This window comes from Lygodium microphyllum, chromosome 17 (assembly GCF_053477565.2).
Source record: "Lygodium microphyllum isolate KBCC chromosome 17, Lygodium_microphyllum_v1.1.10, whole genome shotgun sequence".
NCBI lineage: Eukaryota > Viridiplantae > Streptophyta > Polypodiopsida > Schizaeales > Lygodiaceae > Lygodium > Lygodium microphyllum.
The window spans coordinates 76,742,101-76,814,189 of record NC_141151.1 but is presented as its reverse complement, the minus strand read 5'-3'; positions in this window follow the sequence as shown (position 1 = coordinate 76,814,189).

Below are 72,089 nucleotides of genomic sequence, written 5' to 3'. Positions count from 1 at the left end.
ACTATAAAATTTGTAAATATATTTTATATTGATAGTAAAGATATCTTTTCTTGAATGTCCTTGCAGTGTATATTATTTTCTCTCCTTTTCGATATCTGCAAAAAATAAATTACAAATGTTTGTTAGTTAGGAAGTGAGATCTTGATATACATCTAAGTGGATATAATATGATGTGAAAACTTACTCTTTTCTTGTCAAGTTGGAATACAAAGGAGCATGGTAGTTCAATGTCTTCATTTTATAAATCCATCCTCACTTGATGTAGCGTACATGATTTTCTGATCTTTAAGATTGCAATAATATCCTCGTTGAACCAAATATCAAGATCCACTATAGGATCTTTGCTGAAATCATTAAGATTCTGGTCTAAAGCAACTAGACTACTACCAACAAAATGCCATCGAGTATAGTAAAAGCTAAGGATAAAATTTTGAGTAGCAATCATATGTTTACAAGCTATAGATTCTTGATCTATCTTACATATAATTTTTCCTTCTGTTCTTGTATCCCATCCTTCATCAACAAATTGTATGATATGATCATATGTTAGTCTCTTCACTGAAAGCATGGTTTTTGTTATTCTTATCTCCATATTAGAGAAGAAATCAATAAATATGTTAATAGGCATAAACAAAGTAACTTTGCTTAGCCTACTTGAGATATTAGATTTTAGTGCTTTTTGGATCTCAGAAAATATCTTACATCTATAGCCCTCACTAGTAGCTAGACTTGGCAAAGGCCACTCAAAGCTTGAAAAATCTGGCAAAGGAAGGACGTTTATTGATCCCCATTGGCAACGCTGCATAGGAATAACATAAGAATGGTCATAAAAGAATATTCTATTCTTTGCAAGCTCTGTCTTCTTTCTGCCTCTATACATTTCTTCTCCAATTGAACCATGTATAACATCAATAATAGACTCCACTAGTTGCCATTCCTCAAGATTAGAGGGATAGACATCTACAAGACAAAACAAATATTATAATGGAAAAACCTAAACCATGTTTACGAAAGGAAAAACTTTAAGAATCAAATTCTTACAATTTGGTCTATGCATTGGAAGCTTTGAAGATCCAGGCTTCAAACACAGCTCTCTATGCATGAACACATGTTGCACTAGTACCTCTTTGATGCTATTCTTATTTGCTCCAAGCTTAAAATCTTGGATTCTGCCCTTCCAAGCAGAGATAAACGAGCTCTCATGTCTTTGCCTTTTTCCACGTTTTGCTTGTTGCATGATGATCCTACTACATTTGCTAATGATAGTAGGATTCCATCTTCCATCAGTTTGGAATGAGTTAAACATTGATATGGATGTGATTTGGGAGCTTGGACGCCTTGTTGAAGGTCGAATTTCTGTATCCATGGTAGAAGAGAGAGAGACATGCAAAGAGAGAGAGAGAGAGAGAGAGAGAGAGAGAGAGAGAGAGAGAGAGAGAGAGAGAGAGAGAGAGAGAGAGAGAGGACTAGGCTACCATAATGGAGGGAAAAACAATAGAGGAATAAAAGAAAGGAGGGAAAAAACTAAGCGCCATGCTTTTCACTAATTTGAATTTCAATTACATCAGTCATTATCATTAATTTAGAAACATCATTAAATAAAAGTAGCCGAGACTCTATGCCATTAATGCAAAAGATATCATAATCACGAATATAAGAGACTAAAAATAGATAATAAAAATACAAATTCGTAATATTATTATATTTATATGTTTTTATAAAATGATTTTTAAAAATTTTTTAAATAGAAGTTTCGTTACGGAGGCTTTGCTCTTATTGGTCTAGAGTACTCTCTCTCCACATCCTAAAAGGCATTTTCGAGACCTCAAAACTCCCTTAATGAGGGCAGACCCAAGAACCGATTTCTTGTTGTACTTGTGGTCACCCAGGACACGTCTCCTCGTGCTACCCCGAGAGGGAGCAACAAAATCAAGAAAATACTGATCTCAAATGCATTGAGTGGGGAATCAGTCACCTTTTTGCCGATTGCCCTTGGTGAAAGCCATCCTCTAGCTTGGCAATTGTGCCATCAGTACAACTTTGCATGAGAGCCAGGAACTCTAGTAATCAACCAACACCAGTGCAACTATCGCAAGTGCCTCCAATGCTAGAATCCCCTGCAAATGTAAGAGTAGCCACCATCACTGAGATTGAGAAAGAGGGTGAGGAACTTGAGGCACCTGCCTACCTATGCATATCAGTGACTGCCCAAAAGACACACGTCTTTGATGCACTCATTTGACGAGGGGGACTGACTATAACATCCTTATGCATGCTTATAGACTCTCATTGGTTAACCCCAATTGTATATAGCCTACCAACACTAAGCTCTATCCATTCAGAGGACAATCCTACTTTCTATTGGGAAAGTGCAAAATAGCGGTCTCTATTGAGACTAAAAGCCTACCTATGATCTTCTATGTGATGCCTAACACCAAGGCCTCTAGTAAGGAATTGCTGCTAGGACGTACATTTAAGAAACAAGTACATTGCAATGTCGACTATGACTTGTAGCGCATTTACCTTGCCATTGGCAATGTTCGGATAGTGATGGATTTTAGCAAAGGCAGCCCAACTTCATCAAAGCCTACAATCTCACTAGTAGAGGAACATAATGCAAGGTCTAAGGAGGGGGTTGTAACTTGACCCATCCTGCAAAGACAAGTTGGTTGCAACCTAAGGGAGACACACCAAAGATCACTTAGCAAGAGCTCAAATGGGTGCCCAAACAACAATTGCAGCCACCTAGAACCCCTGCCTAGAAGCCAACCTACATGAATCTATGACCACAAAATATCATGTCCTAGGCCTAGCATGCAAAGTTGGCACCACTGAAGTAGAAAAATGGTCAAGCCGTGATGGGTCCCCAAAGCCCTATTGCATGCTCAAGGCTACTACGAAGGAAAAACCTAGATGTGGATACCCAAGTCTAAAAACAGTATGGGTGCTTCTCAATCCAAGCCCTCTAGCCCATCTCCACAAAACAGTGAGCCAACTAGGGAGGAGAAATCCATTACCTAAAAAAGCACCAAATCCATAGAACCTCAAGAACACTATCAACCAAATCTGCAATCATCCACCCAACTCACCCTAACACTTCCAATGTCCCAACTGCTCCACATGCCAGGAACAACACGAGAATTGACCCGGAGGACCAAGCTATCACACAAGCGGTCGATAGACGCCCCATTGAACCACCCATGAGAAAGGCATCAGTAGTCAACCAAACCCCAACCTCCAATAGGCGTTAGACCCTCCTATGAGCATCAATCCATCCTTATGTTGGCCATGGACATAGCCACGAATATAGGGGACGACTTGGTCACCTGCATCAGGTGTTTGGATGCCACATTCACCACACTAGCCAGGAACTATGAATGGCTAGACTTAGACCTCCTTGATGAGACATTAGCAAGGAAAGTGCACTCCTTGCCATGCACTTGGGAGAACTATGAGTTTGTGCTCATTAAGATTCTCGATGTAGCAAAGGAATTGATTGACAATGAGATCCCTCGAGAGCAAGCTTGCACACAACGGCTGATCACATCATATCGCAAGGGCAAAATTCTTGCAATAGGCCAAGAACTAGGAGAGTTGACAAAGCTAGCAGTGGGCTGCCAAATCATGACCAACACCAAGCAGTGATGCGCAATCAAAACCATTGAGTATGACCCTACCTATGTGGCTCCTACCTCTCTCCGAGTCTTGACCATCACGTGCAAATGACCTCTAGAGGAATATGTCATGGCCTACCCCTATTTTGATCAAATCCCTAAACTTCGGCGACTTCCTCACTGATGTCCTAATCTACTTTATGCACGTAGGCATTAGACCTCATGACATGGACTATCATGTCCACTTGGAGTATAACCCAAACTTCTACGATTGGCTCATGCCGAAGTAAAGCATGGAAAGCACACTCTTAAATGCCCTGAACCCTTCATCCTCCAATCCTAAAAGGATTCTTATCATTCCTTGGGGGGGGGGGGGGGGGGGTAAGATGGAAAAGAAAAAGGGAACATAACTTGAACTTCAAAACTTCAAAATGAATGTTTAAAGTAGGTGTGAATGGTATGAAACATCATGGAACATAAAAGGTGAGGAACATAAAAACAAACCCTAAAACCTTACTCAATGTTTAAAAGAAGAAAAGAATGCATAAAAATAAACTCAAGATTGAGTAAAAGCATCAAAATTTTTTGCGGAATGCATGGAATATTTTAAGGAAAAGTCTCTTTTTATTTAAGTAATTTAGTCTCCATAAGCACTTTTTCCATTTCCTACGCATCCTTTCACAAAAAATTATCCTAAGAAAACTAATAGTTAGCTGTGGTATTATGACAAGTACCTACAATGGCAGGTCAAGAGAAAAGTAGCAAACTTCCACTCTCGGAGGAGGGGCAGGCAAAGTATGGCCTCTCGTTGGAAACAAGGGCCTATAGCCAATTCAAATTTAGGCACATCTTGAATTTGGAAGACATTAGTAATGGAAGAGCTAGCCATTAGGTATCTCATGAATTAGTGTAAGCTGCTGAAGTACATGGAGAAGGTGGGCCAAGACATCGAGACTACGAGAAGTGCATGAAATTCCTTCAGACTTTCAACAAGAATCGTAGCACCGTCACGGTGCATCAAGAGAATGAGGCTTGTCAGGTGGAAATTGAGCTAACCCTAGAGTTGGTGGAAAGGGCATTGGGCCTTGCCAGCAAAGTTGAAAGATGGCCAAAAAGAGATGCATATAGCATGTTGGGAATTTAAAAAGCAATAGTCCACACCAACGACAACATCGGACTAGTAGCTGACATGCCTGGCGAACCTAGAAGTCCAAATATAGGCAAAAATGGTGCACGCCTTGTTCTCTAGCCAAACGTACAATGCATTGATGAGAAGAATCAATGTGCCAATGCTAGAGAGCATCACTGCCAAGTCTTTAGATGAGGTGAGTCTAAATGGCTTCGTCAGGAAGATGATATCGGCGAAAGCATTGGCCACCGATAGTGGACAATCCGTGGGTGGAGAATCCTTGGCCTCCAAAGCTAGAAATTTGTCATCGTCAAAGGCCTCCACCATTGGGTTTGGAGGGGTCTTGATAGCCCTCATTAGAGAAGCCTTGGGGAAAGCACGTGAAGATGAGGAAGTTGGTGAGACACCAAACATGTCACCCCTGTGCCAAGAACATGAGCACTCTAGCAAAAGAACAGTGAGTGATGAGAAAGGAGAGTAGCAAGCACCATCTAGCTAAGAAGCAACCAACCAGGAGGTCAAAGAAGAGGGCCCCACAAAAGAAAGCCAAGGAAGAGAGCAGGAAGAAAGAGAAAGTGGATTTGCTAAGAGCACAAAGCAAGTTCAAGAGTGTTGAAGAAAGGAGAAAGAAAAGGGAAAAGGAGGAGACGAAAATAATAGAAGAGGAATCTAAGAAGACTTAACAGGAAAGGAGGAGGAGAGCAGAATCATTAGGGCAAAAAACACTTCAAAAAATGCAATTTTGCTAATCATGGGATTAAGAAAAGGGCCAAAGAGATTTTGCCATGTGTGCAAGAATATGATATTCTTGTCTCCTCTTTTTTGGAGATAATAGAGTCCACTTCGTGATTCTCTCCTTCTTTTTAGCCAAAATCTCCAAATTCTGACATGTTTTGGTAGTCCCGAAGTCCTGATTTACTTATAAAATCTAACAAATGATATAATAAAGTTGCTGTGAAGTTAATGATGATTTTTTTGAAAGTCGATAACTCTTTGGAGCCCAATATATTTTCATTAGTCTTCTTAATATTTCTTTTTAGTTCATTCACCTTTCTCAGTTAGCTTCTTTCTCTACTTTTTAGTTCATTCATATTTCTCGATGAGCTTCTTTCTCTGTGAATTTAATTTAAGTATGGCATCTAGAAGGCACTCTTCTCGTTTAGTAAACTCTTGCACTGTCTATAGCCACAGAGTTGATGAAAATTGGGAGCCAAAGATCTTTAGTATAAACGATTAGGTTGCCATGTTTCCCTCTTGCAAGGACTCTCACAAGGTGAAAAGAAAAAAACGAGAGGATATTAAACATCACTGGAAGGGACGCATCATTTCTTTCAAAAGTATGCATGAAGGGTGGTTTATCAAATTGCAACATGTTTACACGGCGAAGGATATGCACTTGCCTCCAAACGAGCGTGTTTTGTAGCAAACACATTGTAAGACTTAAGTTGATAGCGTATGTAATTTTTTTTCATTTAAGCAAGTACTAATAATGAATTCTTGGTTGTAGATATATTTCTGTCAACAAGTACTGAATGGCAACCTATGGAAAGCTTAAGTGAAACCGTCCATGCAATTCATAAGGTGTTCGCAAACATTATCTATGTTGATCAGATTGTGGGTTCTTTTATTATGCATGTTTTGTGGCTTTGTGGAGGGGAGTCGGAATCAACTAGTGTGATTACCCTATCCAAAATCAACTCAATACATTGCTCCCTTATCCACCGCATATATGAGTTAGGGTAATCTTAGCACTACGAGAAAAAATGTAACAAGTTGGTAAACTAAAAAAGGGTCCCTTAAAAAAACCAACAATATGAAAGAGACTTACATTCAATCCATCTATCTTGAGTATCTTTGAATCTATTATCCTGCAGACATTTGAAAAGCACTCTCTTACCACAAGTATATGTATGACTTTGTGATGGTACTTCTTGTTAGAGAGAGTTATATGGTTTTTTAGGATCAACAATATCCTCATATGTGGTATCCAAGAAGGTAGTCACGAGCCTGCCAGCACTGCAAATGGAAACATGTAACTAAAATAGACAATAAAATAAAATAAATAATTAACTAAAAAGCAAGCAGTATTTCATTCAACCCCACATTCTTCCTTGGCCATGGATACCACTTAGAGAGTTCACAAGGATAATTTCTTTAGTGAGTGTATCCGATGTAATGAAAAAAAATATGGTAGTTTGTGATGGAATCAAAAGCTTTGAAAAACATTGCTATATTTGAACCAGATCTCGAAAACAATTCCATTGATAACAGTGGATCAACAATACACATAATTTTAGAGATTTATTGGCTAAGAGATGCAATCAATGCCCTAAAGCTAATAGCAAAAATAAAGGCGTGTTATTTGCAATTAATAGCACAATCATTCTATATACTAAAAATTTTTAGAGTCAAAATGCCTTACCTTATGCAACAATAAACTACAGAATCTAACAATTAAATATCATTTTTACAACTAGCATGGACTTGTCCTCATGAGATATGCTAAGATAGTCCTCTTCCTCAGAAGTGCAAGAAACATTGATAACCATTTTCCCATACACCTCACCCATTCTCTTATAATTAACAGGGACAAGTACATCGATTTTTCTCTTGCAAACATCATCTTTGGTACCTTATTCTACTAATCATATTAAAATCTTTGTTCATTAGGGTGATCTTATGAGCATGAGCAGCAACAATGTAAGCATAATTCATAAAATCAATAACAAAGTCTTCAACTGCGTCCTAAAGAGAAAGAATCGGTGCAAGCTACCATTTCTTTTGCAGGCCAGTTTTAGTCAACATTCTTGAAAATCTATCAGAAATATCCTTGATTTGTTGGATGATCAAGTACTCTAGGGGAGATTAGAACCTTGGCAGTTGTCTACTTTGTCCTTGTCATTACTATTGCTTGAGAAAATGACAGGAAGAGTAATAAAAAACTATTCGCTGGTATGGTCAATATGACATGGAGAGGATAAGTTGATAATATGCGAGAGCAGCAAAGCCAAATCTTCACAAGGTCCTATTCGCGCCGTATCATGAAGCAGCTGATACGGCGCGAGCGTGGCAAAGCATAATGTTTGGTACTATACTTCTCGCTCCATATCGTGGATGACCTGATATGGTGCGAGAGTGGCACAACGAAATCTCCGTAGGAGTCCTTGCTTCGTATCGTGGAGGAGTAAACATGCGCATGTAAAGTGCAATCTCCTTGTAATGAATTATTTTTTGTGAGACCTTAAACCCATTAAAAAAATTCAAAAAAATTTCCATAAGGTTATTAGGCTTTGAAAAAAAATTAGAAAATTTTTAATTTTTTTTTAGCTCTTTTGCTATTTTAAAACTATTTTTAAGCATAAAAGGACATAAAATGACCAAAAAATCACAAAAAAAATCACCCAAAAATAGCATATCATGATACGGTGCCAAAAAGGGGTATTCAAGTCGCACCGTATCATGATACCCCTTTTTGGCACCGTATCATGATATGCTATTTTTGGGTGATTTTTTGGTCATTTTAAGCCCCTTTTTTTGCTTAAAATAGTTTTAAAATAGCAAACGAGCTCAAAAAAATATTTAAAAATTTCTACATTTTTTTCAAATCCTTATAACCTAATGGAAAATTTTTGGAATTTTTTAAATGGGTTTAAAGTCTCACAAAAAATAAGACATTACAGGGGGGAGGGGTGTGCTTTGCAGATGCATGTTTACTCCACGATACGGAGCGAGGAGGACCCCTACGGAGATTTCCTTGTGCCACTCTCACGCTATATCATGTCATCTACGATACGGAGCAAGAAGTATAGTACTAGACATTATGCTTTGCCACGCTCGCGCCGTATGAGCTGCTCCACAATACAACGTGAATAAGACCCTACGAAAATTTGGCTTTGCTGCTCTCACATCGTATCAACTTATCCTCTCCATGTCGTATCGACCATACTAACGAATAGTTATTTTTTCTCTTCCTGTCATTTTCTCAGGAGCAACAGTGATGACAAGGACAAAGTAGACAACTACCAAGGTTCCAGTCTTCCCTAGAGTACTTGATCAGCCAACAAATCAATCTAGATTCTAAGCCTTCCAAGCCAAGGAGAAAGAATATATATTGCATTTTATTATAGCTTGATTTATAAAGGTATATTTTTGTGGATTAAGGGGGAGCATCTTGTTATGCTTTGTAATCCAATGTGGCATTGGGGAGGGGGGGGGGAGGGGACGAGGTATTGAGAGTGTATGCATGTGAATATTTCTAATGCTATAGAGGATAAGAGGAGCTGAGTGTGAATGGTCTTGAGGGAAAGGGGAAACCCTAACCCAAAAAAAACACAAAGAAATCACAAAAAAAGGCCATCATGATATGGCGTGAATGGGGGGTTGCGTGATGATCCAACCCCCCTATTCACGCCATATCACGATGGCCTATTTTTTGTGATTTTTAAATACTTTTTTGGGGTTAGGGTTTTCCCTTTCCCTCAAGGCCACAAAAAATAGGCCATCATGATATGGCATGAATAGGGGGGTTCCCCCTATTCACGGCATATCATGACAGCCTTTTTTTGGTGCTTTTTTGGGGTTAGGATTTTCCCTTTCCCTCAAGACCATTCATACTTAGCTCCCCTTATCCCTTACAACATATAAGGAGGATCCTCTTCTCCTTTTTTTCTTAAAATAGCTTTAAAATAACAAATGAGCTCAAAAAATTCTTAAAAACTTTTTAAAAATTTTTGAGTGTCTAATGCTTTTATGATTTTTTTTTGTATTTTTTAAATAGGTGTAAGGTCTTATTAAAAATAAAGATTGTAACATTATCAGGGAGTCACATGTGACTATTATCCTAAAGCTTAAAAATTTTTAGGCTATTCCTTTACTTTTTTTTCTACCTATCATTACATAATTTGGATCCAAAATAGAATATATTTTTGAATAGTTATTGCATTAGTATATATTTGCTATAGATATTCTATCTTCTTTAAAAGCTTTAAAAATATATAAGAGATATGAATAGTTATATATTTTTCAGATAATATATATTTTTAATAACTTATTTGCTAATCATTCTATCAATTCACTAAAATATTTTTATTTTAGAGAGGGTATCTTCTTGAAGAGTTATGAAATATAGTTTATCTTTACTAAATAGTATATTCTATCCTTTTGAGCTATAGAAAAAAATTGAAGAGATATTGAATAATTATATCTATTATCATGGATTTCATATAAGAATTTGACTATTAATAACTTATTTATTCAACTCTATTGATTTATCAATAGTTTATATTATTATATAAATGACTCCATTAATAATTTATTTATCTAACTCCATTGACTTGTCAAAAGTTCATGTTATTTCATATAGAGAACTTTGTATAACATCATACAATACTCTTTAAACTATTTTTTAAAAATAAATAATATCATAAATGCTATAGAGTAAAGGAGATCTATAATCATAAAGATTATTTTGATGGTCATTTTTTTTGTGAAATTGAGATATATTACATTTGAAAAAAGATATACAAGGATAAAGCATCAATAATGTAGTGATGCTTTCAATTATAAAATCAGTCTACATTAGAATCAGAGTTCTGAGAGAAAGAAATAGAGTCAAGTCCTTTCTATTTCTTCTTACAAATCAAGGGAAGAGATCTTAAGAGATTTGCTAGGATATGATAGCATGAGTAGTATCATCCCATGACATCAAGCCACCATTTAGGTATTGAAATCTGATAGTGCTAATAAGAATATTCGCAATTGAGGATATTGAAACTTGAAATCTCATAGTGCTAATCATAGTTGAGGGTATGATGAGAAAAAGACTCCCAAGAGCTAATATCAATTAAGAAGTTGTATCCTGCACACATAAAATTGTCTTAGTCCTAAAGTTGATATGATACACAATATCACTAATACTTCTATATATTACTTGTTTAATGTTTTTTATATTTTAAGAGACTAAAAATTGAATAATAAATGTTTTTAATCTATTACTAAGTAAATATTTTTGTTTTCCAAAAATCAAAGTACTTCCTTTCTTCTAATTATAATATATTATACTTGTCTTATCCATTAGTGCTTGCTAAAAAGTTGATATTACAACACTGTATAATGAAGATATTCTATTTTCAAGTGCCAAGATCAAGGTGAAATTTTTCACTTTCTATTCTATTAGCTTGAGGATTATCCTTAGTATATCTATCCCTACCAATTTGTATCAACACCATGGGACTCTTTTACCCATTTTCTTATGAATCAAATTGAAGAGATTGAAGAAAAAGCTTGGATTTAGTTGAAACAAAATCTTACAGAATGGATGTCTTAGGGGTCGAAGTAAAGATGCGGCTTGGATGTCCCAACCTAGTTGGGTTTACTGAAAACTAACGAGATGATCTCATCTCGGGTCCATGGAGGACCATATGTCTATAGCTCAATCGGCAAGTAAGTGGTATTGGTCCTCTGTGTAGAGACTCTTTTGATTGTTGATCACCTTCTCAAGATTTTGTGAAAGGAGACGAAGGGAGACCAATGCAAACTACTGGTAAGAACCAGACGTGATTTTGGTGAGAAATTTTACGACAAAGTACAATCTGCTTTAAGAACTAAGAAACAAAGTGAAGAGGAGAGAACGATGATTCAAATGAATGCATACGAAAAAAGAAGCGTGATTTTGGTGGGAAACGTGATAGTAAAATATTCAAAAAGAAAGCATAATGGCCGAAAAGTGACCTCTGATATGAGTTAACGCCCTTAGGCATTTAATGGATGACCTCTTAAATGAATAATAAATTCTCTCATTAATCACGTCTGAATGGCCAAATTTGGAGGATTCATTATTTTAAAGCCTCAACTAATTGGTAACTTAATCATTTTCTTACAAGTGCCGTTTTTGAAACGTTTTTGGCCCTAATGGATAGACCAAGGAGCTGAGGAGAAAGGAAGAAGAAGACATAGCCCTCGCCATGCACATTCTCTCAGTGGAGCGGCCTTCAAGGGAAGAAGAGTTGATAGCCATGAGCCCCCATGCGAAGGAATGCCCCGACCGGCACAAGCTCCCAAGCACCCAAGAGTATGCCACCCCCAGTGATCAAGAGCAAAGGCAAGGGGTCTAATTGACCCCATCCCACTACCCTAGTACCCGCCACCCTAGTCTCTATGCCCACCCAAGGCTCTTCTACTACGGTGGATGCCAACAATCTTGTGGTGCCTTGGGTGCAGTTTTTCTGGTTAACAAAGAAATCGTTCAAGGTGCAAGTGGAGGAACCCCTATGACTAGAGCTAAACAATCAGCTACTGTGGATGCGAAGTCCAAACAAGATTCCAAAAGGCCAAAAATAGAAGTATCTATGACCACGACCCCCACCGCACTGCCCTTATTTGTAAACTACAATGAATATATACAGGAGCTCGTGTCACAGCTGGAAAGGGCCAAAGAAGAAAAGAAAGTCACCGTTTGTGGAGGTGGAGGCAGAATAGGAGGACATGGAAACCTTCCAGCTACACACTAAGTGACAAGCTACCAGAAAGAAATAAGCGAGCTAAAAGCAATGCTAAAGGCTAAAGAAGGAGAAGAGGACAATTGGCAAAGAAAGCTGGAGGATGAAAATCAAGAGAGCCCAAGGGTATTAGGAAACCATGGCCCAACTCTAGAAAATGGTGGAAGTTGAGCTAGAAGAGCCGAAAAGGCTAGAAAGAGAAATCAAAGAGAAGGACTAGAGAATAAGGGCCTTAGTCCAAGGACATAATGAAATCTTGGAAGGGATGAAAAGAAGAGTATACGAATGGGTAGGCAGGAGGCAGAGGCCACTCAAACAATACTAGAAGCCCAACAACGTGCCTTCCTCAACACTATAATGGATGTCACAGAGTCAAAGGAGGAGGAGGCCTTTGAATCCCTAAAAGAGAAACTGGAGATCACCTGCAGAGAGCAATAAAGTATGGGCTATGTGCTCAACCGCAAGAAGAAGGGACTAGCCTAAGCCAAGAAGAGAAAAGGGATTCCTTGCTAAGGGTAGGGTTGATGATTGAAGAGGTGGACCTACTAAGGCTTAAGGAAAAAGAATCACAAGAGCCTGGGAGTGAAGATGAAAGGAAAATGCCACTTCTAGAAGCCACATGCTAGAGTTTGAAGAGGAACTAGGACTGCAACCTCCCTCTCCACAACTTGAGATACATCAAGAAGTGGACCCCACTATCGACCGAAGAGCAGAACTCAAGAGGAAAAGGGTGAGGATGTGTTGGAGCAGGAAAGGAGAAGATTAAGATCCCAACCAACAATGGCCACTCAAGCACCCATTCCACCACAAGTAGATTGCTTCCTAGTGGATTGGAATGCAGAACTCATAGTGTGGGAGCAAAAAGAAAATGGCCGCCAACCCTTTGACTTCACCTTCGAAATCCCCTTCGAAATCCTCTCCACCTTATGTAGAGTGCTATCGACCAAAGTGGTAGAGGAGGTAATAAGTGTGGGAGGAAGGCTTAGTAGTAGGTGGCACCAAGAGAGGGAGAAGAACCCAACACAATGGAAAATGGAGGCACTCGAATACTGGGAAGACAAAGTCATGGAGGTGCCCCGGACAATCCAAGACTATGAGTCCCAACCAAAGTGGCGAAGGAGAATTTGGGACGACAACGTAGATGCCTGGATGTCATTTTGCAACACACTGCCCTTTGAGAGAGATGACCCCACACATATGCCATATCCAAGAAGGGTAGGGGTGGATTTCAACCTAGACATCCATGGCAGATACGACTTTCCAAAGATATATCACGTAAATGCCACCAGGCCATGACCTTCTCCAAAACCAATCTACAGGACTCAATTGCCCATTTTCTCAACAAGTTCACTTTTTGCCTAGATCTAGCCTTTATTACTACTTGTAATTATCTGAGATTTCTTAGGGTACTACTTAGATAGGAGCGTATGCTGCCACAAGAGCACCACCTCCCACCAATCTTTTTTGATCTCAATGCCGACATAGATAGCTATGCAATGGCTAGGCTAATGATGTGCGCCGCCCTCCTACCCCCCTTTTGCATAGCCCTCTTACAGGATATCAACGACAATAGTTTCACTAGCTGCAACCATCCCTTCCTATCCACCACTTAGATAGGAGCGTATGCTGCCACAAGAGCACCACCTCCCACCAATCTTTTTTTATCTCAATGCCGACATAGATAGCTATGCAATGGCTAGGCTAATGATGTGCGCTGCCCTCCTACCTCCCTTTTGCGTAGCCCTCTTATAGGATATCAACGACAACAATTTTACTAGCTACAACCATCCCTTCCTATCCACCACTCCTACTTGACTAGGTCTAAAAGGATACATCCAAAGTAAACAAATTCTTAGCAAATCCATTAAGCCTCCAACCCCTCTCTCTCATATCTTTGATGAAGAGGACTAAATCTTTGTCTATTTATTATTTTATTAACCGTTAGACGAACAAGGTGGAAATTTTGGAAAAGCTAAAGCAGAAGACAAAGACCAAGGCAAAGTAAAACGGAAGACGAAGGCGCGCCAAGAAAAATCTAGAAACACAAGAAGCGTAGAAAAGTCCTAAATAAGGGAAAAAGGTGCACAAGGAAAAGCGCAAGTGCATCATGATTTAATTTAAGGAGCATCGGGCTCTCACCTGTGCAATTTGTAAATGTAGACGGGCGGTGGAAAGGAAGCTAGGAAGATAGAAGGACAATGGGAAAAAGGGCCGGCCATGTAAAAAAGGGGATAAGGGGATAACCACCCAAAAGGGATTTATGGTTTTGTATATAAAGTTGAAAAGTGAATGAGAAGCTCATTCTTGTGTGTTGCCAAAAGTGGCTCTCTTCTTCTTCTTCTTCTTGCTTGCTTGCTTGCTTGAGCTTGTGCTTGAGAGAGGGAGTGTGAGAGTGTGAGGGAGTGAGTGTGTGAGGGTAAGGGACTGGGGAGGAGAAGCTCTCCATCTTCTCCTCTCTTCTTCTCTTCTCTTATCTTGCTCGCAGCGATGAAGCTTGGAGCGTGGAGCTTGCTTGAAGCTTGCACTTGGATCTTGGAGCTACCAGAGTGCGCAGGAGAGGAGGTAACTCGATCGGCATGGATGTAAACTCACTACACCTGTAGATATGAATGGCACGTCGGCTATGTGAGAGGTAGCCATTAGTGCTCGACTTGGAACACTTGAAAAAATAAGCGGTCCGTGGGTATTGGCGGTTGAGGGAAAGCTCTCACATTTTGGTTCCATTGCCAAGACCAACGGATTCAAGCCTTGAGCACTTGCGCGCTTCGAATTGAGCATTGAAGTAGGGTTTTCCCTGAACCAGTGCTTGAGGTAGATAGGTAGGAAGAGAGGGAGTTCATTAGGGCCAAAAACGCTTCAAAAATGGTACTTGTAAGAAAGTGATTAAGTTGCTAATTAGTTGAGGTTTAGAAAGAATAAAATCTCTAAATTTGGTTGTCCAGATGTGATTCATGAGAGGATATTTGGTTCATTAAAGAGGTCGGCCATTAATTGCCCTCATCTTTTAATCTAGGTCAGGGGTCACCTTTTTGGCCGTTTTTGTCTTGGAACTTGAGAGATTTTGTATTTTCGAGATTTTTGCACGAAAATCGCATTTGTTTGCTCCCGCGTTTTCTTTCTACACACTATTCTCTTTCGCCATTCTTTTTGTTGCACTTACTTCCTATCACTGTGAGATTCTTGCTCGGTTCATTTGCTAAAATGTCTAGCAATACCTCTTCAAATAACACAGGCACAAGCACACGTAAATACAAGCTAACTGTTCAGCTAGATCCAATTTACACATCTTGGAGAAGTATACATCATCGAGTATTGATAGATGAGATCGAAGCCAACAGGTTGCAAACACAAGGAATGAAGCATATAGATTTGTGGGTGGACGAAAATATTTATTCCAAGGATCCTTCTACAGGTAAACCACCTCCTTTTTTCAATGTCCATGACTATATAAGATATGTTGGAGAAGGTTACAATGAGATGCTTGGCTACTGTATGAGGTTATACTCTGCATCTTACACATATATAGCTCAAATACACGAAATGAAAAAAGCACTAGAAACTGCACAAACAAATATTTTAGAGTTGACAAGTCAGATTGATGTTTTGAAAAATGTAAACAAGTCATTGCAGGATAAGCTAACACTTTGAGAGAAACTCTAGTAGGATTTAGAGAGAGGAAGAGACCATTAAAAAATATAACCAACTTGTGTGAGAGAGCAAAGAAAAGGAGACTAAATCTTACAAAGAAATATGTCTCTAACATATTAGGCATCAATATCTGAGAGAATGAGGAAATAATCAAACTTTTGAAGGAAACCATGAATAAGAAAGATATTTTCAGGATTCTTAAGTCACCCGAAAATGCGGATTTGAGAGGTCCAACTCTCAAAGAGTTAGTGAAGGACTTAAAAGGCACGATGAAAGCAAATGAAATTGTAGAGATGTGTGATACTGTGGGTATAAGTTGGAAAGGTTATCGTGCTATCTCTGGATTATGGTTTAAAAATCTTCGACTCAATAGGGTAATTGTATTTGGATTGCCCCGAGCCCTTGCAATTTCGACTGCAAGAATTGCCATGAATCGCAAGATCCCACATGTTTTTGGAGATTACATTCACATCAAAAGGTCTATGTCCTATGAAAAACAAAAAAAAAGGCAATTTTTGATTACAATGTGTTTAACAATATATGGGTTGATCTAAAAAATGTGCAAATTGCAATGGTTCACATGTATAAAATCACAGTAGAAGAAAGTTATGGCATTCTAAAGTTTGCCTTGAAGTTGGATGAAGCACAGATTCAAAAGGGACAGAAGATGGAAAGAATTGGCATTTGCCTCATGAACATGGCATTGGACCATAGTAATGGTGAGGGCCAAGCTCCATTGCATAAGATCCAATCCGATTGGTGGATTGGTGCAGCCCAGGTACCAATTGAAAATCATCAAACGTTGAAATGGTTGTTCAACCAGATAGGTATTCCAAATATTATTAAGTCTCAAAGTGAAGGCGAAATGTTGGTAGTTGATGGGGTTGGTAATTTTAATGTGGAATGGCATATGAGTGATGATTTAAAAACTATCAAATGTATGCTTGGAATATGTAATGGTGCAAATGCAAAATATCCTTGCATTTATTGCATGGAAAGTGTTGGATCCAAAGATTGGAGTATTTTGCGACCAGTAAGAAGAGCCCCAAATAGAGACTCTATAGATTTGAGTAAATTTAAAAACATAGAAGGCATCTGGGATCCCATTCTTTCAATCTCTCTTGAGAATGTTCATATTTGTACTTTGCATGCAGAGATTAGAATAATCGATAAGCTTCTTAGGTTGCATCTTGACTACGCATATTCCATTAAGCCATTATCTTTATCAGATGAGTGTATTGATAAATGCGAGGCATTACTATCGAAAATGGGATTTCATGAAGGCCAAGTTCACTTGAGAAAGGATCCAATACTTTCAAGAAAAACAAGAGATATCTTGGCCGATGTCTCTATGGGAGGCTCAAAAGCTAGACGATTCTTAGGAAACCATTCAGGAAAGCAGGTGAATGCGGCTTGGGAGTGTTGGAGAGAGCTATGTGAGATCACAACAAATGTTGCAAGCACGCCAAGGCTTGCGTTTCTTAGAATGGAGGTTTAGATACACCTTGATGTTTTTCTGAAACTCCTCAGGCAACATAAGACAACATATACATATGCAGAAGAGTTCAAAAGATCAATCACAAATCTTGTTCAGGCAATAAAAGAGGCATGGGGAGAAAAAGATATCACTTTTTATCTGGTATAGTAACAATTATTTAATATGGGTTTATTTTAACAGGTTTTTCAATTGGTACAAAGTAAGTGTTACTTTGTATTGCAGCATATTCTTCATATTCATGGGCCTTACTTTGTGGAGGAGCATGGCCCCTTAGCAACTTATAGTAGCCAAGGCATGGAAAAATCCCATTATCAAGCACGCACAAGTTATTTTTGAAGTACAAGGCATGGGGGAGGAGTTACAAAAAGCAATGCTTTGGAGGAGCTATTCAATTGGTTTTTTCGACGACAACTTCAAAGAATGTAGATAAAATATAGCAATGACACATGAGTAGTCACACTTTTATATATAAGATAGAATATATACAAAGCTAGCTTTCCAAAACTCTCACATTCTCTTCCTCTTCAGGGATCTTTCCTCTATAACGTAGAAATTTTCTTCTCTTGTAGCTAGCTATAGATTTTACATCAGTTTGGTTTGCAGCCAAGGCGTAGGATGTGAAGGCCAAAAAGTATCATGTTCTAGAAGTAGAGTAACCTGGACCGTAGCCAAAAATCCTAATTGCCGCAGCCTTTTCCAAAAACATTACTTTGTGGGCATTATATTGTAATCCTGAGAAACTTAGAAGCCTTGTAAGAGCTTTAATACAAAGTATGGGCCATGCTGCATCCTCTGAGAAACTACTATGAAGTACTAAAAAGGAATTAGAGTCAATCCTAGCTAAGTAGTGGCCGAGTGCAATGTCTTTCAATGTACTACCACCAGCTCTCGATCCTTTGCCACGTCCCAAGAAGTTATCTGAATCAGCAATCTCCAACTACAAATAACACCCATACCAAATGAGCGTGGAACTCAAACCTACCAATGTGTAAAAGCAAATTCAAAATAATCTTACCACTTGGTTTTTATCATACTCCAATTTAACTGGATTCCATAAATTTATTGATGATGATGTCTCATTGGTGTTTATCAATTCTTTAACGTATTCAGACTCCTCTCTTCCAAAATTGGAAATCCCAAGTTGTCTTTGCATGCGATCGAACTCCTCATCAGTAATACTCAACTCTTTCTTAGCATCTTTTGCCTTTTCAAAACAAAGAGAGAGGGCCTCACCAGCATCAATAAACTTATCATCTACAGTTTCTTTATCAAGTTTGAGTATCTCTTCTTTGATGCATTCTCTGTGTCAACTTTCCCGTTTGCAGCATCAGAAGCCTCTGCAATAATGGCTAGATAATAATCTTCCCTAAGATTGAAAAGTTTTTGAATATCTGACAGTAAAATGTACTCCTTCTCCTTGAAAGGTATAGATGGTAGAGAATGAACAGTATACTGAGAACTCTCATCAGTTTTGTAGGGTTTGCATTTCCTTGGCTCTCCTCAATGATGGTCTCAGCTTTGAAGTGAGCAACATCCAACTTCTCAGCAATAGAAGCCTCAAAATCTGCATCTACAACCTCCTCTGTTTCCTTTTCATCTTCTAGGTCATCTAACACTCAAAAGCTAGCAGACTTTGCTCCTTCCGACTGTTGCTCATAAGCTTTCAGAGGATATTTGACAAGGGTGAAAACAATAAAAGCAGCAGACTTTGACATAATCTTGCAGTTCTTGGAATGAGTGGAGCACAATATGTCTCTTGCATAAAACTTGTCCAGAGATTGGGCACCACACCTCTTAGTAAACACTGACTTTTCATTGCATGTTGACCCAATGGGAACATGGACATATTCATTTGTATCAACTTCAATAGCAAGACTTGCTAGATTTTCAAACTCTAAAAAGTCCTCCAAAAAATATTTTTTACAATATTGCAAAACACTCTCAAGGTCCCAATCAGGATTAAAGACATTCTTAACAACTCCATAGAAAGAGAGATCCATGCCATTCTGAAGGATAAAGTCAAGAAGCCTCTCTGATGGAGTCACATCAGTAAGCTCCGATACTCCAAGAACTCTCATTGCAGACTTTCCCTTCCCTGGAGATGTGCTTGGCATTCTGACACTGGTGGCAGAGCATGGGGAAGAAACAGAATGCACAGGCTCATCACATGTTGAAGCCCTTGAGCCTCTAGAAAGCCCTCTCCTTTTCCTAGTCCCTAGCAGAACCTTGGAGCCCAGAAAATCTGTAGGTTTAGACATATTTCCAACGCTTGCACGATACGCCGCGATGAGACTCAAATGCTAAACACGGATGTTGGTACTCGCGTCGTATCGGGAATGCAAACCAGAATCTCCGAAAGCAAAGGGCCGCGCCCGAAACGACGCGACAAGGTAAAACCCAAATCGACCACTCGGCCTTGCACAGTATTGGGTTAGGAGTCTGGAAACGAATGCCGCACTGAAGCAAGACAAGAAAAGCTAAGCCTGAAACGACGCGAGCAGGCAAAAGTAAAAAACATGAACACTCGCCCTCGCGCCGTATCGGGAGAATAATGAGAAGTCCGCAAAGGCAACCGAAAAAGCCGTACGGATGACCGACACCTCCTTATGTAGGGTGTGCAATAATGCCACGTGGCACTAGCCATTGGGCACCGACACATGGCACTAGCCGTTGGGCGACACGTGGTCAATAAACACATGGCAAACATGTGGACCGATCATTAGTCGACACGTGGCATATAGACGTTAAACAGACACGTGGCACAATCAATGTGAGACACGTGTCCGACACGTGGAATGGTTGACGAGGGTATATAAGGGACCCTTTTGCTGACGTGTACACTTTACATTCTCTCGAGCTCTCGCACCGTGCTTGCCTGATACGGAGAGATCCCAGTGCTGCACCTATTGCGTCCATGTCTTGTTGCGTTGTATCGGTTCTCGTCGCCCGATACAGAGCGAGGGTGCTCCTGCCTCTTTCCTGGTTTCCTTATTTCATGCCGTTTCGTGGTTGTTTGTTCAATATGAAGCGAAGGTCAAAAAACGTCTACCTAGGTTTCCTCATTTCACACCGTTTCGTGGCATTTTTCCTTGCTAATGGCGTTTTGTGGATGCTTTTTTGATACGGAGCTAGGGTGTCCTTTGGTGGTCTACCTAATTGCCATCTCGCGTCATATCGGGCTTTCTTCTTGTGCTGTCCTCATCTCTGATACGGCGTGAACGCTAACATACATCTTGTTCGTTTGTTCCTCCTCGTGCCGTATCGTGCCTGCTGCCCTCTTGTCAAATTTTCTAGAAAATTTCTATCTCATTTTTGTCTTTCTGGCTCTTTTATTTCCTCCTCTACATGGCAAGGACAAGGCAAAGTGCAAGAAAAGTTTATGCAGATAGGAAGGACAGTGGGGGTAGAAGGAAGTTACAATTTGATGAATCTGAGGAGAATCTCTCTTCAAATATTGCTGAAGCTGGGCCATCAGAGGCCCTAGAGCATTTTGCCACATAGATCCCTCCTACACCAGGTGTTGGCCTGGCATCTTCCATGGAGTTAAAGCATTCCAGTGCAGAGAATGTTTCTTCTCCTGAAGTTGAAGAAGTAAAGGGTGAGACTTCCCCTGCGAAGGATTCATCCCCTCCAATTGCACCCGAGCCTACTTTTGTTGGAGCCAGTGAGCCTCCCAAGCCACAAAAGAAAAAGAGGAAATATCAGTTCTTCTACATGTAGAGGTGTTTCAGTGAGATTAGAAAAGCCCAGAGAGCTATAGAGCACGTGATTCCAAAGGCTGCTTTCATAAGAGTTGTAAAAGAAATCTCTGACAGATTGTCTAGAGTGGCAACTCTCTCTGGTCTTCATAAGAAGTGGCAACTCTCAGCAATTCTTGCTCTACAAGAGGCTGCAGAAGATTTTCTCATTGATTTCATGAACAATGCTTACATTGCTGCTGCGCATGCTCATAGAATTACCCTAATGAATAAAGATTTCAGCATGATCGGCAAAATCAGGTATAGGTTCGATAAAGTGTTGAGGCCCTTGCCTTCCAATGATCAAAAAGCCTTTGAAATCCTTAACATTCCCCCGAAATTGTCCAGGAAAGGGAAAAAGCTAAAGGTTGAGGATGTAACTCACCTTTACTCTACAAGGGGTGCCACTCAACAGGAGGTCTTGGAAACTGAAGATGAAGTTTACAAGAGGAAAGCCGCATCACTTGGTCCCATCAACTATGAGAGGATGGGTAAAGTGTATGGGCAAATACTTGTGAATGTTTTTGCGGAACCTGAGGAGGATTACCTTACTATATCTCCCGAGGACAAGCCCATGTTGGAGAAAAGGGATGTCCAACTATCTGACTCCGTTGTTTTTTGTTGCATAAGGTAAGGCTTATAGGTTCAAGTATATTTTATATGTAATTTGTATTGATTTTGATTGATTCAAATAGCTTTTCCTATTGACTACAGGGCATTCATCTCCTCTCTCACTCTTGATATCTGTAGAGCCATATATGTTGTTGATCCACTTCTCTCAGTGGAACTATTTGCAAGATCTGGGTCTAATATTGCACCATTCTTTCGTACTTTTGATAGTGTGACAAATTACCACATCTTTTTCCCTTATGTAGAAATGTATTTTTCTTTTCTGTAGAGGAAAATTTACATTCATTTGCTTTCACCCTTCTGCTCACCTCTATTTTGAATTTGCAGAGGGCATTGGAGTCTTATCTATATCAATTGTCTTACTAGAGAAATTATCTTTATGAACTCTCTCAGTGGTGTTCATGGCCAAGCACGAATGTATGTTGAAAGAAAATTACTTGCTTTGATTACATTTACAAAAAATATTTTGAACTAACAAAGCTTCCCTTTGTAGTGCTGGTAGACTTGTTTCTATGTTTTTGGATACTACATATGAGGATCTTGCTGATCCTCAAAAGCCTTATACGTTTCTTCTACAAGAAGTACCATTGCAAAGCGATGTGCATTCTTGTGGATGGAGAGTTATGTCAAATATTTGTAGAATAGTGTATTCAAAGTTGTTACAAATAGGAGTGAATGTAAGTTATTAATTTCATTTGATTTTTGTGTGACCCTTATCATGATGTCTTTTCACTAACTTATAACATTTATTCTTACAATGTAGAGACTATCCTGATTCATATGTTTGGTGGATAAGGGAGAGATGCATTGAGTTGATTTTGGACAAGGCAATCACACCATATGATCCTGACTCCCCTCTTCCTCCCAAAACTTCAATGGCCAAGGGCACAAGCAAGGGAAATGTTGAGATGACAAGCTCAACACATGCGGACATTGATGATGGACCGCCTGGTTAGATGGGTCCACACGTCTACACTTAGCATGTCAGTGGCCATTATGACTCTCACATGGCCATTGATTCATTACTTATTATATTCAGGTTGTTACACCTATTTACAACTGGCATAGTTATAGCGTCAGTCGACTAGTATAGTCTGTTATGCATTGTTTGACTTAGTAGGCCACTTTCCTTTATATTGTATCTTATCTATACTTTGTGTACATTGTAAAAAGTGTGGAAGAAGAAGAAGAAACTAGCAAGAAAATGGTTTGGCCTCCATCTCTCTTCTTATCTCTTGAGTGAGCTTCTCCTTGTGCATTCTCTGTGTGTTTGGCACAGCATCTTGAGCAATTCCCCCCACCACGCGATTCTTGACATGGTATCAGAGCCGCACCACTGAGAGCGGCTGATTTCGAAGGCTGAAGTGAAGGAGAAGAAGCAAGGTTCAAGCAAGCAAGCCACGGGTAAGAAGCTCTCCCATCCTTCCACTCTTTCTCTTGGATAGTGCCTGTGGAGGCACCGGAAGCAGGGCAGAGCAAAAATCTCAGATTGCAGCGAGATTTGGTGTGTGTGAAGAGCGCTGTGCATTTTGTAGATTCACCCTTTAGGGCTTTCCCGTAGTTATTTTGGACATCTGAGGCCGTTTTAGGCCCCATTTTAGAGCCGCAAGGTTGCGGACAACAGTTTCAAGGTACACTGTGATTTTGGCTGTTTTGACCAAAAGTGGGTGCGCAGGTTACAGATTGCGAATCTGTAATTCTTGAGGTGTTTGCAGGAAGCAAACATAAGTTTTATCTACAAACAGGTTGCAGATTGCATGTATTGTTGAGCAGACAGTGAAAAAGGCTGTTTGGTGTATTACTGTGCACTACAAGTCGAGAGTTGCAGAAGATTTGATTGTTGTTTGATATTAGTTTTGTGATAATGGCAGAGAACAGTGGAAGCCCCATCATTGAGAAGCTCGACAAGAACAATTACCCTTCATGGAAGTTCTGTGTCACGAACTTCCTTATTGGAAAAGGCCTCTACGAGTTTGTTTTAGGTGAAGAAAATGAGCCGAAGGTGAGTGATCCTCCAACTGCACAAGAGACAAAGGCACGAAAGGAATGGAATGCAAAAGATAAGAAGGTCATGTATTGGCTATTTGCAGTAATTGACAATAATATGCTGGGACATATTAGAAATGCAGAGAATTCATATGCAGCTTGGACCATACTTGAAAGTATGTTTTCCGTAAATACAAAGGCACGAAAGATTCAACTCAAGAAAGAGTTGAATACATTGAAGAAAGGGAAGATGTCTATCAATGAGTATGCACTGAAGGTAAGGAGCATTGCAGATGCCTTGGTAGCGATTGATGCAATGCCCGATGATAATGATTTGGTGTCGTCTACCTTGGGTGGACTTAACAATGAAAAGGCTTGGAAGTCTTTTGTAACTTCCGTATATGTCAGAAAGCCATTTCCAGATTTTGATGAGTTGGTCTCCCTTATGATCACTGAAGAGATCAACATGTAGAGTGAGACATCTGAAAGAAGTGGTAAACAGGTTCAAGCTTTCTACTCCACTTCAGGAAGGGGACATGGTAGGTTCGCTTCAAGAGGCCGTGGTATAGGACGTGGTAGTGACAACCAGCAAAACAGATTGAATCAGCAATTTGGTGATATGCAGGTTTCAGGAGGTCGTGGTAACTTTAGAGGCAGGGGGAGCTTTAGAGGAAGAGGTGGATGGCAGAACAGAGGTTCTAACAACTCTAGTATTGTATGTCACTACTGTGGCAAAACAGGTCATATTGCAGCCCAATGTTATGCTAAGAAAGATGATATTCGCAATGGTAAGTTACAGCAAGGAAACTATGCATCGTCTTCATGACAGAATGAAGACAAAAATGAACATCTGTTTGTTATGCAGCATATGCTGAATGGTGTTACAGGAAAGGAAACACATGATGATGTTTGGTATGTTGATTCAGGTGCATCTAATCATATGACCAGCCATGCAGAATAGTTTGGAGAGATGCAGGATTTGCAAAATGCAGGTTATGTGCAAACGGGTGATGATTCATGCCACCCAATTTCACACATTAGAAAAGTTACCTTGTCCTTGTGTGATGGTAAGACAAAGAGTCTTTCAGATGTATTACATGTGCCATCTATTATAAAGAACTTGGTGTCAGTCGGTAAGATGGTAGAGCAAGGGCTGCAATTCAGATTTAATGCAAATGGTTGCTTTGTAGAAGACTTCAATGACAAGTGCAGGTTAGTTGCAAAGGGAAGTAGAGTTGGACGTATGTTTACTCTGGATATTGGAATTCCTACTATGAATGCTGCTATGTATGCTAAAGGAAAAGGTGTTGTTGCAGATATTGAAATATGGCACAAATGCATTGGACATGCAAATGTACAAAGACTGAAATTAATGCAGTCCAAAGGGTTGGTTACAGGTTTGCCTACATTTAGAGTTGCAGAATTTCATAAGGTATGCGAAGCATGTCAGTTTGGTAAGCAGGTAAGCAGACAGAGATGTAAGCAGAAATATCCTTGATGTTGTGCGTACAGATATTTGGAGGCCTACGCAAAATGTATCTCTTGGAGGCAGTTCATACTTTGTCACATTCATTGATGATTGTTCTAGAAAGCTGTGGGTATATTTTATGAAGGAAAAGAGTGAAGTATTTGAGAACTTTAGAACTTTCAAGGCTGCAATTGAAAGAGAAACATGCTTGAAAGTAAAGTGCTTGAGGTCAGATGGAGGGAGAGAGTACCTCTCAATTGAGTTCAGTGATTTTCTGAGATCTCATGGGATAAAGAGACAGTTCACATGCAAGTATACCCCACAGCAAAATGGGGTTGCAGAAAGAAAAAACAGGCATATTGCAGAAGTTGCACGCGCCTTGATGGCTGAAAAGAATATGCCTAAGCATTTTTTGTCTAAGACTGTTCATACTGCTGTTTATATTATGAATAGAACTCCCACAGCTGCAGTTCATAGGATGACTCTTGAAGAATGCTTTACTGGCAAGAAGTTTTACTGGCAAGAAGCTTGATGTATCGCACTTGAAGGTATTTGGCTGTGTTGCATACATTCATGTGCCAGATGAGCTACAGAAGAAGCTTGATCCAAAGGTAGAAAAATGTATTTTTATTGGATACTCTTTAGAGCAGAAAGGGTATCGCTGTTATAACCCTGTCACATGTAAGTTCAGAGTGAGCAGGGATGTCATCTTTGATGAAATGAGCAGTTGGTATGCATCTAGTGGTGATGCATTGGATGATGATGATGATCATGACACTCATGTGCAGACTGAAAAGCAAGAATCACGGACTCTTAGTGGACCAGAGACATCATCTGGTAGTCCTTGGTCTGGGAGACTAAGGAGTACCTCTACATCTTCAGGTGCATCTAGTAGCACTACAAGTAAAGACAAAGGAAATAATAAAGTGTCAGATGGCATTGATGCAGTTCTTGATGGACACTCCAGTGGCTCAGAGAGCTTGGATGATGAGCTTGGTATTCCTTCTGTCAGGACACCAGGTGTACAGAGAGCTCATAGTAATGTAAAGGCTCCATTGAGTTATCCGGTGGTACACAGATCTAGAAGGGTCAGATACCCTGTTAAAAGATTTGGTTTTGAAGGTTATGCAGCTCACCATTATGCTTATATGGTGAAACTAGTTGAGGATGTTAAGCCCACATGTTTTGAGGAGGCTGTTGGTCATGCTCATTGGGATGCAGAATGGATGAGGAGATGGCTGCATTAGAGGCCAATAAGACTTGGGATCTAGTATCATTGCCGAAGGGGAAGAAAGTGATTGGATATAAGTGGGTTTATAAGATTAAGCACAATGCAGATGGTTTTATTAGTAGGTACAAAGCTAGGCTGGTGGTTGAAAAAGGCTATGCCCAGACATATGGCATAGATTATGAAGAAACCTTCAGTCCAGTTGCTAGGATGGCAACTGTCAGATGTATGATTGCTTTGGCAGCAGCCAAAGGTTGGAGGTTGCAACAAATGGATGTGAAGAATGCCTTCTTGCATGGTGATTTGCAAGAAGAAGTGTATATGGATCAACCAGTAGGTTATGAAGATTTAGAGCATCCCACGTATGTGTGCAGTTGAAGAATGTGCTCTATGGGCTCAAGCAAGCACCTAGAGCATGGTCTGACAAGATCAGAGAGTGTCTTGTCAATATTGGCTTTTATGTTTCTGATGCTGATCACTCACTTTATGTGAGAAAGGGAGATGCAGGTTTGGTCATCATAGTCATCTATGTGGATGACTTGATTATTACAGGTGATAGTGATAGTGGGATTGTTGAAGTCAAGGATTTTTTGAAGAAGAAGTATGAGATGAAGGATTTAGGTGAGCTAAAGTACTTCCTCGGCATTGAGGTGATCAGATGTGATGATGGTATATGGCTGTCCCAAAGACAGTATGGCTTGGATACGTTGTCCAAGTATGGTATGACAGCATGCAAACCACTTTCAGTCCCATTGGAGCAGAATGTAAAGTTGAGTGCTGATGTTGGGGATGAGATAGAAGACCCTACTATGTTCAGGAGGATAGTGGGGAGTTTGATCTACATGACCATTACAAGGCCAGACTTGAGCTATGTTGTTGGTCTTGTGAGTCAGTTTATGCAAGTACCTAGAAAGCCACATTTGGATGCAGTCAGACGCATATTGAGATATGTGAAGTCCACATTACATTATGGACTTTTCTATGAGGCAGGTACAGATGTACATGTATTTGGATACACAGATGCAGATTGGACTGGTAGTATGTCTGATAGAAGATCTATTAGCGGATACATGTTCTCTCTTGGTAGTGCAACAATTGCTTGGAGCAGCAAAAAGCAATCTACAGTTGCTTTGTCGAGTACAGAGGCTGAGTATAGAGGTGCTGTTGTTGCAGCATGTGAGGTAGTATGGCTATAAAAGTTAATGGCTGATTTGGATGTCTAGGTGGAAGGTCCAGTTGTCATTTATTGTGACAATATGAGCAGTATACAGTTGGCTAGGAACCCTATGTTCCATGCTAGGACAAAACATATTGAGATACACTACCACTTTGTGAGAGAGAATGTACTAGCATGTGAGATTGACTTGGTGTATGTCAGCACACAGGATCAGATATCTGACATCTTCACGAAGGCATTGGGTACAGAGAAGCTTCAAAAGTTTTGAAGCTTACTTGGAGTTGCAGAGATGCAGTTGAGCTTGAGGGGGAGTGTTGAGATGACAAGCTCAACACATGCGGACACTGATGATGGACTGCTTGGTTAGATGGGTCCACACGTCTACACTTAGCACGTCGGTGGTCATTATGACTCACATGGCCACTGACTCATTACTTATTATATTCAGGTTGCTACACCTATTTACAGCTGGCATAGTTATAGCGCCAGTCGACTGTGTAGTCAGTTATGTATTGTTTGACTTAGTAGGCCACTTTCCTTTATGTTGTATCTTATCTATACTTTGTGTACATTGTAAAAAGTGTAGAAGAAGAAGAAGAAACCAGCAAGAAAACGGTTTGGCCTCCATCTCTCTTCTTGTCTCTTGAGTGAACTTCTCCTTGTGCATTCTGTGTGTGTTCGGCGCAGCATCTTGAGCAAGTCCCCCCACCACGCGATTCTTGACAGGAAAGGGCAAGGGAAAGGGTAAAGGCAATGGTAAGGGCAATGGCAATGGCAAAGGCAAGGGCAAAGGCAAAGGCGATGGCAATGGCAATGGTAATGGTAAGTTAGCCACAAAGACCATTGCTGCTGAGTCTAAAAGAAAAGAAATGCCAACGCTTTCTCCTCTGAAATTTGATCCATACCATCTTAAACCCCAAGAAAAGAGAGTACCTGTGAAGGTGAAATTCTTTCAACAATCAAAGAAGAAAGGCCCTGTGAGAAAAAACATATTTGAAGAAATCGATAAAGAAGCCACAAAGCCAACAAAGGAGAAGGCAGCAGATTAAGAAGAATCAAAAGAGCAAACATAAGCATACACAAGCCTTATTATTTTGGATTTGTACATTTATATGATATTTTTGTATCTCATGATGTAATGAAGTTCTTTTTCACTTATAAATCGAATGTAATGTATATTTATTTCTATACATTCGAAAGGCAACTTGCTTCATGATAGCTTATGAGTTCCCACTAAGAAATATCTTAAGGACAGTCAATTAAGATAAATTCCTGCAAAGTTTTCATTCTCAAGGCTCAAAACTCACAATTGTGGGAGACAAACAACTCGTACAAGAGAAAGAGCGTTCGGCTCTTTTACCAATTGTTACGCCATTCACTTTGAACTTATATCTAGGGGATGTATTGTCTAGCAATTCCAAGGTATCCCTCACATATTTCAAACTCCAATTGGAAGTAACATTCACATCCTTTACTTCTTCATGCGGCAAAACGTGTACCGCAAGTTTATATGGTGTGCAATCTGTATCGGAATCCAAGGGAACCCAAATACCCAATCTTAGTTTGTATCTCCTGTAATCAAAGCCCAAAGCAAGAGTTTGGTGAGGGATACTGTAAGCCAAAGCCAAGGATTGAGGGCATGCACTGCACCTCAAGATATCACCCTTATGGTCGCACTCTCTAGATTTCCAAAGCGTCCCTATAGTGTTGTCCAAATCCTCTTCCGAAAAGTTTCTACTTAGCCAGGATACCTTCGTTCTTTGTAAATTTGCTGTTTTGAAGAAAGCCACGAAGATATGGAGGGGTACAAACCATGATAAACGTATTCTTCTTCAAAAAACATGCCAAATAGCCACCTAGTAGAGGTAGTAAGCAACCTGACGAAGGAATTGGAAGCAAAAAACGGACAAGAAGGGACGACGGAGGAGAAGGATGTAAAAGAGCCCCACTGTGAGGAAAGAGAATAACAAATGATGTTGGGGGGGGACTTTTTGGTCCTCTTGCAGTAGAATGAGGAGATGCAAGAATACCTCAACTAGCTGAAGAAGATCGGAGACGAGCTTGCTAAGGAGCTAGAAAGAGTTAAGACCTAGGCCTATGTAAAGTGTAGAAAGGAGAAACAACAAAAGGAACAATTGCTTAAGGAACTACACAAGGCTAAGGCACAAAGAGATGAAGTGTTGGCCAAAAAGCTAATAGAGGTGGAAAACCAACGCTAGTGACCATCCTAGAGTGAGAATGACTAGCAGAGTAGCTGAACCACCTCAGACAATAGAAAGAGAAGATGTTCAAAATCTAAAAAGAGCAAGAACATATGGTCATGATGTTGTTTCAATGCCAGAATCAGGGTGTCAAAAGGATGGAGGAAGAGGCCAAGGCTTGGGAGGAAAAGACCATTAGAAGACTCAAAGACCTTGTTGGATGCCTTTCCTTGGAAAAAAGCAAACAAATCATGGCATTGGCAAGGGTGGAAGTAGTGGAGGCAGGTCTCAAAGTCCAACAACAGGCCTTCTTGAACACAGTCCTACATGTGACCCAAGTCGAGGGCAAGGATACAATAGAATGGCTGAGGAGGAAGCTTGAACTTAGAAGACAAGCCCTAAGATATGGCCTCTATGAAAGGGTACTAAAAGAGAGCACTAGCCTAAGCACAGAGCAACAACGACAATACATGAGGCAAGTTGGACTCTCAAAAAAGTAGCTGGAAGACTTAGGATTTAGAGAGCTAGAATAGCAAGCACAACCATCCACTACAACCCCAATGAAACCCCCCATAGAAGAAGGGTCGAACTTCAAGCAAGGCCAAGATGAAGAAGAGGAGCCACACGAGAGCCAAGCTCAACACAGTAGGTGCAAGCATGAACAGAAGAGCAAGGTGAGGAAGTTGCCCCTAAAATAATCATGGAAAGAAACCACAAGCAGAGAGAGCAGGTGAAGCTGGCATGAAGAAGACTCCAAGCAAAGCCACAACAAATTCTTGAGGTCTAGATTATGCAATAAGAGAAATGCTATCCTGTAAACTGGGCCCAAGAATTTCCTGTTTGAGAGCAATGGGAAAACCAAGGTGATCTTTCGAGTTCTCCTTCCACTATCCTAATTCCTTAGACATGGTTCTATCTCTAAGGGTAGTGTAGGTGATCAAGCTTGAACAAAGGCTCAAAAACAGATGGACAGAGAAAAGAGCAAGTCACCCTACAATGTGGTAGAGAGAGCCCACAAATTATTGGCAAGATAAGGTTTGGGAGATTCCAAAGATCATCAACAATTCAAAGCCCAATCGAAATGGCGAAGACATGTTTAGGACTCCAACCTTGATGCTTGGATGGTCTTTTGCAATACCTTACTAGATGAGTGCAACGATCCCACCTACATGCCATATCTATGGAGAATAGGGGCAGATTATAATTTGAATATACATGGCAAGTACGATTTCTTGAGGATCTATAATGTGAACGATGCAAGGAATCTAGAGGAGTGCCTAATCTTCATCGAGAGTGGGGCATCCACCCATCCATCATGTACTTTCTCAATAAATTTTTATCCTGGCCCGACCTCACCTTTATTACTACATGTAATTATCTTAGAGTACTTGGGATTTTTCTCAAGCAAAAGCCCACGGCAGAAGAGGCCTGGCTACCACCACTCTTTTTTTATCTAAATGTAGGGATTGATAGCTACGTGATTGCTTGTCTTATGATGAGGGCCGCACTCGTGCCTTCCTTTTGTATGGCCATCCTTGAATATATGAACAACATCCATCTCACCAAGTGTGGCCACCCCTTCGTATCAATGACACCTCTAAATGTATGCATTAACATAAGAGCTACTTGTAGAGTAGACCCTTCCTTACTAAGTCTCTTAGGCCCCCTTGCAATATTGCTCCTGAAGAGCATCGGGATGATGTTTAGCATGCTCCCTCCCAATGTATTAAATGACCAAAAAAAAAAAGAGAAAAAGAAAGAAAGAATGCAAAGAAATGACAAAAGACAAAGCACTAGAAAAGGAAAAAATGGAAATTTCATATACCATCTGAGTACAACATCCACCACTGCACCTAGGGACAATTATATCCCTAGCCCCTCCCCCCACTTCACACTTAGGGGGACACCCTAGGGAATTTACATGGCTAGGTTTAGACCTTTGTCTCCTTAAGACACATCCATAGTACCTTCCCGTGTACACAAATTGGGTCCTCAAGTGTGGGACAACACCACAGACTTGCCCAAGGTTCGGAATCAACTCCCAATTCCATTGGCACAAACGCCATGCACTGCATGGTGAAGTAGATACACCCCCAGGTAGCGCAACTCCTTTTCCTTTTTAGATACATTCGATAATTCGCAATCAACCACCAATATCGAAGGCTCCATCACCCACTCAATCTCTCCTTAGCTTTCTGCAACCTCTCATCCATTTTGTTATGCTTCTTCTCCATAGCCAATCTCCCTAACCACATCATCGATCCACATGGGAAACCTTCAACCACCTAAGTCCTCACCAACAAGTGCCATGGGAATGGCACTCAGCTAGGAGGGGATAACGTTAACCTCAGTGCAAAGAAAGTGAAAAGAAAGCAAAAGAAAATAAAAAACATGCAGGATAAAGTGAACAAAGATGGCCCAATGAAAAGTAGGAGGAAAAGGACCAAAACCATAAGGAGCAAACGTAAAAGTCCAAATGAAGTGCAAAAGGGGAAATGCATATTTTCAGTATAAAAGTGCATCCTAAATCTTGTAAAAGAGCACTAGGCTCCCTCCTAAGCAATTTCTAATTGTAAACGGGCATGGTGAAGGAACAACGTAAATAGGAAGGGAATAAGGAAAGAGGACCTAGGCTAAAATGGCCAGTAGTATAAAAAAGAGACATTGGGTGCCCAATAGGAGTAGGGCATGTATAAAAAGCAAAAAGTGAATGAAGAAGATCATTATTTTGTGAGGCCAAAACTAGCTCTCTTCTTCTTCTCATTCTTGCTTGTGTTTGTGCTTGAGAGAGGGAGTGTGAGGGAATGAGTATGTAAGGGTGAGGGACTGTGGTGGAGAAGCTCTCCATCATCTCCTCTCTTCTTCTTCTTTTCTCTTCTCTTCTCTTGTCTCACATGCGGCAATGGATCTTGAAGCTTGGATATTGAGGAGTGAGCTTGAGCTTGCACCTTGGATCGTGGAGCTACCAGAGAGCTTATGGGAGGAGGCAACTTGATTATGCATGAAGGTAAGCTCACTACACTTGTAGGTGTGAGAGTGTGCAGAACTATATGAGAGGTAGCCATTGTACTTAGCTTGAAATGCTTGAAATAATAAGAGGTCCATGGGTCTTGGCAGTTAAGCAAGACCTCCCAATAGCATCTCTAGTAGAGAGAAGAACAAGCTCTTATTGGAATCAGCCCCCTACACCTTGCTAGGTGGTACACTTCATACAAGAAAGCCAAAGATGAAGTATTGTAGAGATATGTAGTAGGAGAAAGATTGCAATTGTCCTTAAGGCATGCCATGATGAGCCATGTGGTGGATATTTCGTAAGAGAAGCAACAACCAGGAAAGCTCTACTTGTAGGATACTAGTGGTCTACCCTCCACAAAGATGCATATAATTATTGTAAGCACTGTGAGGCCTACCAAAAAATGGAGAAGCCTACTAGAACTAGTGCCATGCCACTACAACCAATCCTTTCCTTGAATCCATTTGAGAAATGGAGCATTTATTTTGTGGGACCAATCGACCCTCCAACCAAAAGAAAGCATAACAAATACATCCTAGTATATAGATATTATATAACAAAGTGTTGCAAAGCCAAAGCTCTCAACAAAGATAATAGCAACAATGTGGCTCTATTCCTACATATAACATTTTTTCATGTACTCGATGCCAACCCCTCTAGCGACAATGAGAGATTCTAGCATATAGCATGCCAACAACTTTCAACCATGACCACATGCTACATGGACTAAGTGTTTCTAATCCTACTCTTGCAAATATGTGCATATGTCATGTCTTATATGTAGGGATACAAGGGTTGGTTAGTTTGTCTGTGTTTAGGCTCTTGTTGATAACAAGGTTGATCTGTTAATAAAGTCTTATGTGTGGGGATGCGTCCTTGTGTATCTAATCTACATACAATCATGAAAATACTACTAATAGATCTTTAATTAACAAAATTTCTTTTTTGTACCCTAGTGGAATCCCTTCCTCACTCCTGTTGATAAAAAGGCTGATCTGTTAAAGTCTTAAGTGTGGGGATGCATCCTTGTGTATCTAATCTACATATAATCATGAAAACACTACTAATAGATCTTTAATCAACAAACTCTCTTTTTTGTACCCTAGTGGAATCCCTTCCTCACCCACCCCTCATGTCACACCCTGTCCTTAGGGGTTTTTCCTTTTCCATTTTATAATTTTCGTACCTTGTAAGTTTTCCATGTGAATGCTCCCTAACTTCATCAAAACTTGAAGCTAATGCCACACACCTATTCGTCCCTTTGAACCAAACACTTTTTCTTTTTACAACCTTTGTTCTAAGTTATGTTTCATTTATTATTCATTTTTGACAAATTTTATGTGATTTGGATGTGTTTCCATGTCTTTTTTGCATTTGAATGCCGCTTTGGCCTTATAGGCCCTAGCATCCTTTTTTTTTTTTCATAATTTTGGTGTGTTTATGGGTGTTTTTAAATTGATTTTTTACTAAAATATTTTTCCATGTAAACATCCCTTTTTGACACCAAACATGTCATTTGAGTTGACCATTCCCCCCTATCACCTTGCCCATTTTTTCTTTTCTTGTGCCTTCATATCTGACAAATAAACTTTTTGGAATTCATATTTCCATGAGTTTACGTGTGGTGATTTCCCGTGTACTCATATAACATCCATTTTTTGCCTTCTGATATGCGTTATCATGTCTGTTGTGTTGTATATGCCTATCCACGCCCTTGTGCAACATTCTACTCCCCTTAGTACGCAAATTTTTTTAACACCTTGTGTGCATGCATGCAACATGGGGAGAAGGCTAAATGCCTTCTCTTTTTAATTCCATATATTTTAAACCATTAAAAAAAACCCCATGCATTCATAAATAAAATGTAATTTCACAAAGAAACAAAAAAATCTCAAAAAAAACCCTCCCCTACCCGACCGTAACCACCTCCCACCCTTGGCCTCCCCACCATGTTACTGTCACAGTTGCTACCTCTCCCTCCTCTTGATGATGAAGCCGCCGCCCGCTTGTGGTTGATGCCGTCGTCCGCCCCCATCAAGGGTCCCTATCGCCATCATTGCTAGCACTGTCACCCCAACTACCTTTCCCCTCTTCCGGCTTTGTAAGGCACTGCCACTACCATCATTTCGGCCGCTAGCCGTCTTTCTCCCCACCCCAAACCTCCTCCTGCCTCTTCCACCCTGCCCACCACCATTCTTCCCATCATCACCCACCCTCCTCTCAGGCCACAAAACCACCCTTCCCCCACAAAAATTCCCACATACCCCTGCCCACACCACATCATGTAGCCACTGAAATCAAACAAAAAGAAGATCGAAAAATAATCCACCCGAGCTTGCAAATACACTGGTATGTCCTACACTCCCGTTCCCACACATACATGCTTTTCATATGTGCATGAGCCTATTGGCACATCGAGCTATGGAGCAAGTCTTGCATGTCCCTTGCAGATGACACACCATTCGTATGCAGATTTTTGTGGTTTGCGTACATGTGGTTTTTAGTCGCGTTCACATGCAAGGACACGTGTTTGGAGCCTTTAAGTCTTCAAGAAATAAGCTCAAGAATGAGAAGATAGCTTGTTGTAAAAACAGACCTTGCTAAATAAAATCTATCATAATTTTTGAAGCACGACACATATCAAAATATAACTATTGAAGAGTACTTTGACCATATGTATGTGACATATTTCTAAAAATTTAGTAGAATAAAAGCTGTTCTAAAATATACAGCTATTAGAACCCTATGTGTTTCATAATTGGCTCCATTGTAGTTATGCTTCAGCCATGCCAATGCATCTTGTAGGTAAGGAAACTCATCTAATATAGTTTCAGGCATGCAAGAAGCTTCTTTGGGTGGCAAACCTCTTTATCTAATCAAATCTTCAATGATAGAATGAGAGCGAAGCTTCTTCTCACACTAACCTATGATCTCCTTAGGATTGTACTAGATAAGACCTTCTTCATCTATAGTGGCAACTCATCAACTGTATCCACAAGAGTACCATACCACAAGAGTAACATAGAAGGGCTTGAGCTAACTAACATGGAATATATTATGAATCTTAGTAGAAGTTGATATACCCGTTAGTCGTTTGATTTTTGGCAAAGGTGCCAAAATCGTAATAATGGATGCATATCCTAAATCTCCTCAAAGCAAGAGAGTACCTATATCTTCAATAGAATTAGATACATTAGAGGATCCTTCTGGCAGTGAGACTTCATCAAGTGATGAATCAAGAGAGGAATCCACTACAAAATATGTCTACCAAATGACTTTGAATGAGCCGATAGAAGCTCAAGAAAAAATCAGAGATGCAGTTTCATTGAGCTAGATCTTGATATGTTGAATGAGCCACGATTTTTACCTAGAGCTATGATGAGCTAAGGGGTATTCATTCTAGTTTGGTTGTGCATACTATTCCCCTGAAGGAGAATAGCCATCCTATTCGACAAAGTGAGGTGTAAGCCTTTTAAGCTAAGGAATGGACTATTTGACATTAGGAAAAAAATGAACTCACAAATGGGCACCCTTTTAGCCCCCTCCTCTCTCCTCCTTAAAACAAGGAAAAGAGGAGAGAAGAATAGTAAAATAATCATCTTCTCTCTTCACTTTTGCAATCTCGTTTTACCTTTTTTATATTATCTACAAAGATATACTCAGATTCCTTCTCTCTCCTCATTCAAGAAGTCTTTTTCAACCAAATTTTATATTCAAAAAGGAGTTAGTTACGGGAGTGTGGTGCTTCGTTTTCAATACAAAATGATTAGTAGATACGAGGTAATTGATTTTTTAATCGAGAATTTAAAAAATGAAATTTTGAAAGTTCTTTTTAAGATATTTTGGGAATTTTTTATATACTAGCTTTTGGTCGAAAAACAAACCAACTAGTCAAATTTAGTGTTTTTTGGAGATGTTTTTGGAGGTTAAATAGAAATGTCTAAAATACGAAAAGTCTTGGACATCCCTACCCTCTAATCTATTTTCCCCCATATCTATACTCTCTCATGGCTCTATTGCGACTTTTTCTCTATGTTTATGCAACCTTCATTATACAGAGTGAATTACTTACACCCTCCTTTCCCTCGGCATCTTTGTGTGCCTCTATATGTATCTCCACTCTACCTCCTGTGACAACCAAGTAGGCTCCCCGTTTCTATTAATAGTAAAATGAATAGAAGAAAGAAGGAGCTGCATATTGAGGTAGGGATTGAATATGCTCCATTATTTAAAAGAACCCCGTGTACCAGTGTCAACCCTCAGGTTTTGCAGAGTTACAGGCAAATGGGATTGAAACATGTGGATTTGTGGGTTGATGGGAGAATCCACCCAATTGACCCCTTAAACAATAGACCTCCAACTTTCTCAAGAATCACAAATTCGTTGAAGTATGTGTGCGAGGGTGAAAATGGGTTACTCGGTTATACTAGGAGACTCAATGATCAGGCATTCAAAGTATTAACAAGTTGCCAAGCAACCATAAAAAATTGCCATGATGTGATCGCTGCACATCAACTTCATATACAACAACTCATAGGAAAAGTGGCATAGTTGAATGATACTATAATTCAACAAAACAATCAAATTATTTCAATGCAGGACACTATCCATGACATTGGTATCTCATATGAGGAGGCAAATGCACAATTGGACGACTTGAGAAAGATCAACAACAAGCTAACATAGGAGCGCAAACGAAAGAAGAAGCCAATCAATGAGTTAATTGTGAATAGTGGCCAGTGGAAGAGACGTATCAAAGCATGTAAGGTAGCTTAGAAGGAGAACCTAGGTGAGGGTGAGGTTGGATTGTGTATTAGTAAATTGCCGAAGGTAAGTACATTGGAAAACGCTTTGAGCAATCCTAAGTTTAAGGCTGTGAAGGAAAAGGTGATTGAGTGCACATTAAAAGATGTGTCAAATGAGTTCTTAGCTATGGATGCACAACCTATTTGTGATAGGGCTGGTATTAGCACAACGACTTACTCAAAGATATTCAAAGGTGTGAAGGCTGGGTTTGGTCGTGTGCTGAAGAGAAATAGAATCATGCCTCTTCCTCAACCTTCAAAGTTAATAGAGGCCTGACGGTAACTTAATACAAAGGTTTTGGAGCTGATAGGAGATCCCATGCATGTTCAATGCGTGGAAACACTAAAGGTTGGGACCAAAAATACATATGAGGTGAAGTTCATCGAACTCAACAATTACTATTTAGATTTGTACAAGGTGCAGTCGGCAATGGTAATGTACTAGAATATGTCTATTGAGGAATGTAATGGTAAATTGTAGTTTGTTATAAAATCAGATGAAAGTGAGGTCATCAAAGAAGTAAAGCTTGAAAGAGTTAGTGTAACTCTAATGAATAGAGCTTTACAATTCGACAAGAACAACCCAAGGAACTTTAGTGTTCAATCTAAGTTCCATGTATGGTGGCTCGCTGCATTTAAAGTTCCCAAGGAAACATTTGAGGTGTTGCAGTTGTTCTTTATGCACACAAGTATTCCAAGCATCATCGATTGTCAGGAACATGGTGAGATGCTCTTGGTTGAAGGGTATGGTCAATACTTGGTTGAATGGCATCTTGCAGGAGACTTGAAAACTTTAAAATGCATGTGTGAAATCTCCAATGGTGCAAATACAAAGAATCCATGCCTATATTACTTGACAGAGAGGGTGGAAGGAAAGGACGGAAAGAAGACCTGGCAAAGGGTGACAAGTGTTGCACTGATGCGCAATAGAGAAGATCCCACTTGGAAATCCATATTCAACATTCCATTGGATCGTATTCACATTTGTTCATTACATACTTTTGTCAGAATCATGGAGAAACTTGTATATGAATACATTTGCTTTGCTTATAGGATGCAACCAGAAAAAGAAGATATTGCAACGTGTAGGAATGTGGAGCGAGTGCTATCAAAAATTGGGCTACACAAGCATCAAGTGACGATTGAAAAAGATGAGAAGAGATCAGGAAAATCTGGTAACTTGCCAAAAAAGCCTTACTTTGGAGGAGCAAAATCTAGGAAGTTTCTCTCAGCACCCATCAATGAGAAAGGAAATGTCATGGTTCGTAGGCCGTAGGACTACGATGGGTGGAAAAAGTTACATTTTGCAGTTCCTGATCGAAGTAATGGAGGAAAAATAAGATTGGCCAAAGCTAAGGTTTGGATAAGTCTTAACAAATTGGCTCCCTTACTTTGCAAGATGGTATTTAACAATGAAGATAAGCAAGAATTTATCAATGATGTGCATAGCTTCTACGAAAACATGGTGGAAGCATGGGGCAAAAGCTCTATCACACATTACATGGTGCATACTAAGTTAATATTTTAAAATTATATGAATTGTATAAACTATTGAGCATAGTTTTACTCATATGTGATATGTGTCTTTGTAGTATATCCTTGAGGCACATGGGCCATGCTTTGCAGAAAAGGGAAGGATTGGAATTTGGTCCACACAAGGGATGGAAAATTCACATTGGATAGCGTGTGGTGCATACCCAAAAAAAACTGATCATGGTAGAGGGGTGAATGGTAGCAATCCAATGATCCAATTGCTATCTTGGTAATATAGGATTATAGTAGCGGATGAAGCTAGACTCTCACAAAAGAGAGCAAATGAAAGTGCTAATGAATCAGCTGTAAACATGATGAAATCATGTCGTGTCACTAAACGAGTACGCTATGAAGCCTCAAGTGCCAAAGAAAACCATGCCAAGTGGTTAGAAACAAGGCTTCAACAAGGCATCAAATGGGTTCGAAGAGAGCTAAGATAGTAAGATGAACAATGTGTTTAATGTGAATGCAATTCATAGTTTAAGAGAGAAAGAGAGAGTGTGCATCTATGTGAATAAGTCTTACCATTTAGGGTCATATAAAAGAGGGTTTCACTTTCTATCTTATTCATTGAGTTCTTACATCTCTTGTGTAGGAAAGATGGCTAGGTCTAAGGTAGTTGCAAATAAGCTTCCGCTCAAAGCCCCATATCATGTTCAGCCCCTTGGAGCATCTACTAGCTCAGATGCACCCCCTTCTCAACCTAACCCACCTTCCTCAAGCTGCCCTCACAAGGATCCTCCTCAGCATCTCCACAATAAATGCAAGTGGAATCTAGGTACAGTGGTCTTGAGAGAAATTAGGAGGTATCAACGCTCTTTTGATCTCATTATTCCGAAGGTAAGCTTCTCGAGACTTGTTTGCGAGATTGTGCAAGACCTCTACCGCACAGAAAGCAGGAGGTGGTTTTTGGCACAAGGTCAGGATAGACCTGATCGCTTCACAAAGAATGTTTTCATGCTCTACAATATGCTGCAGAGGCCTTTTTAGTTGACTTGATGACTAATGCTCAGTGTTGTGCAGTACATGCGAAGCGCATCACTATAACTCCCAAGGACTTCCAACTTGTAAGAAATCTTCAAGTAATGAAGGATGCATTCATTCCAATGGAATGAACATAGTTTGTAATGTTATCTTTTTTGGCATAGTGTTATCATCGTGCATTGGACATATGACTATGTCCTAGTGCAAAACTATTGTATGCGTCCTTAAAATATGAATTAAAATTTTACACTTGTCCTTCGCTCTCAACTTTGGCTGTGCATCTTCGCTATATTTTCAATTCTTACTTACAATTTTTGTTAGCACTATCAATTTCAATAGGAAAACGTGCAAACATTTTTCCATTTTTTGTTATTGTAGGCTTTACTCTTGATGCCTCTGTATAGTCTATGTGGTGTGAAGTTTCTAAGGGCTAGTAGTCGCAATGTTGATTTCTCAATTATCAATCCATCCATAATTTTGGTGTGGGATAATTTTTAAAATACTAAACTATATCAGAATGTGACAAAAAAATGCACGTAGACCCCCGTCCGAAGTTTGGCGCCTGGAGCCACTTTCCTGGCGCCAGACTTCGAACCAGGGCAGAAAGTGGCTCCAGATGCCAAACTTCGGACCAGAGGTCTGCAGGTTTTTTTTTCAAAAAAAAAATGGGACTCTTAGCCACCTAATGAGTACACGTGAAGTTTCGTCGTATTTCGATACAAGGTTATGGATTTACGATCACACAATGGACAATGCGTATGAAGCTGCATTAATCCGGTTTTGGGGTTTAAATGGGTTAAAAGTTCATTCTTCTTCTCATTTTCACATATTGCTTTCTCCATGTTCACATCCCCAACCTCTGTCTCTTCTCCATGTTGCCCTCCTTGAGCTTGCATAGCACGCACCAAGCAAGTATGTCGTTGTTTCATCCTTGGGTAGACCTCACGCCAAGGCCCGCCACCTGGTGCATAAGGTGAAGCCTCCTCTAGTACATCAACAGATACTCCCCATAGAGCACAAGACCACCACAGAAAAAGAGGAGATGAAAACTGGGACACTGTCGCCCTCCGAGAGATAAGGAGAATCCAACACAAATACGAGCTTCTCATCCCGAAAAGTTCTTTTCATAAGGTTGTTTGGAAAGTCATGCAAGACTTGGAGTTGAAAGGGATGGGAAGATTTTGGGCACGAGTGTGGGATGGCCCACCAGCAGGAAGGTGGACTGTTGCAGCTATGGAGGCCCTATAAACAACTGCTGCTGCAGAGGGGTTTCTCATCGACTTGTTCGATGATACACAACTTGCGGCCATCCATGCAAAGCATGTCACAATCACAGATAAAGATGTGAACATTATCATTCGGCTTCGACACGGCAAGGGGACTCCACCATAGGTTACTAGATTAATGATACAAGGTTTTGTAATGAGTGTTATAGCACCATAGCATCTTTTGGAAGGCCAAAAATTTTGTATACTTTGCCACATTTGAATATTTATTTATGTATACATAATATCTCATGCGATGTGTACTGAATTTAAATAATTGAGTAAAGTTGTTTTGTTTTGTTTCTTGAAATGCATGACTCTTAATTTTTGTTTAACGTACGAACGCATCAAAAGTAGTAATACGTACGGATACGAGTTACATTATTGCTTATGCACAATTGCAAGTACAGTACTATGTATTGAATTATGTTAATGTATGTAAATGCTTCATCCACGTACCAGACATTATCGTCACACTTACACAATCGCAAGTGCAGTACTACATGTTGAATTATGTTAATGTATGTGAATGCGCCATTCACATACCACACATTATTGTCACACTTATACGAATCACACATTTATTTAATAAATATTTATTTATAGGGATAAAGTAAAATATCTTATATTCATCAAGAAAAATGCATGCGATGGCTGCTAGTGATGGTAGACAAAAAGCTGATAGCCAACAAGAACTCTCAATTGTTCCTTGGCTTTTTCATCGGTGGAGAGGAGGGGCCAGCTTCCTATGAAAATACAAGTTCCTTCTTTACTTCAAAAATGATGCACTCTCCCTTCAGCTCTTTCTCCAAGAGAAGCGGATTTGACACTTTAGCAAGGTCACCTAATGTAGCAAGCACACACATTGCTCCACCATGCATTTGGTCAAACAAGTAAAGAAGCTTTGACAGCTTGATTAGCACCACCTTCTCCAAGCTAGATGTCACAGGTATCGCTTGAAAAGGTCCAAACTTGGTCAAAGCTCAAATTTTCATGATTATTTCTTGCCCTCCTGGTGAGCACTTCTTATGGAAGACCACAAGTCTACAACAAGGTTGCCAATGTACTCATTCAGAGCTGAATCCTTCCATCAATCCGCATGTCGAGCTCCTCCTTGCCTTGATGCAAACTCGTCTATATACAATATGTCCTGAAAGACAAAGTCAAATCAAACAATATATTTAACGACTAACCTAGAGTTATCAGAAAGTGATGAAACTTGACGGTAGGGTGTTCGGCTCCCCCGGAGTCCACCGGGGCAGAAAGTGGCCCCAAACGCCAGACTTCAGACATGGTAGCTATTGAAGTTCTTAGAGAAAACCTGGAATATCTCGTCACCCTGGTTGGCAAAGATAGTCTTGTGGATCCACTCATCAAAGTGTGCGTGATCATCCATTGAATACTAACATTAAAGAATCATCACTAGGATGTTGAGTAGAAAATAATATCTGTAGCTCAATTTGGAAAATATCAACACTTAAGTAACAAGGAATCTATGTAAATTGCTAAACAAGATTTAAGAATGTCATCTAGTATTAGCCGTCATGAGGAGAAAATGGACTGCTAAGATTGCTCTAATGTGCAAGGACATAAAAAAGGTTAGTGAAGGTACAAAATCACAAGAAGTATACCCATCTTATCAACCCTATTACACACTACCCTAAATGGTTGAGTTAGGGCCAAAATAGTCTATGCATCCTACATACTTTTCATGTCCACTTGAGACACAAAAAGCATGTGACCCACTAGCTATAAGGCTCATCTTAATGTAAATTAGCAAGGCTTTAAACCTTTCAAGGTGCACAATACACCCTTTTTTTTTGTAAATGAGGATTGTCTCTTTGTGATTGGAAGTAGATAAGAGTGTTGGGCAAAGAAGATCCCCTACCTAGATCTATCTATTGTCCTAAAAATAAGATGCCAATTATACATGCAGATCACCATCTAAGAATGTAGCCTTTACATCCATCTGTGTGAGCTCCATATCTTCAATTGCAATAAGCCCAAAATGGTGTGAAATATGCGGGATCTAGAGCATGGCAAATGCGAAAGCTATGGAGGTTGAAAGCGGAAAAAGAAACTCATGAAGACATTGACCTTGACTAGGACAAATTGTTACACAAGTGAATTAGGTTCCAAGATTGAGACTTGGACTCATAAACACAATCTCGTGTATTGACAGTGACATGACACTTTACTGGAAAGAAAAGAGTACTATCATTGCATTAGAAAAAGAGTGCAAGTACAATGCTTTATAGGAATTGAGTGGTGGTGCTTTCTCCTACTGTGCATATGGGATTCTGGTCCTGAGCCCTCACTGCTTCTCACAAAGGGACTAAAGTAGGTGTGATTGCAAATATCTCAACACCCCTCCTCAATCACAACCAAAAGTACAAAGTGTGTAGAGGCTTTAGTGAAAGCAACACCTGCAAAGTGCGGGCACACCATAAACATGGCAAAAACACCAAAGGTTGTCGCAAAAAAGACTAAGTGTGGGTACCACAAACATGATGGACATCCAGAGGCTGTAGTAGGGACCTCACAAAGTGTACAGAGGCTCTAGTACAAGGATAACTGAGGAGCTTACAAGTTTATGTTTGAGGCATTAGGGCTAGGAAATACAAAACTAAAAAAGTCTATCTGAATAGAAGGACTGATGAGGTTTGTCCTTCTCCTGGTGGTCTTCTTATTCTTCTTCTTCTTCCTTTGCTCCATTTTCTTCTTTTTCTTTGATTGCAAATAGATAGGCCTTTTGGGACCTCTTTCTAGCATGGCAAAACTTCTCGGTGTGTCCGGTCCTTTTGCAGAAGTCACAGAAGAGCTGATCCTTCTTGCCTTTGTACCTGTTGCCAACATATAATGCATGCTCATCTCTAGAGGTACTTGGTTCTTCCTTAGTTTTTAGCTTCTTTTCCTCCTCTAATAGTGATGCCTGGATATCAACAAGTTCAGGATTTGGCATGTTGATTAAAGTTATTGATACATTATTATATTCAGGAGGCAAACTCTTAAGTAGAACACCAATGCAAACATCTTCTTCCATTTTAATGTTGATTCCTGCAAGTTGGGTTAGAAGTCCTTCCATGTAATTTAGATAGATGGCAAGTGATGTGCTGGACTTCATTTCAAGCCTTAAAAACTCAATTAGGAGACCATACTTTGATGATTTAGACTGTGCATCGAACAAGGTGTCAAGTCTCTTCCATGTATCCAGTGAGGTCTCACAGTTATCCACATGGTGGATATAGCTGTCATCTAGCTCTAGTTTGATAATGGCCTGAGCCTTATCATCGTTCTTTTGCCAAGTGATAGCAAGATCCGCATCACGAGGCCCAGAGGCCCTTCTTCATCAGGATCAATTTGATGCGGGTCTGCCAGGTATGAAACCCGACTCCTTTGAAACAGGCAGTTGGAGAATCTTTGCCCATGTTTGACTTGAGAGACCAGCAGCAGCAAATTAGCTTCAAATGACTGAGAATAACCAGGAATGAGTTGATCTTTGTATGTGTCAAAAGACACAAGCAATGGCAGTAAAGTATCAAAAGATACTAGTTTGAAATTTGATGTTTGTTGCTTGAGTTTGACTTGATGATCTTCAAAAACTCTTCATAGCTTTCCCTCCTTGCTGATTTGATGGTTGAATACTTGCTGAAAACTTCAGATTAGAGTGGCCTTGGCTTGGTTTAAGTGGCAAGAGAGAGAAAATGAAGAAAAAATGAGCTTAAAGGTAAGTGGCTATGGCTGTCCTGTCAAAACAAGGACCAGCACAACTAGTAAATGAGCTCCCACGCACTCCACACGTTGGATCTACTCAAACCCTTTGAGATGGAGGACCCTCACTAATGGATCTAACTCCCCCTAAGAGGGTTTGTACTCATTATGCTCGAGTTGAGAGATCTAAGCCCTCAAAGTGGTCGCTATCAAAACTGCGCCCAGATTTGGAAAAATGCAAATATCGGGTATGGTATGCATCAATCTCCTTGATTTTTGTGCCAAGAAGTTGCACCTTGACCTGAAGAATAGCTCTCGAGGAGAAAACTTGAAGATATATGGCCTGATTGATGAGATATGGCTGCTCCAACAGAGGTAGGTAGGTGCTGTCCATAGACACAGTTATGGTAGCAACTATGAAAAGAGGCAATGCTAAATCTATAGTTGCCCAATCTCAATGATTGAGGTGCCAAGAAGGAGCTTTGAAAGTAGAGAAACACTTCTCTAGAAGGAAGTTCAGAGAGATTTGGCCTGTGGAGAGAGATATGAAAGCTTCAAACTAACAAGGTGATGTTGTCTATGGCTGCCATGGAAGCTTCATTAAAGGTAGGAATGCAAATGAAGTTGGAGATAGGGTCCAGTACTCAAACTGAGCTGAGAAGAGATGGAAAGGAGCTGAGAGGAGTGAAAGAAGAGTTGGGCCATGCTCAACTGAGCTCTGATACCATGTGAAATACGCGGGATCTAGAGCATGGCAGATGCGAAAGCTATGGAGGTTGAAAGAGGAAAAAGAAACTCATGAAGACATTGACCTTGACTAGGACGAATTGTTACACAAGTGAATTAGGTTCCAAGATTGAGACTTGGACTCATAAACACAATCTCGTGTATTGACAGTGACATGACACTTTACTGGAAAGAAAAGAGTACTATCATTGCATTAGAAAAAGTGCAAGTACAATGTTTTATAGGAATTGAGTGGTGGTGCTTTCTCCTACTATGCATATGGGATTCTGGTCCTAAGACCTCACTGCTTCTCACAAAGGGACTAAAGTAGGTGTTATTGCAAATATCTCAACAAATGGTTCTTAGAGTAGTCATCTTGACTACGGGACAGAATATCTTGTCAAAGTCAATTCCATATTCCTACTTGTACCCCTTTGCAACTAACCGCGCTTTGTACTTTGGCAAAGAACCAGAAGTGACCTTTATCTTGCAATAAGCCCAAAATGGTTCTTAGAGTAGTCATCTTGACTACGGGACAGAATATCTTGTCAAAGTCAATTCCATGTTCCTACTTGTACCCCTTTGCAACTAATCGTGCTTTGTACTTTGGCAAAGAACCAGAAGTGACCTTCATCTTGTAAACCCACTTGCAATAGAAGAGTTTTCTGCCCTTTAGGCAGCTACACCAAGTCCCAAGTACCATTCTTATCAAGTGATTCCATTTCCGACAGCATGACCTTGAACCACTTCTTGCTGTCTAGTCTAGTCATTGCTTCCTTGAAGCATGATGGATCACCACAATCAGTAACCATGACATAATCTGCAACATTTTGTGTGCCAAGAGAAAACCTATTTGGTTACCTTGAAGGTCGGGTTGACCTATGGCGTGAAATTCTGCATTTGTTGGTTGTTGGGCCTACAAATTTGCATTTACAGATTGATGTCCTGAAATACGGGCTTGTAATTCCACATGTACATGTTGCTATCCTAAAATACGGACCTGCAATTTTGCATATACAGGTTGCTGTCCTGAAATTTGGGCATGCTGTCCTAATAGTTCAAGCTGTCCTAACTGCATGTTTTCAGGCTGAAATTGTGGTGTATCATGGGCAATACCTTTCTGGTTATTTCCAGCACTATTTCTTGCATTTTCATGAGTATTTACAGTAGGTATATGCTACTGTCCCACTAGGCACAAATGGCTGTCTAATAGATACATCCTCCCTGAAAACAACCCACTTGACTTCCTCAGTCTTCTCGGGCTGCTTACGCATGTGATCTTCACGAAAGATGGCGTCATTGCTGCAAACTATCTTTTTTTTCTCGGGATCCCAAACTCTACACCCCATCTCACCCTTATCACCGTATCCTAGGAATATGCATTTACAGGACTTTGGTTCTAGTTTGTTGCGTTTCTCTTTCTGTATGTGCACAAAAGCCTTGCATCCACAAACACTTGCAAATGAGCATAAGGAGGTGGCTTGCCCAACCACTCTTCTTGAGGGACTCTCCCCCCAAAGACCTATTCGGTGACATATTAATCAAATGAACAACTCTTATAATAGCCTCTACCCAAAAGCCACGGGGTAATGCAGCATGAGATAGCATCATACAAACCTTATCCTGTATGGTCCGATTTATGCACTCTGCAACTCCATTTTGGGGTGGATTATGAGGGGCAATGAGCTTTCTCTTTATCTCCTTGCTGTCACAAAATGCCAAAAAGGCTTTGGACACATACTTCCCACTATTTTCAGAGTGAAGACACTTAAGTATCTTATCAGTATGGTTCTCAACCAATGCTAAGAATTTTTGAAACTTGTCAATCACTTTGTCCTTGCTATGAATAGGGTAAACCCATACCTTCTGATGAGTAACATCATCGACAAATGTGACAAAGTATTTCTTTCCTCCTAGAGATAACCCTGGCATTTGACATACATCGGAATGTACTAACTCTAGAGGCAAAGATTTCAGTGAAAGAGACTTTTTATGAGATGTCTACGCATGCTTACCATAAACACAATGATCATAGTGCTCAAAATTAGCATAACGAAGACAAGGCAAGTAACCCAAACGAGAAAGTACTTTCAATCCTATTTGACTCATGTGTCCCAATTGGCCATGCCACAAGGAAACACTTGGGTGCTTGGTCCACGGAAACAACATGGTCACACACACTGGATACATGGAGAGGATACAAAGTATGGCTCTTTGAGCCTTTGGCAATAACCCTAGATCCTCTACAGATCTTCCATTTCCCATCGCCAAAGGCGGTATGAAATCCATCGTCATCTAGTTGTCTATTACTAATTAAGGTCTTCTTAAGCTACAGTACATGCCTTACATTCTGAAAAGTGAAGACAGGTCCATGCTGAAATTGCAATTGAACATTGCTAATGCCTACAATGTCACATGCATAATTGTCCCCAAGATGGACAACACCATGTCGACCTCTTGTATAGTCTGTAAACCACTCTCGGTGAGGGGCGACATGAAAAGAGGCACCTGAATCTAAAATCCAAGTATGCATGTCCTCATCCATTTTGGCTATCAAAGCATGTGCATTGAAACACGAAGAGACAAAGAGTACATCATTCCCATTGTCGCTCTCATGGCTAACTACATTCACCTCTTTGATCTTTACACTGCTCTTCTTAGCAAGTTGAGTCTCTTTCTTCTCTTCCTTGCACTGTCATCCATCTTCTTTCCCTTTCCTTTCTCTTTGTTCCATTTATAGTAGTCGTGTTTAAAGTGACCCTTCTTGCCATAGTGATGGCATTCAACATCCTTACCACATGATTTACTACGTCCCTTGCTATCATATTTGCCTTTCTACTATGATCTGCCTCTAGTATGCAAAGCACCGGAAGACTTATTGGATACATTGTTTTACCGGTTCATTTTTTCCATGAGTAGAGCACTCTCTACATTAGCAAACAAAAGCATAGCATTAGAATTACTCATAGCAGTCCTGAAGGTATCCCAGCTCTCTGGTGATAGAGTGCAAAGAAAGAACATAGCTTTGAATTCATCATCAATATTGAACGTCAAAGCAGCAAGCTGACTGAAAATGGAGTTAAACTCACTAAGGTGAGTAGACATTGCAGTATCCTCTTTCATATCAAATCCATAAGTTTCTTCAGCCAGTAGACTTTACTTGCAACACTTTTCAGGGCATACAACTCTTCCAATCACTTCCAAATGTCATAAGAAAAATCCAACCCTTCAATGTTAAACATCAAGGCATCAGAAATCGATAGCTCAATGGTCGAGTGTGCAAGCTCATTCAGCTCATCCCAGTTGTCTTGCTCTATAATAGGTGGTTTTGTTCCCTTTACTTTAATTGGCTTTGCTTGCTTCTTCTATAACACAATATTATATCACGCACTGCTTTTGCCAAACTCCAAATTTGTGTGCTCCTTAAAGCTTCTTGATATGCATAAGATGATTGTCACTAGTGCTAGCCATGATTCACAGCCAAATAACTATATGACAATAAATGACAGCTAATGCCAAGCAATGGAAGCTCCAAAATCCACTCAGTAGTATGTTAGGAATATCCCCAAGTATGTAGTAGTAAGAACATACATTATTTCATTGCCCAAAATGCCTTAAAATCATTCAATGACAGTAAGCATATCAATTTCCTGACAAAAACAGAGTGCAGTCCTAAAATTCCTGACAATACAGGGTGGCTCTCCTACAATTTAGGAGTGTATCCTAACATTCAGGAAAAATTTGTCCTTAAAATTCAAAACTGAAATAACCTCTTAGGCTAATTGAGATTGAGCTCTAAAGCTCATGCAAAGTTGCTCAAAACATCACCATAATGTTATTGCATAGAAACATATGAAATTTCTTGACAATGAGGTATGTTGTCCTAAATATGTAGGAAACTGTCCTGAATGTACAACAGTAGACCTATAGGTAAAGCTGATCCAAAAATGAGCTTTAATCACTGCTTAAATGCATTCCAAAATCAAATCCAAGCATGTAACATCAACCATAAGCATGAATACTTGGTTTAGAATGCCCAAGACCAAGTCTAGAAGCAAGACATAATGCATACACAGTCAAAATGTCATTCAGCCCTATTATTCTAGCATCCAAATCTCTGTCAAAACCAAGCAAAACGATGACTCTAATCAGTCATCACATAAGTGAATCATAAGCTTTATTCACTCAAGAAATAGTTGCTGCCCTATTTATTACAGATCTGAATATTGTATAGTTCAAACTTGAAGCTGAATGTATATCAGTCCCAAGTGTAATACTACACTTCATTGCTCAATGCTAAGCATTAGATGCAAAATATGGAGTACAATCATGATGCCAAATGAAGAGGAGCAGCTAGCTGTAGATCGTGAGCATGCTGAAAACTAGATCTGCATACCCACGCTGATGATGCCTTCAGCCCTGAAGAGATTGGAATGCTGGTCCAAGTATTGGAGATGATGGGGAGGGTCCCCAAGTGGCCAATGATGGCTGCCAACAATCTCAAATGAAGAGCTTCGCTTCAAGCTTCAAGAAGAAGCATCAAACCTTGCTGCCCTGCCTACAGACTCTTCACAGTGAACTCTTCTTCAACTTGAAGCTCCTACCACCTGAAGAAATGCCAAGCTCTTGATTGCTTGAACCAAGCTCTGATATCACTTGATTGAGATAGCTACAATGGAGCTTTTGTGTAGAGATGCAGGCTGAGAGAGAAGATATAGAGACACACTATTTGTGGTACTAAAGAGTGTACCTCAATATAAATTTTAGATAGGTATATGTACTATGTACAACCTAGCCCTTACGGGTGGACATGGGCACTGCCCTTTATCCCAAAAAAGAAGACATTTCAAGTTTGAAGAATGTAATTGGATCTTTCTAAAGGTGCCTAAATCTAGGTATGCTTCTTTGAAAGGGGCCATAACAAGTTGGCTCATAGGTTCTATGGTATGTATCAAATCCTTAAGCAAGTTGGTGAGCTTGAATACCAACTCGAATTCTCTTTTTCAACATGAATCCATGATACCTTTCATATTTCTCAATTAAAGAAATATGTGGGTCCCAACCATTCAAGTTTTAGAGGAGCTGCCTCTTATGGATGAAGACAATCTCATTATCTATGAGCCTGAGAAAGTCATTTGGAAAGAGAGAAAAAGTTTTGAGAAATGGATCAATGCTAGAATAACTTATCAAAGGGCAGGGCTTACCTAGGAAAGAGTCCACTTGGAAGCCATCATCATATCTTAACTCTTCCCTTGGATTTTGCAAGAGGAAGAGTGAATTCCTCAACATGATAACTTGTTGTATGAATTTTTTTTCATAAAATAAATTGTCATAACTTGGTCAAAATCCAACTTATATGGTTGGAGGAGCTACTAACTATACTATGAGACTTCATTTATTAAAATAGGCCACGTCTATCAAAAGTTATGGAAATTTTCCATATGAATTCATGTTTGGATAGTTGTAGTAGTTCACAGATATTCACTCACCTATACTTTGTGGATTCAAGGGGATTTTCTCCAACATGAGGACTTTTATTTTAGTGTGGATCTACATCATCCAAAGTTTTCTTTATAAACTTCCATTGTAATTATTTTTGCAATTACAAGCTTTGAGGACAAATCGTCTTGTTATGACCAAAAATGGGTTGACACTTGCTCTAGGCCTCTAGTTGAGCCTCCTATGCTTACCAAACTGCCCTCACGATGTTGTGTCGCTACACGGATACAGTGTGAAAAAAACATACAATGCATCATCATCCAGCTTTCTTATTGATCTAGAGAGTCAATGTCAACTTAGTCATTATAGTGCTAGTGTCTGAGGTATGGATGGTTCAAAAATACTAGATTTTTGGACAAATTTAGCCTATTTTTTATATTTTGGATATTATTTCTTGTAAATATCCTAAAAAGCTATAGAAAACTTCTAGAATAGGGTGGCAGGAAAAAAGCAAGTTATTTTTCAATCAGTTTGGGAGATTTCATGCAGAAATAAGGATTGGCAAAATCGCACACGGCACAATCATAGTTTACACGGTAGCAAACATCACTCTGAACTGGGAGAAGAAGGAGTGATCTGGAAGAATTTTGATCGAGTGTCCTGGAGTTTTACCCCCCTTTCAAAGCCAATGGAACCATCGTATTTGCAGTCTGAGTAGCAAAGAAGAAGCTAGTATTTGATACATGCTTTTGGTCTACAAGGGAGCTCTAGGAGATCTAATGCTGCTTGGAGATTGCTTTTGAGTAGTGCCAAACAAGGAATTTCATGTTCTATCAATACATAGTGCTTTGATTCATTTTTGTTTGTCTTTATCTTGTATACCTCTTGTCTATTCTTTTTCTTCTCTTCCATCTTCTATTCTCTAGTGGAGGCATGTTAAAGAATATGTTACTTCACTGATAAGAAGGCATAGAAGAAGAGAAAGATTTCATGTATCTAGCTTGCCCACTGTTACGAGCAAAACAATTGATGTATCTAGTAAGCCATCCACTTCTGCGGCTAACCCTGTGGCTACACCTTCTGTTCCCAATGTTAGGAAGAAAGATGTATTATATGAATTGGTTAAAGGCATGCGAGATCTTTAGTTGAAGGTTGCGAAATTGGATGAGAAAGGAAAAGAGGAAAGGGGATGGGCAACAGTCCCTAAACTAGGGGAAATATGTATGTGGTGTGATAGTTTGTTGAAAGGAAGGATTGTGCTGCTTATCAGGAGGCCTTGGCACACCAACTCATCTTTTGGAAAGATGGCAAGATCCATGCACAAGAAACGGGATTGCCTCTTGCTTTGAATTTTGGAAAGGGAGGTATGCAAAAGTTGTTAGAAGACTTGGTTGTTCGAAATGCTTATGTGACTGTACATGCTACTACTTTTGGTCTATAGTTGGATAGAATGCATGGCCAAGTGATGATTGGTTCGAAGGCTGCAATATAGACACATGCTTTGCATGCAACTGAAAAAAGGAAAGTTACTAGTAGTGAAATGTCTCACGCAAGACAAAAAATTTGTGACAACAACTAGCTGGGAATCACTGGTAGATGCATATTCAGTGGATGCATATTTATCAAAAGTCCAAAACAGGGATGTATTATGGAAGAGAAACAAAAGAGAGATGAAGATAATGCAGGGACATCTAAGAGAGTGACAAGAAGAAGTGTGGATTAACCTAAAGCTACAAATCAGCCACCTCTCGAGCATGTTATGGACGAGGTTTTGCAGGAGCAGAAACAAGATAGCAAGCAAAAGGGCAAGCAACTGGGATATAAGCTACAGTATGATTGAGACAACCACATATGCCTTGGAAGATCCTGTAGTAGTGGAAGAGTCAACCATTGCATCTATAGATTTTCTTAACGCATCTGAAGAGGCTTATGAAGATCATGTTTTACTTTATGCAGGGACTCAAAGGGAGATTGGTGACATGTTGGATGCACATGATTTGCAGAGGATGATAAAGTTATCGCTACGAGACCGCTCATGAGCTCGAGGATATGCCTTAAAGGGGATGTTAGATGTAATGCTCCATAGTTGGAAACTGTTTCAAATGCTTTATCAGAGGCCTTGATAGGAAATTCAAAGATGCTTTAAGATATGGATAGCATTACTATTTTTGGTGATGGTTAGCATGTGTTGGATGCAAGTGAGGCTCAGTTTATGTTTGATATGGTATACAATTGTCAATATAAGCAAATTTCCATGTGCTCAACTTTAAAAGTGCAGGCATGTTGCTATGTATTTGTTGATGGGTGCATTGATAGCATGTATATGGAGATTCAACAACCTCTAGTGTATGATATGCATCCAAGGCCTTATGACCATAGAGGGGATACTAGGTATGGCTCAAGAGTTCTACAAATGCTAAGTATTTTTATCTATGATCCAAGGGGATGCCTTCTCATGTGCATGATAAGCGACAAGTTGACACTATGGGTGTTTGACATCGGTGGCACATATTGGAGGATGTGCAGGTTCAGAGGGGGTGGATGTCATGTCACTACGCAAACACATTGTGAAAAAAGCATGGAATGCATCATCATTTGGCTTTCTTATTGATCTAGAGAGTCAATGTCATCTTAGTCATTAGGGCTAATGTCCGTGGTATGGATGGTTCAAAAATACTAGGTTTTTGGACAAACTTAGCCTATTTTTTATATTATTTCTTATAAATATCCTAAAAAGCTATAGAAAACTTCTAGAATAGTGTGGCATGTAGAAAGCAAGTTGCTTTTTCAGCCAGTTTGGGAGATTTCATATACAGAAAGAAGGATTGGCGAAATCACGCATGATGTGATCACAGTTTACATGCAACAAACAAAACTCTAAAACTGGGAGAAGAAGGAGTGATCTGGAAGACTTTTGACTAGGTGTCCTAGTATTTTACCTCTCTTTTGGAGCCAACGGAACCATCAGATTTGTGATCTCAGTAGCAGAGAATAAGCTAGTGTTTGATGCACGTTTTTTGTCTACAAGGGAGCTCCAGGAGATCTAGTGCTTGGAGATTACTTTTGAGTAGTGCCAGACAAGGAATTTCAGGTTCTATCAATACATAGTGCTTTGATTCATTTGCTTTGTCTTTATCTTGTGTACCTCTTGTCTACTCTTTTTCTTCTCTTCCATCTCCTATTCTCTACTTCCTTCTATCTCTGATCCCTGGTGGATACGACCTTTCGACTAAATATCCTAAAAACTCTAGAGTAGAAAAGACTCTAGAAAACTTCTAGAATAAGGTCACATGCAAGAAGCAAGTGGCTTTTTCAGCCAGTTTTGGAGACTTCATGCAAAAAGAAGGATTGGCAAAATCGTGCAGGTCACAATTGCAATTTACAGGTAGCAAATAACTCTCTGAACTGGGAGAAGAATGAGTGATCTGGAAGAATCCTAAGTAGGTATCCTGGGGTTTTACCTCCCCTTTTGGAGCCAACAGAACCATCAGATTTGTGGTTTGAGCAATAGAGAAGAAGCTAGTGTTTGATGCACATTTTTGGTCTACAAGGGAGCTTCAGGAGATCTAATGCTTGAAGATTACTTATGAGTAGTGCCAGACAAGGAATTTTAGATTCTATCAATACATAGTGCTTTTTCTTTATCTTGTGTATCTCTTGTCTACTCTTTTTCTTCTCTTCCATCTCCTATTCTCTACTTCCTTCTATCTTTGATCCCCAGTGGATACGACCTTTTGACTAAAACCCCTCCGACAATGGTCTCACGGGGCTAAGAGCGTCTAGAGACTATATACTAATCTAGCTAAATCATGTGCTTCTAACGATTTGCAATCCAATGATTTTTCATATTCCAACTTCAATAGAGGGAGTATCCCACACATACAAGTGACTAACACCTCATTGCATGCACATATAGAGTACCCCCCCCCCCAGTCGATTGATGTGGCTCTCCTATGGCTCCCCTACATCCCGGGGATTGGCCCTACAATGCACTGTATCAAACATAAAATACAATCGTAACATTGTCTACCCTTTTGATAAAGTGTTCCAAGAGATATTTTTGTTTTCTCACTTAATTAGTACCTAAAGGAAATTGTACTATCCTACTGATCAGGGATCCTCACACTCTCATTGTTGGTCAATAGTTTTAGCAACCAATCGCAATGCATCTAGAATGCTTCCTCTTTCTTGATACCATATATACAAATGCAAATGCAAGGTGTAATGCCATATAGTACTTAAATAAATTTAATCACAAATCAGCCACCAATGTGTTGTCTTAAAAAAAACATTCTTTCAATCATTTTCTTTCTAACATATTGCTTCGTTGCTTAAAAACAACACCAGACTAATCCATGTTATTGTTCCTTTAAACTTAAATGAAGCAAGTCTTATATGTTCTTATATGCATGGAAATCAAAGTTTAATTGATACTTAACTTTTCACAACTCCTTTTTTCCTACCATCTAGGTTTTGCAATCATGCTCTAATTTAAGAGACTGTTTCATGTCATTTTCATGTAAAAAAGTAGTAAACATAATGTCATATAAAGATAGAGGTAGGCTAAGGAACATCCCCATGCATTACCTTCACCATACATCCACACACATATACCTAATTTATTGTATATTTTTATATATAAAACCTAATTTTTTCATTAAAATTTATTTTTATAATTGTTTATAATTTATTTTAATATTAAATACTATTTTTTTTAGTTTCAAATTTATTAATCTTACGTGAATTGTGATTCAATATTATATTCAATATAACTTCATATGAATACCATTTGAACTATAAAACCCATGGATTTATCATTTTTCTACTAAATCTTGCATTGCGATTTTTATAACTTTGATTTTTAGTATGTGAATTGCTCAAAATTATTGATTATTCTATAATTTTAGACATATTCAACCATTTGCAATCATTTTCCATAATAAGAACAAGTGATTCATCATAAAATTCAATAAAAGATCGCTTATAATATAATCCACATATGCATTCCATTATATTTCAAAAATGGGAAGCTGTTGATACCCTTTTATAGCTATTGATGCCTCCTTTATGCTTCCTTAATCCATCCCTCATATCTCATCTTACAAACTGACACACATTCCTCCTCATCCTCTCAGTCCATATGAACAACATTTATGGTGAGAGAAAAAGAGGAGAGAGAAAGATTGAAATCTAAACTTTTCATTTACTATATCAAATCATGCACAGTTTGGAGTAATATGGAACAGAGAAATGAAGGAATCCATGACCAAGAGGAGGAAGCACGATTTGCTGGTGTTGCAAAAACTCCAAAATATGAAAAAATTGGGACGCAAAAAATTTTGCATCCCCCTCTTCTCATGACTTTTTTTTTTTCTTCCTCTATAATCTTCATTAATCACTTAAATTTCAAAAAAAACTAGTTCACTCCAACGCATTTACACTATTTCACAAGTGATTCCAACTCGAACGGAGGGACAAACTCGGGACAAACAACCTCGGATTCATGATTTGACTAGACATGTGACTTTTTAAATCGAAATCTATTGCCTTGGCCTCTGTCACTTACTTTTCAACTTTCTGATTAGGTAACTACTTCATAAGACCAAACCTTACAGTCATTAAATGGGGGTCAAATGGACTTCAATCGGACAAATGGATGCTTATGTTGGATTTCCAACATCGAAATGCACCTAGGGAAACTCTAGCTCCTTGATTAGTGATCGATACATTTTCTACAAAAAAAACCCCTTTTATGGATCTCAGTCCACTTTTGCACTTTAAATTCAGCTCTAAAGCTCTGCTTGCATTGGATTCCCAACATCAAAATGCACCTAGGAAAACTCCAGCTCCTTGATCTGTGATTGGCACATTTTTTGCCAAAAATGCAACTTTTATGGATCTTGAACTACTTGTGCACTTTAAATTCAGCTCTAAAGCTCTACTTGCATTGGATTCCCGGTGTAAAAATGCACCTAGAAAAACTCTAGCTCCTTGATCTATGATTGTCACATTTTCTACCAAAAACACCACTTTGATCTCGAACTACTTTTGCACTTTGAATTCGGCTCTAAAGTTCAACACTCATTGGCAACCACGGGATAGGGTGACTTAGCTTGTCGAATCCACAGACTGATCTGCACAAACAAAAACCATAAAGAGCATCAAGCTACTTCAAATAAAAATACATAACAGAGCATAAACATAGCTCTCACCCTAACCCCTAACAAAATCAAGGAAGGAATTCCACAAGGAATAGGCCAAGCCTAGTCACTAGCCAACTACTCCAACACACATTGGCTTTAAAAAACTATCAAAGGGACCAAATGCATCTCCCTCATGTGTTTCTTCATTCGATCCCTCCTCTCAATATTCACACCTCGAGGGATCCACCAATAAGAAATCATATACATATCATGCATTTAAAGGATATTGAGAAATATTCTTTCTTTACATGCTATAAAGCCTTCAAATGACCCCTTTTACTTTACTAGACTTACAATTTTTTTTCACTTTGTAATTTAAAAACCCCTTTTGTAAGTATAATCTTATAAATTTTACTAAATATAATACATTTTCCTTTGAAATCACATGATATCTTACATGTTCTATAAGGTGGACCCCCCGAGAATCATGCTAACCTTAGCATTTCTTGACTTTCATATGTTCTTGTGGTCAGGAATCTACTTCTCCCCACGCTTGAAACATAATCCTTTTGTGTACATATCCTTCAACTTAGCATTTGGGCATGCTTGCCTTGCACATTGTTGGCTAAAGGTTTACCACCAAAATATGTCCACTTAAATTCTAGTTTTACTTTAGCATTAGGCCTAAAGCTAGTGCCCTATTTTGCTATGTCTACTATAGGAACTATTGGGACTTTATTATAGGTGTTTTGAAATCTCCCCTCTTACTTAAATCACTCTCTTTGCTAGCTAAAATACAATCCCAATCTTGAAGATTGGTTTAACGAAGCATTTCCAATAGTTTTGGGCTAAAAAGAAGACATTTCCTAGCTGTACTACTCAACTAGCCTCATGAATGGTCTTGGGTGGCACAATACCAACCTTGGATGAGAGATGTAGGTTAAGTTCATACACTAGTGTTTGCTTAACTTATACCATTGAAGTTGTTTCTTTCTTGAGAATTCCCCAAGCTGCAACTACTATGTATGGCAAGCAAAACAAGGAAGTTAGAGGGTCTTCTAGGAGGTCAAGCTTGGTTATATTCAACTATCCCACCAATGAGACCATAAATTATTAAAGGGATCAAGAGCAATACACTATGTGAATGGGTATGAGATCAACACTTACATATTACGGACAAAACGTTGTCATGTAGAGAATATGCAAGAACATATCACTTGTAGAGATGTGGCTATACCACACTTTGGAGCTAGCTTCTAATGATTCCTAAGAAGGTAGAGACTCAAATGACAAGGTGTGAGGTACCACCTATGCAAATATGCAAATATTATAAAAATATATATTTTTACAAAGAAATTTATTACAAGCTGTCTAAAGGTCTATAACAAACTGATACACGCGCATGAAGAGGGATTAAGGGGGGAATGCTAATAAGGATTCAAAAGAAAAAGGAGAAACCTTAGTGGAAAAGAAAAAGAAGAAAACAATTCGTGGATGAACTGTCAAGCACGTTGAGTGTCGCCATTGGAATGATCACAATCAAACGAATGATGAGAGGTCATCCTTGTGATTATCACCACTAGTCGTAGCTATCAAATCCATCTGGGAGTCCCATGCCACCACAAGCCATCACCATCAAATAACTAACAATGAAAAATATAGCCATGGTTTAGGCTATAAAGCCTTAACTTAGGCTAATACTTTGATCCCCCTTGCTAGTTGTTGAGAGAGAGAGAGAGAGAGAGAGAGAGAGAGAGAGAGAGAGAGAGAGAGAGAGAGAGAGAGAGAGAGAGAGAGAGAGAGAGAGAGAGAGAGAGAGAGAGAGAGAGAGAGAGAGAGGAGAAGAGGTGGAGAGGTGGAGAAGAAGAGAAGAGGAGGAGAATAAAAGAGGAAGAGGAGAATAGAAGAGGTGGTGAAGAAGGGAAGCGAAAGAGAAGAGGGGAAGAAAATAAAAAGAAGGAAGAGGGGAATGAAGAGAAGAGGGGAATAAAGAGAATGAGAGTGAAGAAAGAGAGGGACTGAGACAAAGAAGAGCAAGAGGAGATCTTCATCAAAACCGTGAAAGAGGGTACCACTCCAAATAACGAAAGAATCGCCAACCTTGCACCTCTAGTACCGTAAAGCAAGCCCTTCTCCTCTCCATGAAGTCTTTGTCTCGCAAAGAAATTGGCAAACTATTTAGAGTTCCTTATCAAGTCCACAAAGCTAGTGCACATGGACTACCTTCTCGTAATGGCCCTAAAGAGACGGTATTCTAGAGCAAGGAGCATGGGAAGTATCAATACAGTCACGAATGTGGTCAACATGCCATCGTATGCAACACAAGGCCAAGTTCTTTTGTAGATTGGTGATTGATTATTTATACATGTGTAGGAATCTAAATAAAAGGGTCTTATTATTCGGTAAAATTTTATAGCATATCAAGAATTTAATTGAAAATAAATGTTAGAACAAGTAAGGCTATTAAACTAGAGTTTTAAAAAGGTAAGATAGATTGTAGAACATCAAAAATCATGGAATAAGTTTCATCTAAATGTATATGCATTAAGAATATTTCTTTTAGTATTTACAAATTATGTTAATGTTAGGAAAAGTGAAAAGTATATTAAGCATATTTCTTTTAGCATTTATAGATTATGTAAATATTAAGAAAAGTGAAAATTGTATGATGAATATTTCTTTCAATATTTGAAAATTATTTAAATATTAAAAAATAAAAATTATATTAAAAATTGTTTTTAGCATTTACAAGCTATGTAAATGTAAAAAAGATGAAAATTTACATCTAGGATTTTTTTTGCGTTTGTAAAATTCTTAAATATAAAGAAATGTTTTTTAGTATTTATAAATCATATAAATATATAAAAATGTGTCTTTATTTGTATTTATAATTTATTTAATGTAAATTAGGATAATTAAAGTAAATGAATAAAAATTATTGATTAGGAGTACCTTTTTAAAAGGAAAATTTCTACTATTATTAATTAAGTTGAAATTATAGCGTACATAGCTCATTGGAAAGTATTACATCAGATATATAACCATTTTTGAATGTAGGATATTCAAGCCAATTCACTTTGCAAACACGACAAAGTGAATTACGACTCCCAAGTCACAAGATAACTAAAAAAAGATGATATAATTCTCCTTGAGGAGAATTAAAGTCAAAAAATTCCTAGGAAAATTACTCTCCTTTTTTACTCATGTAGTTGTTAAGAATATTTGTTAAGAATATTGCTTGAAGAAGAATTGCTTGTGCTTGTAACGATGCATACAAGTTTAACTTGATCATTCTGATCACCACATTAATAAGCAACTGGTCAATTTTTTCTAGTCCGAACAAGACAATAGATTGTATTAAATGCAGCCAACAACATATTTTTATCATTTTCCTCGATCTATTTATTGCATGTTTTTAGCACATAGTTGGCACATTTTGATTACAGATTTCCAGATTGTTGATCATGGAGACTACTACATATACTTCAAGGTTCACAGCCTGTGAGATCTTCGAGGCGGAGACATACACAAACATACACTCTATGCCCATGTACATATCTGCTTCCTTATACAACATTCTTCATTGCAGATTTTTTGTGTTCCACTGTCTCTTTCTCTCTATGTTCACTCTCAGTCTTGGTCATACACTTCCGCACCGCTTCACTTAGATAGAGGGGGGGCGGGCGGGGGGGAGGGGAGGAAGAGTGAGCTATGGAATAACAAGAAGTTTGCCCACAAGAGAGAGACAAAATTCCAAGTGGAAGATGGAGAGAGAAGAAAATTCCAAAATATAACACAAGATGGGGAAAGAAGAGAGAGCACAAGAGAGACATGTCAAAGTATACTTATACTTATTTCCGTGCGATCTTAATGGTACTTGGAAGTAGTTTCTTTTCACACATTTGAAATTTAAACCTTTTTTGGAAGAAACTTGTATTTGAGTATCCACCATTTATACACATCAAAAACCTGAACTACCCACTTTTAATACTAAGAAAGTTGCATCCTTAGTTTTCACCTTGAGAAATTATATTATTGATTAAGATGTTGAACATGATGATAGACAAGGGCATCCTTATCAAACACCCGTTTCCACAAGGATGGGATCAAAAGAACAGTCCTTGATCCTAAAGCATATTGTTGAGCAATGATATAGGGCTTTAATGAAATTCAATGCCTTGCTCTCTACCCCTATTGTTTTTGTAATATTTCCGTTGAAAAAAATTACTAACCTGCGTGAGACTCATGCAAGGAAATTTCGGCATCAAAGATACGAACAGTGTGATCTTTATGTTGTACACAACATGACCCTCCACTGGCAAAAATCGAGACTAGGGTTTAATAAAAACCTGCATATCTTCATGAGAACCTCCTCTTGGGAAGAGGTCAAGAGGATAAGGTTAGGTTTATGGCAAATTTTTTTATATTCTTCTTTCCCCCCAGCCGAAGGCTGTGCTGGAGGGGAGGGATTGAAGCATGGATGCGTAAGCTCGCTTGCTAGAGGTCGTAGAAGGGAAAATGGCCATGCAACTGGCCGCGTGGGGGAGAGAGGTCTCCTCTCTCTATCCTATATAAACCCCTGTGGAGGAAGGAGAGTAAGGCGGCTGAAGGAGAGAGTCATGTGCTGATTGTTACAGACCGTGAGAGAGGAGAGCTACGAACTGCCGTGAAGGGGGAGGAATTCCGCAGAAGAGCTGCCAACTGGCTGCTGCGTCAGCTACCGCCGCCTGAAGCTGAGCACGCCGCCAGCGCCGTCTCAAATTGCCGCCGCCTGAAGATCGTGGCCTCCATCGAGCTCCTATCCACGCCACGCATTGCTGTAACTGAAGCCTTAGAAGCTTCTAAGGGGGGGGGGGGGAGGGGGGCTCTCTAAGCCCCCTTTTCTATTGCCCTTCTCCACGCGGTCTCTTATACCCTCAGGAATTAGACTTTCCCCCCTTGCATCCCCTATGAAGCCCACCTTAGCCTGGGTTTTTTTCTTTTTAACCCCTTCTTGTGGATTTGCACTAGCCAATATTAAAACCCCTTTTTCATTGGCCCTACAAAGCGGTTTTTACAAACCCGAGAATTTAAGCCATTTCCCCCCTTGCATTCCACAAAACTATTTTACCCCTTCCGTGGATTCCCACACTAGATGGTTTTAAGCTCCCTTTTTCCACTGAATCTCCTTAAGTCCACTTTATCCCTCGGCTTTCTTTTAAAGCCCTTCCCGTGGACTCACATAAAGCCATATTAGACAGGTTTTAACCCCTTTCCCATTTCAACTCCCACAAGACATTTTACCCCGGGGTTTTTCTTAAGCCCCTTTCCATGAAGATCAATTGTAGTCCTGGAACTTCTACGAAAAGAAGGAGAGTTCATAAGTTCCTATTTCCAAAGCCCAAATTCCGCAAGAAGGTGTATTGGTCAAGGAAGCCCTATTTCAAAAGGGAATTGCGCGTGCGAGGGAGACGGGCCAAGATCATAAGTCTACGGCCAAGGCAAGAAGGTCGAATACGTGATGGCCCCTAAAAAGGCACAAGGCGCAACCGCAGGAGGATCATCTCCTAACATCCATGTGGACATCTCACCGAATCCACAAGTCCTGGTTTTCTTCCTATTTTTGATTTATGTCGGAATATCGTAATTATGCATGGTTAATTCACGAAAGTAAGATGCACTTTTACGATTGAAAAACATTGGCTATCTTAGGGAAAATAACTCACAATCGAGGAATTGGTCATTTGTATTTTTCAAAGGAACGAATGAAAGAAGGACATAAGACGTCTATGCATTCTTAGCAAATTGTTTATATGCATTGCAAAGTAACGAATTAGATCAACTAATGATCATCTTTACAAAGTCGAAATTATTGTTGTACGCTTCGATTATGCATGGAAAGATAAAATCGCATGTTGCATCATTGGACATCTCTTTCCTCGCAAGGATTCATTAAAAAAGATTGCTAACAACCGTAGGAATTTGCAAGGCATGGAAAGGGTACTAGAGTTGCATGAAGTAGATTAAACTCTAGTCAATTGGCATAAATCTCAATCAACTACGTAAATAGTTACGAAAGGTTGTGCAATGCTCATTCAGCATACGAATAACTCATTCAAAAATGAAATTAGGAAAAGGCTGCATGGTTCGTTTTAAACATAAAACCCTAAAGCTTAGTAGCATGAATATTGAGTGCATGTTCTAGAAGGATCAATAGAAATTATGCCGTAACTTAGCATATGATTTGATCTTAACCAGAAAAGTTAGGATTTGTAAATCTAATCATACGTAGGCAATGAATCATGTGATTACGAGAATGGTATCGTAAATATCTTCAAGAATAGATAAGTAAATTGGTTTACCCTAAACACCTAAAAACCGCGAAGGATCACCTAAGAATGGTTAATTCGATGCAACATACCTCGTGCTAAACTGAAATTTAGCATGTTGAGGGTTTGACCTAGTCGCTCTTATTGCCAAGTTGAAACTCTCATACCCTAAATACCTGCCCACATTCACGGAATGTAGGGACAATAGGACATACTTGCGAGAAAACGATCTAGGGTTTTTACCCTAAGGTTCACTCGCTAAAAGGATGAAACTCGATTTAAATTGGAACCCTAGGACTGACAATGTCGGCCTAGTGCAATCAGGAACGGATTGGATATGAAGACACCCTAACCTTGTTTCCTATCTAATCATGATTCCATGATTAGAAGACGCCGTTCGATGGGTAAAATAGTCCCATGGATTAGGTGCGACATTTGTGCAACAAGTTGCAGAGTCGCATGATCTTGTGATTTGATCACAAGGGAATAGCCAATTCCTCCGAATGAGATTAGTAAGTTCTTGCGCAAGTTTATCTTGCAAGAGGATGATTAGTCGTCCTAATATAGTACTTTCTTAGGAAAAGTGACCAAGATAAGGGAATTAGATAAATTACTTGGAAGCAAAAGACCAATTAGTAATTTGGAATAATATAATTACCGCTAATAAAACTTAAGGTATTGGTTAAGTTGGGTTAATAGGGTACGACCCTAACCCAAGGACATAAGGGTTAACAAACAAACCCTTGGGGATCTTCCCAAGTCATAATTGATCTCGGATCAAGTGCTGGACGCATTCGAAGAGAAGGATTCACTCCTTAGCAATTGGCCAAGTAATGACCACTGGAAATGATTGTGCTTGTAACAGTTTGAAAGAGCACTGTTTGCTTTGTTTGCTCAAGGAATTAAAGGATGAAAAGATATCTAATGCTTCAGGTTAAAGGCCTAAAGGGAGAGGCACCCTCAATTACCCCCGACTATCTGCCTGCTGACCCTAACCAAGGGGGTTGTTAACCGCATCGAGAAGGTGGACCGAACCCGCTACGAGAGGTCTCTCCGTTGAGCGCTACTTGGTGCAAGAGAACGCTTGGGTGCAAGGGGGGCTTTGGCCGTAAATCCCTCGCCTTCCGAGCCCTGCACAAGAGGCCAACGTGACTCGAGATTGGATCTCGAGGCCCGCATACTAGTCTACGGACAGAATCTTGGATTAGTGATCCCTGTGGATTACTAGATAGCCTTCGGGCGGATTATGGATAAGCCTACGGGCTAGACTTTATGAATGTATTCCAAAGATAAATATGATAACCTGTTACAAAGGAACTTGTTTGACATTGCTTTTCTATGTCAAGTGCTAAGATTATGTGAAGGAATCGGTGCCTAACGGGCTAATTAAGGAAGCTGCTTGATGCATGTCCAACTAAATGTGGTAGGTAATTAGATAACTAAAACAACCTGAGAAAAGTGCGATGGATGTGGCCATGGGTCCGTCCTACGGATGGGTGGTCTCGGTTGGCCGAGAACTTTTCTTAATCATGATGGATAGCAAGAAGATCATTTCAAAGGAAATGAATAGCAAGGGCGCTGACCTAGAGTCTAAGTTATAATAATCCCGATTTACGCTGTTTTAGGGGAACGGAATGGGACTATGCCTTATTGCAGAGAGGTCAAGCCTTGCATCCCTCTCGTTTTCCATTCTCCTTGAACCAAGTGTAGCGTGAATCCGCTTCGGCCCTGGCGTTTCTGCGTAAAGTAGTTCGCTCGGGGTTCGACGCTAGTTGCCGTTTAGGAAATGACCATTATGTAAAACCTGATTCAGGTCGGTCCTAAGTGGGAACGGCCAGAATACTTCTGCTACGTGGCAGACGTGGAAAGTTCGGGATCGCAAACCCCGTAACATTCCATGGGAGTGCCGGGCAGAGCTTTCTAGAAGAGAACAGGTGGACACGTTACAGTTGGTATCAAAGCGAACCAACGAAGGATTTGTTTTTAAGAAATCTTAATAAGAAGAAGTAAAGCAAATGTTAATGTTCAGAACATTTCCTTACTTTCGATGCTATCTTGCAAAATTATGAAGCATGGAACAGGTTCTTAGTGTTCCGAATCATGTATATGACCGCGATGCATTCCCTGAATTATCGACAAAGGGTTGAGATGATAAACATCCTAGATCGTATTTATAACCCATCGCCTTTGTATGTGGAACGAAGATGGATGGGTGACTCAGGAATCTACTATATAGCTGCCCACCAGTTTGCATACCTTCAAACCAACCTAAAGAGGATCAAGTGATTGGAAGACCTGAAGATCGTGAAGCTGTTCATTTTTGTGGAGGCTCACGTAAACTCAACTTTACATATTCGAGGTCGGAGGGTTGAGCTGAACTCATATGTATATGAGGAAGTGACCCGTGTAATCCCCACCAATAGGATCAAGGTGTTGGGGCGCTATGAGAAGAATGGGTTCCAAAGGAAAGGATACCCTAATCTTCTGATGACTTGCCGATTCATGAAGATCCATGACCCGAAACCATACTATTATTCAGTTCCAGTAGATAAATGTAATACAACATTATTCTCCCCAAACTAAATGTAAACAGTTGCCCTATCATCCCAAGAAATGTTGTATTCCAAAAGGGCTATGCCCATATAAATGTAATAAGACTTCATTATCAATGTCTATCTTGTCCATGAGAATTGATAAAAAGTTAAGTGGCTAGAATTCTTGGTTGATAGCTAAATAGGATATGAAATATAAATCATAACGATTAGCGAGTTATAACGTTAAGAATCCTTTATCCAGGCACAACCCCATGTACAAATTCCCAGTTCGCCTCTTGCATCAAGTACTGCCGTAACCCAGGAGAAGAAGTTTCTTCTCAAGCAGATTAAGCCACCTGAATTTGATGGGAAAGGCAGGTCTGTCCAAGCTGATGCTGAAATTTGGATTGAATCTATGGAGGATTACTTTGAAGCAGCCGGTACTACACCTGCCAACCAGGCTATGCTCGCCAAGCTGAAGCTCACCGGCGAAGCCAAGCTTTGGTGGAAGCAATGGTGCAAAGATCAAGGGATCATGGAAGGATCCATTACCTGGGAAAATTTGAAGAAAGCTGTGCAAGGAAGATACTTACCACCTACGTATCGCACGCAGAAAATGAATGAGTTCTATGAGCTAAAGCAGCTGGGACTCACTCTTGACGCATACTACTCTAAATTCGTCTCACTTCTTAAGTATGCGCCACAGATGGACATGACACAGCAAGTGTCAAAATTTTGTGCTGGTTTAAATCCACCAGTGAATACCCGTCTCGAATCTATGCGCCCATCAAACCTACAGGACGCACTCATTCAAGTTGTGCCTATAATTCAGGAGGTGCAGGCTAGGCCAAGAGGTAACAAAACTTGGTCTTATAATGACCCGAACAGAGGAGTATATAGGCCTCAAATGAAGAGAGTTCAAGGTCAGAATCGGGGACAAAGAAAGAAAGCAAGGACTAATAATGTCAACAACTTTGTCCCTACTTAAGGCAATGGCCGAAACCTCCATTGTTTCCACTGCAACGAGCCTGGTCATTTCAAGAGGCAATGTCCCAAGCTTGGAGGAGGACATTGCCAAGCACCTTTCCAAGGAACTGGTCGTGGACAGGGAGCCGCTACCCTAGGCAGAGGTAGAACTGCCTATGTTACCAACAGGGAAATGTGTGAAGAAGAAGATCCAACCATGGAAGCAGAGTTTGAAAGGGCAACAGTCCATGCCGCTCTACACAAAAAAGGCCCGAATCGCCAATTCTCGGTGATTCAGACACCATCGGACTATCAAGGTAAAGGTTTCAAGATCTTGATTGATTGTGGCAGTACACATTCCTTTATCTCACCAGCTTGTGCAAGAAAATTAGAAATAGCCACTGTAGAAGCACCTACCTTGCTTGTGGAATTAGCAAATGGTCGTGAGGTCACTTGTACCAAGCAAACTGCTAAGGTGGAATTCTTTCTGGGAGGAAAGACGACTTCAGTCAAATTCAGAGTCATAAACTTAGGTATCCATGAGTGTCTACTCGGAATGGATTGGCTTAAACCTAATGACGCCCACATTCATTGTGGAAAGGGCCAAATTTCCTTTCAGAACTCTGAAGGGAAATTGGTCACAACTCAAGGAGAGGCTGGAAAGCCAAAAATTCAATTGGCCAAAGCATCTCGAATTATAAAGGGAGTTAGAAAGGGACTACCTGTCTACTTGATTAAGCTCAATAAGTTAGATCAGAAGCAAGAGTCTAGTGAAGGACCTTCATGGCTAAAGGAATACACGGACATATTTCCTGAAGAGTTGACAAAACTCCCGCCTCAAAGAGAAGTGGATCATGAGATCAAGCTAGTGCCAGGAGCTGCGCCAATTGCAAAGAGACCTTATAGAATGTCCATCCTGGAAGCAATTGAGCTGAAGGAACAACTCAAGCAACTACTAGATCAGGGCTACATCCATCCAAGCAGTTCACCATGGGAACTCCAGTACTGTTCCAGAAAAAGAAAGATGGAACGGTTCGACTGTGTATTGATTACAAAGGGTTGAATCAATCAACTGTCAAGAACAAGTACCCTATTCCTAGAATAGATGAGCTTCTTGATCATCTTCAGGGTGCGAAGATCTTTTCCAAGATTGATCTCAGGTCTGGTTACTATCAGATAAGGATCAAGAAAGAAGATATCCCAAAGACGGCCTTCAACACAAGATATGGACACTTTGAGTTTCTAGTTATGTCATTCGGGCTTACGAATGCACTGCCATCTTCAACAGGTTAATGCAGAATATCTTTAGGCCATATCTTGATGACTTCGTGCTCGTCTTCTTCGACAACACTTTAGTCTATTCCAAACAGGAAGAAGATCATGAACCCCAACTTCGGATTGTCCTTGAGACAATGAGAGCACATAAGCTATATGCTAAGATGAAGAAGTGTGCATTCTTCAAGCATCAGATTGAATATCTTGGATTCATCATATCAGCAGAAGGAATCTTAGTGGACCCAGCCAAAGTCAAAGATGTTCTAGAATGGCCAATACCAACAACTGTCAAATAAATACGCAGTTTTCTTGGATTGACAGGATGGTATAGGGGTCTTCATCAAAAGCTATGCCTTGATTGCAGCACCTCTGACGGATCTACTGAAGAAGTAAACATCTATTGCATGGTCAACTACCGAACAATCTAGCTTTGATAGATTGAAGCAAAGTTTGGTATTAGTACCTATCCTAAAACTTCCAGACCTCAGTAAGGAGTTCGAGGTAGTAACTGATACTAGCACACTTGCCTTAGGATGTGTGCGCATGCAGGAAGGTCATCCTGTAGTATACTCTTCAAGGAAACTGAAGAACCATGAGAAGAATTATGCTACCCATGATCTAGAATTGTTAGCTGACATCCATGCTCTAAAGCTTTGGAGACACTACCTGTTGGGTAACAAGTTTTCTCTAGTGACTGATCATAAAAGTCTCAAGTGGATCTTTACCCAGAACGAGCTCAACATGAGGCAACGTCAGTGGATTGAAGTGCTGGAGGAGTATGATTTTGAAATCAAATACCGACCTGGAAAGGAGAATGTAGTTGCCGATGCACTCAGTCGCAAGGCATTCCTTAACTCATTAATCTTGCAAAATCCATCAACGGCTAGATCTCTAGCCACAAAGGTGTCCATGCCAAACAACCCAATACTTGAGCTAGCTAGAGAAAAAGCATGCCATGATCCATCCTATCAAAAGATGCTAAGGGAGATCTCTATCAAGGACCAGGACCAAAAGCTACAGGCTAAATATCATGAATTCTCTATCAATAGTGGACTTGTCTACTATAGAACGAGAGTATGTATACTAGCAAGCTAGTCACTTAAGCAGAAGATATTGTGGGAAGCTCATGATTCCCCTTTCTCAGGACATCCTGGCTATGCCAAGACTCTCAATGCAGTTAGGAAGAGCTACTATTGAGAGAGGCTTAAAGGTGACGTTCTCAAATATATCACTGAGTGTTTATCTTGTCAACGTATCAAAGCCGAATATGTCAAAATGCCAGGAAAGTTACAACCACTGGACATTCCCCAAATGAAATGGGAATTCATCAGTATGGACTTTGTTGTTGGCCTACCCCCAGTTCAGGGAGGATACAACTCCATCATGGTTGTGGTTGACATGCTTACTAAGGTTGCACACCTTATTCCAGTAAAGACAAACTATAAAGCCTCAGATATTGCAAGGTTGTTTATCAAGGAGATATTCAAGCTACATGGGCTACCTAAAAGAATCATTAGTGATCGTGATTCTCTCTTCACATCACACTTCTGGAGAGCTATCTTTGAAGCCATTGGGACTCAACTCTGTTTTAGTACAGCTTACCATCCCCAAACTGATGGCCAAATGGAGCGAGTCAATCAAGTTATCGAGGATATGCTAAGGGCACACTGTTGTCATGAACCAAAAAGGTGGATTCAATACTTGCCTTTGGTTGAATTTGCCTACAATGCTTCTTACCAACAAAGCATTCAGATGGCCCCTTTTCAAGCATTGTATGGTCATCACTGTCGAAGTCCCCTAAACTTCTCAAATCCAACCTTGAGGGTTGAAGCTTCAAGGCAGATGTTGGAAGAGATGGAGGACCAAGTAAAGTCAATAAGATAGGACATCCAAGCAAGGATCGACAGAAGGCATATGCAGATTTGAAGCATCAAGATAGAATCTTCGAGGAAGAAGACATGGTCTTCATTCGCGTACACCCAAAGAGGAGTTCCCTATCCTTAGGAGATTGCAAGAAGCTAAGTCCAAGGTATTGTGGACCATACAAAATCCTCAAGTGCCTAGGACCTAACGCTTATAAACTGCAACTCCCTGAGAACGTGAAGGTTCATAATGTATTCCATATCAGCCTATTGAAGAAGTATGTACCTAATCCTCGCCATGTACTTGATGACCAACAAGTTGTAATGCCTAGCCAAGGAGTCCTTGAGCTACAACCTGATAGGATCTTAGATGTTAGGGAGAGACAACTGAGATCCAGAACTTTGAGAGAATGCCTCGTACAGTGGAAAGATTATCCCGAGGAGGATGCCACTTGGGTGGATGAAAGCACTCTCAACCATCAATATCCCCAGTTTATCTCGAGATGAGGACATCTTGATTCCTCCAAGGGGGAGAGAATGTAATATTTCCGTTGAAAAATATTACTAACCCGCGTGAGACTCATGCAAGGAAATTTCGGCATCAAAGATACGAACGGTGCGATCTTTATGTTGTACACAACATGACCCTCCACTGGCAAAAATTAAGACTAAGGTTTAATAAAAACCCGCGTATCTTCATGAGAACCTCCTCTTGGGAAGAGGTCAAAAGGATAAGGTTAGGTTTATGGGAAAAAAAATTATATTCTTCTTTCCCCCCAGCCGAAGGCTGTGCTGGAGGGGAGGGAGTGAAGCACGGATGCGTAAGCTCGCTTGCTGGAGGTCGTAGAAGGCAGAATGGCCATGCAATTGGCCGCCTGGGGGAGAGAGGTCTCCTCTCTCTATCCTATATAAACCCCTGTGGAGAAAGGAGAGTAAGGGGGCTGAAGGAGAGAGTCGTGTGCTGACTGTGACAGATCGTGATAGAGGAGAGCTACGAACTGCCGTGAAGGGGGAGGAATTCCACAAAAGAGCTACCAGCTCTGCGTCAGCTGGCGCCGCCTGAAGCTGAGCACGCCGCCAACGCCATCTCAAATTGCCGCCGCCTGAAGATCGTGGTCTCCATCGAGCTCCTATCCATTCCACGTATTGCTGTAAATTGAAGCCTTAGAAGCTTCTAAGGGGGGGGGGGTTCTCTAAGCCCCCTTTTCTATTGCCCTTCTCCACACGGTCTCTTATACCCCTAGGAATTAGACTTTTCCCCCCTTGCATCCCCTATAAAGCCCACCTTAGCCCGGTTTTTTTTTTTAAACCCCTTCTTGTGGATTCGCACTAGCCAATATTAAAACCCCTTTTTCATTGGCCCTACAAAGCGGTTTTTACAAACCCGGGGATTTAAGCCATTTTTCCCCTTGCATTCCACAAAACTATTTTACCCCTTCCGTGGATTCCCACACTAGACGGTTTTAAGCCCCCTTTTTCCACTGAATCTCCTTAAGTCCACTTTATCCCTCGGCTTTCTTTTAAAGCCCTTTCTGTGGACTCACATAAAGCTATATTAGTCGAGTTTTAACCCCTTTCCCATTTCAGCTCCCACAAGCCATTTTACCCCGAGGTTTTTCTTAAGCCCCTTTCTGTGAAGATCAATTGTAGTCCCGGAACTTCTACGAAAAGAAGGGGAGTTCATAAGTTCCCATTTCCAAAGCCCAAATTCCG